Source organism: Ylistrum balloti, unplaced genomic scaffold (genome assembly GCF_031769215.1).
Source record: "Ylistrum balloti isolate Yb309-2 unplaced genomic scaffold, AGI_CSIRO_Ybal_v1 Utg370826, whole genome shotgun sequence".
NCBI classification, from domain to species: Eukaryota; Metazoa; Mollusca; class Bivalvia; order Pectinida; family Pectinidae; genus Ylistrum; species Ylistrum balloti.
The window spans coordinates 73,819-134,766 of record NW_026782477.1 but is presented as its reverse complement, the minus strand read 5'-3'; the positions used below and the strand labels follow the sequence as shown (position 1 = coordinate 134,766).

The following is a 60,948-nucleotide window of genomic DNA, read 5'->3' as shown; positions in this document are numbered from 1 at the left end:
GTTATTTTGAGGCACTGTTTCATGATGAACAAGGTGTTCACTTAACTGGTAAAATGGTAAAAAAAGACATGGAAGCCATCCCAGCGTCCCGGTCAGGCTCAGGTGAGGGTTGGAAGGAGTTAGGGTTGGGACACAATAATTCGCCTTCGTCGACACGCAATGAGTTACAGTAACTGTGTGCTTTCCCAGCTCGTGCTCAGTTTCTTATTTTTCGTTGCACATGATATTACGACACTATTTTTACACATATATCCCGGTAAACTCAGTGGAACCTGTCATAGCGTCCTGGTATAATTATCGTTAAACCTGTGTAATAACACTGTTGTGTCGTCATAAATAAACCATACCTTGATCACGCCACATGGCTTTCTCGTCACTGAATAACAACCCGACCGCGTCGCTTACTGAGAAAATAACTTTTTTCCCCGCTTGTTTCTAGTAAATAAGAGTCGTGTGATCAATAGAATCTTACCCTTGTACCCATGTAGAATTCAATTTAATATATCTATGAAATATTTGACATACCACTAAACAATAGGTTCGTTACCTATCAAATGATTAAATTCGTATATTGATTTAAACCTGAATCAATGAAAGATTCTATATTACAAAAAAAAAACCCAAGAAAATACCAACATGCCAACATAATTATTACCCAAACTCAAATTCAATATAACTAGGACAAAATATGAACAAAAGATTTATACGAACACTCCTGAAAAAATGCAAGGAGAATAAAACCCAAGTGTTCCAGGAAAATTAGCGTCTTCTGCTTCATCGACGACACCTGTCATGTTCCATGACCACACAACGGAACCAACATCGACAAACTAATGAACATCAAACACGACCAGCTTCAGATCACACAACGGAACCAACATCGACAAACTAATGAACATCAAACACGTCCAGCTTCAGATCACACAACGGAACCAACACCGACAAACTAATGAACATCAAACACGTCCAGCTTCACATCACATAAAGAAATGGATTGTTTTGATGGGATCACGATGTCGACCGTACAGCAGCCCCACCTTATTATTGAGCTCCATCATTTGAAATACTGTGTTACAAGTTCGTCAATCGGTTGACGGCTTCTTACACGAAAATCGTGATAATGGGAACAGGCCTTGAGTATCGAATCAACAGCGACATGTAAACACCATGGGTTGAGGATGCAGGGACATTACTATTAATGGACATGTCTTTGTTTTGAGACAGATTTAACGACCACTTTCATATTTCATTCTTTGTTAGAAAGCGTCATGATTAATAATATACTATGTAGTATGAACTATAGAACAACACGACAGTATAGTCAAATATTGATATAGTAAAAACTTCACGACAATGGAGTTATTTCTATTGAAAAACACAAACCCTTTCGTATATAGTACTCAACGAATAACTATTGTTATTGTAGATCGTCGTTTAATTCATTGGATGATACAGTCTAGAATAAAAGTGGATATTTCATATAGTCGTCCTAACAACACGTGATATAGTGTTGGTAATGACCATCCTATATATATATAGTCGTCCTAACAACACGTGATATAGTGTTGGTAATGACCATCCTATATATATATATAGTTGTCCTAACAACACGTGATATAGTGTTGGTAATGACCATCCTATATATATATAGTTGTCCTAACAACACGTGATATAGTGTTGGTAATGACCATCCTATATATATATATATGTATATATATATATATATATATAGTTGTCCTAACAACACGTGATATAGTGTTGGTAATGACCATCCTATATATATATAGTTGTCCTAACAACACGTGATATTTAGTTGGTAATGACCATCCTATATATATGTAGTTGTCCTAACAACACGTGATATAGTGTTGGTAATGACCATCCTATTTATATATATTTGTCCTAACAACACGTGATATAGTGTTGGTAATGACCATCCTATATATATATAGTTGTCCTAACAACACGTGATATATAGTTGGTAATGACCATCCTATATATATATATATTTGTCCTAACAACACGTGATATAGTGTTGGTAATGACCATCCTATATATATATATTTGTCCTAACAACACGTGATATAGTGTTGGTAATGACCATCCTATATATATATAGTTGTCCTAACAACACGTGATATAGTGTTGGTAATGACCATCCTATATATATATAGTTGTCCTAACAACACGTGATATACAGTTGGTAATGACCATCCTATATATATATAGTTGTCCTAACAACACGTGATATACAGTTGGTAATGACCATCCTATATATATATAGTTGTCCTAACAACACGTGATATACAGTTGGTAATGACCATCCTATATATATATAGTTGTCCTAACAACACGTGATATACAGTTGGTAATGACCTTCCTCTTATAGTGTTATTGACTTCATCCATAAAACAATAGCTGTAAGAATGTTTGAAAATAGAAAACAATGCAATACAGATATGTTAATAGAACTCCAAAACGACGAAACTAGAATTTATCCTAGAAAAATGCAAAAAGAAACTTTTAATATAGAATCATTCAACAAATCAAAACGGTTTGAATTCAATCAAAGCTTTATATGGAAAATAAAAAAGAAATGTACACATTCACAATTTCTACCTTTTACAAATCGCAATCTGTTTGAGATTCTCCCCTCAGATATATCTTAAATACATTGTATATTTGTCTTAAAATACATTTCACTATCAGCAATATACATCTTACTTGTATCACAGCAAAAAATGTAAAACAAGAGAAAGCAGAGTATGTATGATATAATGAACAGGATAGTTGATAATTTAGTGATACACTGTGTAATAATGATGTTAGATAAAGTTAACAATATCATGTTAATCCGTGTGTAGTGGATTGTATGTCCGTCACTGAATGCAGTTCAATAGTGATGCATTTTGTATGTTATCCAGCTTTATATATTATTTGTATTCAAATTCAAATTTCCCGTGCTTTCCATTGGCAGTTATATCGATATAAAATGCCATTACTAGAAGCTCGTTATTAGCTATGTTTACACTGTGAACACTATACACTGTGATGAGATATTATGCGTCTTTGTATTGTAAATATAAATACGTTTCTAGGTTACTATAAAAATGTCCCGCGTTCTAATCATATCTACTAAAAAGCGGTTAGCACTTTTCCTTTTTGCAGAATTGTCCCTAGCAGGTCTGGAGTTGGCCCTAGCAGGTCTGTAGTTGGCCCTAGCTGGTCTGTAGTTGGCCCTAGCTGGTCTGGAGTTGGGCCTGGCAGGTCTGGACTTGGCCCTAGCAGGTCTGGAGTTGGCCCTAGCAGGTCTGTAGTTGGCCCTAGCTGGTCTGGATTTGGGCCTAGCGGGCCTGGAGTTGGTCCTAGCAGGTCTGGAGTTGGTCCTTGCAGGTCTGGAGTTGAAGGCAGTTATCACGATACCAAAGGAAATTTCTTGCAGAGTTGATTATTGTCTTTCGCATGTAACTTGACGACACAAGGTGACATATAACATTTTCCATTTCCTTAAACGTTGCTTTTGGTTCAGATGCTGAATCTCCGCTATTTCTAACAAAGGTTTGCTTCACACCCAGCTTAGAGATACAGTCCTTAGTTATCAACGTTTTGGCTAGCGAAGTTCAGTACTGACGTGCTTATCTTTCAATCATGTGGTCTTTCTGTAATGTTGGTTATTTTTCAAACTTAACCTAAATGAGAAATTTAGCTTTAAATGTCATGAAACGAGGGATATTTAAGATTAAGGTCCCATGTTGATCGTCTGACATGTATTCATCCTATAGTTGAGATAAATATCCCAACCATATTGTATGCTAGGGTATACATCCATGTCATTGATATAGTAAGGTGCACGTGCCATACTACTTTTGTGACATCATAACTAAATGACGTCATGGCATTGTCGCCGCGGATTTGAAGAAATTCACATTCAACCTGAAAAAAACCTATTATCGAGAAACAAATTGATTTTTTCTCAAATTTTCTAAGATAGCGTGATAAATGTAGTCTTTCATGTCCTTCACTCCTTGTAATATCAAATGTTCTAAATTCATCAAATTACCGAACTCGGTTAAATATTTAACACAGCAAGGCCACTAGTGTGATGTCGTCTATACGTTGTTTCAGATCATCCACTCATTGAACTGACTGTAAGAAACCTAACACCTCGTTAGCTGCCCGTGTTCCTGCCTCTACAGCACCGCTCATGTACCCGTTCCATTCATCAGCAGTCTCTGTCCCGGCGAAGTGGACACTGGCAATCGAACAAGATTCAAAATTACATACTTAGAACCTTACTGATATTCTTAAAACAAATAATGTTTAAAAACTTAATAGTGCATTGTATCAGAATGTTGAAACATGACTGATAATTGCAAAAATAAAGATAAAATTAAGAAATTAAAATTTATCACGGACCGTGCTCACCGTATAATCATGTCAATTTCTCTTCGAAAACGTACTTAAAAGACACTAGTTCGGTTATTGTGTCAAAAATATGGACATCAATCTACATAGGCCATAGCAGTTTTCACAATAAATTTTTTTGAAATTTACCCAGAAAAAATGATACAGCAGCGTAATGTCTACATTCTCGAATTGACTTGATTTGTTTTATCTTGTAGATGTCAAACCTTTCCGTGTGGTATTACCGCACCATACTGTGATCAGGTATAAAACAGAACCATTGTCTATGATTCTTCTCCAGGTAATTATCTGAAGTCCTACGCCAGTGTTGTTATTGAATTATTAACCATTAACTGTTTAGTTACGACGTATTTTTGGTATCGTTGGAAATCAAATCTGCGATGTTTTCTGCAATATTTACCGCATAAAGGGACCTCCAGGTCCTTTATCCAGATATTTTATGGCCCCCAGTCCTATGGAATCTAATGCGCCACCGATAAATTCTTCCTCGCCCCAATTTTTCTCACGGTAATCAAGGGGAGATAATGCTTCCTGTCCAAAGTAATTAGAGAGAGATTCCAGAACAGCATTCCGTCTAACGTCCTCCTAAAACACAACCAAAATAAGTTTTAGAATCTAAATATGATACGATATATGCAATACGTAGCTAAGTAGTGTCACAATATCTGATGTATGGTTAAACACTACCTGGCGTATGGTTAAACACCATCTGATGTATGGTTATCCACTATTTGATGTATGGTTAAACACTACTTGACGTATGGTTAAACACTATCTAACGTATGGTTAAACACTATGTGATGTTTGGTTACACAATATCTAATGTAAGGTTAAACACTATCTGATGTTTGGTTAAACACTATCTGATGTACGGTTAAACACTATCTGATGTTTGGTTAAACACTATCTGATGTACGGTTAAACACTATCTGATGTTTGGTTACACAATATCTAATGTAAGGTTAAACACTATCTGATGTATGGTAAAAACATCTAATGTATGGTTAAACACTATCTGATGTTTGGTTTAACACCATCTGATGTACGGTTAAACACTATCTGATGTATGGTTAAACACATCTAATGTATGGTTAAACACTATCTGATGTTTGGTTTAACACCATCTGATGTTTAATTAAACACTATCTTATGTTTGATTAAACACTATCTTATGTTCGTTTAAACACTCTGATGCGTCGTTAAATATGTTCTACTTCAAGTTCATCATAATTGAAAACCTACTTGTTCACATATCAACAAATTATTATACCAGGTTGAAACCGATCTGATACACACAGACACTATCTCTACAAAGTCACGATAAAATCTCCCCTGGTGACAAACGCTTTAAAACATAGTTTCGGTTTGAACAACCATATTTGGAAATTATTCTTAACATCAATATATCACATATATGTACAGTTTGGGTGATAATTTTACATCAAAATATCGAAAACATGTCTTGTGTTAACAATGCTCATTAAGGCTTAATAAGTCCATAGTAATTCACTGTAGTTCATGGATTCAGTATCTGAATTGTTTGAATACAATGAGCTACATCACGTGATACCACGGTTCAGAATAGTATGTGTACCTGTTCTAAAATAATTACTGATTTGTGAACATTACGAAATTTATTTAATTATTGGATTGCTGCATCTCCTAGTATAGATTTGGACTTTTCTTTGGTTTACTTTAGATTTTCCTCAGTCACCTCCTAGACTTCAAAATTTAGGCCCTTGGCATCACTGCCGAGTCCTAAAATAAATGTATGATGCAATTTAATTCGGTATCTCACACTTATCAAAAGGTGTTATTCACGTGTGTGTTAAATGGAAACAGGTTTAAAGATTTACATACTACATATAATATAAACATACGTATTTCTCGGACAGGAACGTGTTATTGACCACTGACCTGCTGTATTCCCCATTGACGAGCCTGTATTCCATTTATAAACACAACCAACGCTGGGTTCCCCGTATGTGACGTCACATCCATTACAGCTGTTATCGGTCCTTTATCACATCCGGTCACATGACTAGGTCCACCATTTGTCTCTATATCGCCATTTAATCCCCTTCTGGCCCAAAACGCCTTCATCAACCGATAAAAGATATAATTCGCTTACAAGGACAGAGTAAGGGCCTTTCTTTTTTAAAAAGTAGCCTTATGTATATGTACCCGGTTTATCATAACAATGAATAAATCTTAAACTCCGGTTAATATCATATATTTATAACAGATACTATCACATACATAAATGGGTAGGATATGTTAATATTTATGGAGATTTTTTTGTAATCTTCTAGTCACTCCGATTCATCCATGGTATGTCTGTGCTCATTCGCCATTTTTTAGCACTAGTTTCCAACAACTCCGAATCTCGCATGAATCAGGAAAATAGCTAATTGTTTGAAGGTATACTAAAGAAGATAATTAAATTGTGGGATGTTTGAATCTTTATTTGATTCCAAAACTTACAATGGCCCAGTAAACATCAAATTATGACCGTCAGAGTTTTAACAATTCTAGGACACGCCTCTTATAGAGACGGTAGAATTTTTCAATTCTAGGACACGCCTCTTATAGAGACGGTAGAATTTATCAATTCTAGGACACGCCTGTTATTGAGAAGCAGCGATTTCAATTTCCAAATGACCCGCCCCTTATAGAGACGGTAGAATTTATCAATTCTAGGACACGCCTCTTATAGAGACGTTAGAATTTATCAATTCTAGGACATGCCTCTTATACAGAAGCAGGTATTTCAATTTCCAAATGACCCGTCCCTTATAGAGACGGTATGATTTATTAATTCTAGGACACGCCTCTTATAGAGACGGTAGAATTTATCAATTCTAGGACACGCCTCTTATACAGAAGCAGGTATTTCAATTTCCAAAAGACCCACCCCTTATAGAGACGGTAGAATTTATCAATTCTAGGACACGCCTCTTATAGAGACGGTATAATTTATCAATTCTAGGACACGCCTCTTATAGAGACGGTAGAATTTATTAATTCTAGGACACGCCTCTTTTAGAGAAACAGGTTTTTCAATTTCCAAATGACCCGTCCCTTACAGAGACGGTAGAATTGATTAATTCTAGGACACGCCTCTTTTAGAGAAACAGGTTTAATCAATTTCCAAATGACCCGGCTCTTATAGAGACGTTAGAATTTAACAATTCTAGGACTACAGGAATACAACCGTTACAAAGATGCGACTACCCGAGGACATAGTTGTTGAAAAAATCGACTGATTTAGTCTCATCATCCTCCGTCAAAAAGAACTTACCTCTTCGTACGTCACTATGGTTTTGATACAATCTCCAAATACATAACTTTTGTTGACCTCTGTTATCTCAACCGGAAGCAGAGGCTCAAATCTAATTTTGTCTAGAAGTAAAAAAATAAAGAAATAGTTCAATTAAACTTGATGCGAATATTATTGACAATGTGTTTAATAGTCGTCTAATTATGTCGTATATAAACATGTAGTAGGTTATTTTCGTCGTGACATCTTTATCAATAAATCTAAGAAAGGTACTTCAACTGTTCATGTTTCGTTAGATTGCATTAGTCTTTTCATTCGGCAGGCAAAACGTTTCATTCTGTTATAGTGAAATGGACATCTCGCACCGTAATATGTGCACACTTTCCATACCAACAGTCATTCGAGGAAATAAGTGATGCTTAACGCATGTGATATTAACTAGCAGCAATTATCTTTTTGCGTCATTTCCGGTTCACCCTCACCTGCAGCTGTAGGGGGCGTGGCTAAGATGAGACACCGACCAGTCACCTGCAGTCCATTTTGGCACGAGACGGTCACGTAATTGTCGTCCTGTAACATAACCGTCTATTGGTATTATCTTACATAGTGGATTAATTGTCTTTCTGTATCTAGGTGTACGGGTTAATCATGAAACACCCCTCCAAACTACACTAAAACGTCAAACAGTCGCCTATCTTTGTGTTTACAAGGTTTATCATGAAACACCAATCCAGACTACACTAAAACGTCAAACAGTCGCCTATCTTTGTGTTTACAAGGTTTATCATGAAACACCAATCCAGACTACACTAAAACGTCAAACAGTCGCCTATCTTTGTGTTTACAAGGTTTATCATGAAACACCCCTCCAGACTACACTAAAACGTCAAACAGTCGCCTATCTTTGTGTTTACAAGGTTTATCATGAAACACCCCTCCAGACTACACTAAAACGTCAAACAGTCGCCTATCTTTGTGTTTACAAGGTTTATCATGAAACACCCCTCCAGACTACACTAAAACGTCAAACAGTCGCCTATCTTTGTGTTTACAAGGTTTATCATGAAACACCCCTCCAGACTACACTAAAACGTCAAACAGTCGCCTATCTTTGTGTTTACAAGGTTTATCATGAAACACCCCTCCAGACTACACTAAAACGTCAAACAGTCGCCTATCTTTGTGTTTACAAGGTTTATCATGAAACACCCCTCCAGACTACACTAAAACGTCAAACAGTCGCCTATCTTTGTGTTTACAAGGTTTATCATGAAACACCCCTCCAGACTACACTAAAACGTCAAACAGTCGCCTATCTTTGTGTTTACAAGGTTTATCATGAAACACCCCTCCAGACTACACTAAAACGTCAAACAGTCGCCTATCTTTGTGTTTACAAGGTTTATCATGAAACACCCCTCCAGACTACACTAAAACGTTAACCTACAAACAATCGCCTATCTACGGGGTTATTAAGATAAATCAACAGCTCTCTAAAAAGTAGAACGAAAGAAAAAAACATGTCGTTAGATAATAGAGATCGATATATTCATATGTAATTCACTGTATACTTCTGAACCAATTAACGATTAAATAAAATAGATATAGTTTGATAATGGCGTAACGAAAATTGTGTTTAGTTCATAATGTCTAACATATGGTGAGATACCGTAGAGGCGGTAATTTTCGCACGAATTATATTTTTGCGATACATAAAGATGATCGCAAAAGTTTAATCATCGAAATAATGAGACCTATAAGTATATCAGATGATATTTTACATCCAGATCGCGAAATTTTTTATTCCTTCAAAGATAATGCGACCGTTCTATTATCAAATTAGTGAAAAGTCTGCCCGTAAAAATTAGCGATTATGTAGTATTATAGTAACTGTTCAGACCTGGACAACCTTCACCACTGGATGGTTTAGTAGAATATTGGCTTGTCCTACTTTATCTGCCAGTATTTTTGAAATCTGCTGAGTACCACCCTGTAATTAAACACAATATTGATACAAATAAATACAAACTAGTAGTTATGATAGCAATTGAAAAACAACAAGAAAATATCGACACGTTTACAAAACCTTCAGTCAAACTCCAGATCAATGAAATGAGGTAAAAAATATAGAGAAAAATAATTACATTCAGAATAAGACAATATTAACCAAAAGGGTAAGACTTACATCAAGGATAATACCAGGTGTACTGAAATGGTAATATATCTACACGTAAATTAAGACCTGGGCCCGTATCAATGAAACCGTTCTCAGGCTCAAGCATGAATTCTGTGCTCAAGCCTTATGCCTTGTTTAAGTTAAAAAACTGATAAATAAGGCTGATTTTGTCAAAGATTTAGAAACAATTTTGAAAGGACTTAAAGTCAAAGTTATATTCAATGTTTATATTTGACATTTATATTATTTTATATGATTTAGGCGAATTATAAGCAAAATTGCTTGATCACAAAATCTATGCTTGAGCATGAGAATGGCTTCATGTATACGGGCCCTGGTGTACTGAAAGTGTGATATCTTCACGGAGAATAAGGCCAGGTGTACTGAAAGGGTGATATCTAAACGGATAATAAGGCCAGGTGTACTGAAAGTGTGATATCTACACGGATAATAAGGCCAGGTGTACTGAAAGAGTGATATCTACACGGATAATAAGGCCAGGTGTACTGAAAGTGTGATATCTACACGGATAATAAGGCCAGGTGTACTGGAAGTGTGATATCTACACGGAGAATAAGGTCAGGTGTACTGAAAGGGTAATATCTAAACGGAAAATAAGTCCATGTGTACTGAAAGGGTGATATCTTCACGGAGAATAAGTCCATGTGTACTGAAAGTGTGATATCTACACGGATAATAAGACCAGGTGTACTGGAAGTGTGATATCTACACGGAGAATAAGGCCAGGTGTACTGGAAGTGTGATATCTACACGGATAATAAGACCAGGTGTACTGGAAGTGTGATATCTACACGGATAATAAGACCAGGTGTACTGGAAGTGTGATATCTACACGGATAATAAGGCCAGGTGTACTGGAAGTGTGATTTCTACACGGAGAATAAGGCCAGGTGTACTGAAAGGGTGATATCTACACGGATAATAAGGCCAGGTGTACTGAAAGTGTGATATCTACACGGATAATAAGACCAGGTGTACTGGAAGTGTGATATCTACACGGAGAATAAGACCAGGTGTACTGGAAGTGTGATATCTACACGGATAATAAGACCAGGTGTACTGGAAGTGTGATATCTACACGGATAATAAGGCCAGGTGTACTGGAAGTGTGATATCTACACGGAGAATAAGGCCAGGTGTACTGAAAGTGTGATATCTACACGGATAATAAGGCCAGGTGTACTGGAAGTGTGATATCTACACGGATAATAAGACCAGGTGTACTGAAAGTGTGATATCTACACGGATAATAAGACCAGGTGTACTGAAAGTGTGATATCTACACGGATAATAAGACCAGGTGTACTGAAAGTGTGATATCTACACGGAGAATAAGTCCATGTGTACTGAAAGTGAGATATCTACACGGAGAATAAGGCCAGGTGTACTGAAAGGGTGATATCTACACGGATAATAAGGCCAGGTGTACTGAAAGAGTAATATCTAAACGGAAAATAAGGCCAGGTGTACTGAAAGGGTGATATCTACACGGATAATAAGGCCAGGTGTACTGAATGTGTGATATCTACACGGATAATAAGGCCAGGTGTACTGAATGTGTGATATCTACACGGAGAATAAGGCCAGGTGTACCGAAAGGGTGATATCTAAACGGAGAATAAGGACAGGTGTAGCGAAAGGGTGATATCTACACTGAGAATAAGGCCAGGTGTACCGAAAGGGTGATATCTACACGGAGAATAAGGCCAGGTGTACCGAAAGGGTGATATCTACACGGAGAATAAGGCCAGGTGTACCGAAAGGGTGATATCTACACGGAGAATAAGGCCAGGTGTACTGAAATTATAGTGTCTTCTGATTCTTAGTTAACAATATAAGTAATGTCACATTCTAAAATGAGAACAAGATTGGCAGTATAAAATACGTATAACTTCAAACAGAATATCAATACAACCATTTAACTTCTCCATAACCTTTATCGACACAATACTCTAAATCATGTCGGGTGACGCAGTGATAACAACACACTCACTTTTCACTAAAGCGTCCGGGGACCGATTGCCGGACCGGACGTGAAAGAATATAGGTGCAACTGCCTGACCGCGTGGGATTTCCCCAGGTATTAGTATCGTTTCCTTCCACAGTAAGATGCCTCACGCGTTTCCATTCAGACCAACAGAGGGGTTTAAACAAGTTGGAAAAACGTGTTTCGCAAGTATTGAATTCACAACTACATACTGCATGTATAAGGAGGCCAGAGGTAAGTAAAATTATCCCTCTTGTGGGTAAGACAGAAAAATCTCAACCTTCAGGGAAAGATTATTGATTTAGAAACATTCGGTAAGCCTCGTGTAGGACTCCTTAATAACATCCCCTCTGGTAACAATACTCTTATCTGACCCGAAAGTGTGGACTATTTTAATAATCCTAAAATTGACAAAACACTAAAGAGAAAAATCCAGCTGATCACGTTCACACAACCTGATGGAAACCTGACCAGGTTATCTGCGCTGCAGGAAAAGATCCTTGATTGAATATCACCTTATGCATTTGTAATTGTTGATACCGAGAGTTAGATCATTAGGTTTATTCTTATGCGAAGTTTGAATTTCCATCACATTTCTAAATAAATCATGTAACACCGACTTTAAGACAACAGAAATAAGTTGACAAACCCCGCTACAAACAGTAAGACATCAACATTAACAAACTCCATAAAAAAACTTCCGAGAATTGTTCAATCGTTATGCCTTGACCTACTTACCTTGACCTTTAACCCTTGCGCCGAGTCCTCTGTGGTCTCAAACATCTTTTCCATACCACCAGATCCGGCCACTGACATCAAAAGTGACAATACTGACTGCTGAGAAGGTTCCATGGTCGTAATGGTACGAGTTATTACACGCATGAAATCCTTCGCCGCTGGAACCAAAAAGGAAAGTACATGAAAGACGGCAATGCTCGTCTGTAATAGCAAATGTGACCTTGACCTTGGGGCTGTGAACTTCATCAAAACCAATAGTTCAGGAATGTGTACAATGCAAAACACCAAGCTGAGGTGGATGATTTTTTGAAACGTGTTCAACCGAAAAACACAAATAAAAACATGTATGTACCTGAGCGAGATATTATGACGCCGTAAGGCTGGAAACAGTGGGGACAGTGCCTACCTTTTGTGCGTAGATTACGCTGAAAGAATGTCTCCATGTCCATGTTGTCCCATTTCTCGCCTTTAGGACACTGGTATGGGTGGGCAAGATCGATTCTTTTTACGTATTTCCCTATCTGAAGACAAATAAAAAACACATCCCTCAATTCGTTATACATAGATCTGTTCTAGTGTGTGTCTAATTGAACAAAAACACATATCTGATTTTGTGATATAAAGACCTGTTGGAGAGCGTGACTGATTCATAACAAACATACCACACTGGACGCCACAGTGATCTCATTGAAAAATATTCTAATTCTTTGTCTGACATGAAACTTGACGTATTTGATGCTCGTTAGTTTGTCTGTTGGGTCCGTTGTGTGATATGAAGCTGGTCGTATTTGATGCTCGTTAGTTTGCCTGTTGGTTCCGTTGTGTGATATGAAGCTGGTCGTGTTTGATGCTCGTTAGTTTGTCTGTTGGTTCCGTTGAGTGATATGAAGCTGGTCGTGTTTGATGCTCGTTAGTTTGTCTGTTGGTTCCGTTTAGTGATATGAAGCTGGTCGTGTTTGATGCTCGTTAGTTTGTCTGTTGGTTCCGTTCCTGTATATCTTGTTCTCATTTGAGAACGTGACATGACTTACTTGGATTGATCAAGCATTACATGGCGTGTGTCACCTGGTATTTATTGTTTGCAGGAGTCTCCGTTTAAATCTTTCTTTAGTTTAACTTTGTCCCAGTTTTGTGTTAGAGAGTATGTGCTGTTGGGAGGGTTTACAGAGTGTGTTGTTGGGAGGGTTTAGAGAGTGTGTTGTTGGGGGAGAGTAAGAGAGTGTGTGTTGTTGGGAGGAGAGTAAGAGAGTGCGTGTTGTTTGGGGGAGAGTAAGAGAGTGTGTGTTGTTTGGGGGAGAGTAAGAAAGTGTGTTGTTGGGGGAGAGTAAGAGAGTGCGTGTTGTTTGGAGGAGAGTAAGAGAATGTATGTTGTTTGGGGGAGAGTAAGAGAGTGAGTTGTTGGGGGAGAGTAAGAGAGTGCGTGTTGTTTGGAGGAGAGTAAGAGAATGTATGTTGTTTGGGGGAGAGTAAGAGAGTGCGTGTTGTTTTGGGGAGAGTAAGAGAGTGTGTTGTTGGGGGAGAGTAAGAGAGTGTGTTGTTGGGGAGAGTAAGAGAGTATGTGTTGTTTGGGGGAGAGTAAGATAGTCTGTTGTTGGGGGAGAGTAAGAGAGTATGTGTTGTTTGGGGGAGAGTAAGAGTGTGTTGTTGGGGGAGAGTAAGAGAGTGCGTGTTGTTTGGGGGAGAGTAAGAGAGTGTGTGTTGTTTGGGGGAGAGTAAGAGAGTGTGTTGTTGGGGGAGAGTAAGAGAGTGTGTTGTTGGGGGAGAGTAAGAGAGTATGTGTTGTTTGGGGGAGAGTAAGAGAGTGTGTTGGGGGAGAGAAAGAGAGTGCGTGTTGTTTGGAGGAGAGTAAGAGAATGTATGTTGTTTTGGGGAGAGTAAGAGAGTGCGTGTTGTTTTGGGGAGAGTAAGAGAGTGTGTTGTTGGGGGAGAGTAAGAGAGTGTGTTGTTGGGGGAGAGTAAGAGAGTATGTGTTGTTTGGGGGAGAGTAAGATAGTCTGTTGTTGGGGGAGAGTAAGAGAGTATGTGTTGTTTGGGGGAGAGTAAGAGTGTGTTGTTGGGGGAGAGTAAGAGAGTGCGTGTTGTTTGGGGGAGAGTAAGAGAGTGTGTGTTGTTTGGGGGAGAGTAAGAGAGTGTGTTGTTGGGGGAGAATAAGAGAGTGCGTGTTGTTTGGGGGAGAGTAAGAGAGTGTGTGTTGTTTGGGGGAGAGTAAGAGAGTGTGTTGTTGGGGGAGAGTAAGAGAGTGTGTTGTTGGGGGAGAGTAAGAGAGTATGTGTTGTTTGGGGTAGAGTAAGAGAGTATGTGTTGTTTGGGGGAGAGTAAGAGTGTGTTGTTGGGGGAGAGTAAGAGAGTATGTGTTGTTTGGGGGAGAGTAAGAGAGTGTGTGTTGTTTGGGGGAGAGTAAGAGAGTGTGTTGTTGGGGGAGAGTAAGAGAGTGAGTGTTGTTTGGGGGAGAGTAAGAGAGTGTGTTGTTGGGGGAGAGTAAGAGAGTATGTGTTGTTTGGGGGAGAGTAAGAGAGTGTGTTGTTGGGGGAGAGAAAGAGAGTATGTGTTGTTTGGGGGAGAGTAAGAGAGTGTGTTGTTGGGGGAGAGTAAGAGAGTGCGTGTTGTGTGGTGGAGAGTAAGAGAGTGTTTGTTTGGGGGAGAGTAAGAGAGTGTGTGTTGTTTGGGGGAGAGTAAGAGAGTGTGTTGTTGGGGGAGAGAAAGAGAGTGCGTGTTGTTTGGAGGAGAGTAAGAGAATGTATGTTGTTTGGGGGAGAGTAAGAGAGTGCGTGTTGTTTTGGGGAGAGTAAGAGAGTGTGTTGTTGGGGGAGAGTAAGAGAGTGCGTGTTGTTTGGGGGAGAGTAAGAGAGTGTGTGTTGTTTGGGGGAGAGTAAGAGAGTGTGTTGTTGGGGGCGAGTAAGAGAGTGTGTTGTTGGGGGAGAGTAAGAGAGTATGTGTTGTTTGGGGGAGAGTAAGATAGTCTGTTGTTGGGGGAGAGTAAGAGAGTATGTGTTGTTTGGGGGAGAGTAAGAGAGTGCGTGTTGTTTGGGGGAGAGTAAGAGAGTGTGTGTTGTTTGGAGGAGAGTAAGAGAGTGTGTTGTTGGGGGAGAGTAAGAGAGTGCGTGTTGTTTGGGGGAGAGTAAGAGAGTGTGTTGTTGGGGGAGAGTAAGAGAGTGTGTTGTTGGGGGAGAGTAAGAGAGTATGTGTTGTTTGGGGGAGAGTAAGAGAGTGTGTTGATGGGGGAGAGAAAGAGAGTGTGTTGGGGGAGAGAAAGAGAGTGCGTGTTGTTTGGGGGAGAGTAAGAGAGAGAGTGTGTGTTGTTTGGGGGAGAGTAAGAGAGTGTGTTGTTGGGGGAGAGTAAGAGAGTGCGTGTTGTTTGGGGGAGAGTAAGACAGTGTGTTGTTGGGAGAGAGTAAGAGAGTGTGTGTTGGGTGTGTAGGGGGGGGGGGGGTGGTAAGAGAGTTAACTCAAAGTCGTCAGACCGTGGGGAAACTTCCAGTTATCATTGTATTCGAATTGAATGAGGTCGAATGTATTGCTGAAGATTAGCCGGGACTGAAGAAATAAATCGACTTAAACGGGGTCTTCGAGATATATAAATTCGAGATATGGAAGTCGTACTTTTTTTATTAGAAACGTGAACATGATATGCGCACATTTTTAAAATCAATCGTTCCATATTTCGTTTTAATAAATACCTACATAAATCTACGTAAATCCATGTACATGTATTATTTAAAAATATGAATCTGAAAACTGTCAGTCTGTATCAACATATAGAATTTTCCATAGTCACATTGCTATTTTGAACTGTGTACAGGTAATTCTACACGTTCTTATCAATGTTTCGTTTGTACCACGTGGTTTTTTATCATTTCAACTGTCATCTCTATGTGTTAATGTACATTTATGATTACAATATAAATATATACTAGTGATAACTTATATACTCCGTTCATATGCCGAACTTATCTAAATAAAAATCTGAAGTGTTACCAAGTATTTAGATATAGATATCAAAGACAGTGGTACATTTCTAACGGCATTTCTAACGATTGGTAAGTTACAACGCGTTCCAGATTTCATCAGAAAATCGACTCTGCTAATTTGTATATTGAACAAAGCAGATCAACTGTTATTTATCATTTGTGCTTTTTGATATGTCCCCACTTAGAAAACTGTACGAGCAGAAGTTATGACCACAATATAAACTTGAATCGTTTATTTAGATTGTAATTGATCGCGTTATACTATTAACCTTAACACTGTAAATAGCAGAGGCCAGTTTAGTCGTAAAAATTCATTCGAGGACGCTTAAGGTGTATCTTATCAATTAAATGCTTACCCCGGTATTAATCATGTTGACCAGTGATAAACAAATGAGTTAATAAAAATTAGAAAATGAAAGAAAATGAAGATAAAATATTAAAATTGTCTTGCCTAAGATTCGGACCCTCTAGCCATAATCAAAAGCGGTGCTTGTTAAAAACTATACAGAAACAACACCGTGGATTTATCGATTGTTTTTCTCCATAGCACATAATTATTAGCTAACCTAGAAATAATCCGGATGTATCTTGCTACTTCAGGGAGAAGCTTGTGACGTCACTAAAGAGTGAAGTATAAATTAATACTTCGGAATTTTTTTAAACTCTTTGTTCAAAAAAATGGCGGGACTTGTGGAGCAAACAACTTGAATTGAAATTTAATATCGAATATTGCGGTAAGGAAATCCTGTACAATGGTCCCGTGTGGTTAGATTGTTTAGATGTACTTGGAGGAGTTGTTTATGGTCATCAATATAACAACAAAATTATGTTTTTACTCACCTTATTTGTAAAAAGCGTGAGGTCTAGTAGAGAGAGGACAGGTATGGAGGGGATGTTTCTATATGACGTCACTTTCTTACCGCCGACTTGGAGGAGGTGTCTGCCCTCAGTTCTCTGTGGGTAAGTCCCCAAGCCTAGCTCGTCCAACAGTGCCATGATCGCCTTCTGTGGTCTAGAAATGAGGAAACAGACGTGAAATGCTGTGTTGTATTTTATCATTTACATATCGATATTTGGAAATTTATTGATTATAACTGATATTTTCATAGTTCTATTTAAATTATAGATTGATAAAATATGTAACTTTGTAGCATATTACGTCACAAATGACAACGATTACGCATGAAAACAGAACGAGGCATGTAGCAGCGAATATGTAATGTGTTTATGTTTCACTATTAAAAGTCAATACAAGCACCTACCTTCCAACCCAATGGCCGCCAAAATCAAACTCTTCCGTCGTTCCATTTCTAGTATTAAGTGGCAATGATAATGTGCGGCCTCCCACTCTGTCTGAATGAAATAATTTTGGTCTCATTTTCAGGCTTATGGTGTTTGCCTTCAAAGCTGTGTCATTTATGACGACCATAAATGCCATAACAAGACATACAACTGTATCTTCAAAAAAAGTACTATTACAACAAGCATACTGTAAGAAGAAAACCAGCTCTCTATATAACAAAGCAAGGACATGAAATATTGGTGATAAAAACGATTCCGAAATTTATATTGTGTAAATGACAAAGGAAATGAATTACATGGCAATAGAAATTATTAAGATAATTTATCTATTATTGCTTTACTACTGCTATTACGGCCTGTAAACAGACGCCTGGATATGTATCATATATCAATGGCCATGTTTTTAATGTAATGACATAAATTACATCGAGTTTTGTTACCACACATAGGTTATACGATCTAGATGAACTGTGATTGGCTTAAGGTTCCAATTGTTTCCAATATGACGTCATGATTTCAAGTCTCCGAATACATTATGATGTCATCATGAAAAGGGATATACATATAGAGTGACAATATCACCAATTTAATTTTTTCATCTCTCCTACAACTTTCTCTTTTCCAAAAGTATACAAGTGATGTTTTTTTCAGGTTTTTATTTTATGAGATTAGCGGAAACTCTTCATGTCTTTTTTTCGTTACACCTCTTCAGTAGCAATATAATGAAAAAAAAACCCACACAGACTCGCTTTAAAACTCTTCAAAGAAATGTAAATCTACGTAAGAATGTATATATATCACCTGTACAGGTATATCATGTTTATGTTTGTAGTTTACACAATACCTATACAGCAACATACCTACCTGATTCTTCGTGATTCTTATTTCAAAAGAGTAAAATCTAGAGGTTTCTTTTTCCCTCCGTGTTAATTTTATTTATGTCTGTGATACACTGGCAGACTACGATATACTTCTACAACGAACAGTAAACGTGTACATCTGTCTCAACTGAATACGGATATATTTACTTACCATTGGCTTCAAGTACACAGAGGTTAATTTCTGGGTTGGTTTTGTGGATTTGGTAAGCGGCGGACATTCCAGATAATCCTGCCCCAATAATGATGACATCCACGTGTCGCTCACTACACCCCGCATCACACATATTTAAGTATCACAATCCGGTGTATTAGATCGGAACAATCAAATCAGTGATAAATCCGCACTCCGCTTCCAATTTTTTTCATTCAAACCCGTTGTACCACGCCCGGAACAGGTGGATGTGAAGTCATCAGATCACAGACAGACGCAGTTGAGTTATACGTCCTGTCTTTGTTTTTTGTAATATTCCACTGCTCAATAATTCTCACTGGTCTCGATTCCCACAACTGAATCAGTAAAAAAACTTAAAACCGAAAATATTTAGAGCTAAAGTTCCAAATGCTCATAATGGCAACCGTTACTGTTAGAAGGGAGATAACTCTTGTTTAATTGTTTTTCTTCATTGAATGGCGAGGCATCAGAACAAATCCGATTGAGCATATGTAGTACAATCGGGTTTGATGGTTTCTCCTTTCGAACAACCAACTAGACGATGTCATTCCATATTTTTATTCTCAGAATTAGGGCATAGTTCTAGACATCCCTAAAACGATACAAATAACGTATTGCAATACATGGTAGAATTCGTCATAGAACGCACCCAAATCAAACTCTCACACAACACACAGACACATTCATGTTACTGACAAATATATATTTGCTCTGTAGCTCATATACAAAAAATAATAACATTAACTCCGCTATGAAGCTTATTACAAATATGCTGCAAATCACTTACATTTACATGGTACATAAGTTACCTAGACCAAGACCTAAACAGAATTAGAGGATTACGTAATGTGCTGTAAAATATATTGCTCTCATCCAGATCGATCAGGTGAAAATATAGATTAAATCTAAAATAATTGAATTGCTTATTTGAAATAGATGAATTAACTGCTCCTTATTAATATTTTCTACAGAAATAAAAAAAAAACCAATATGATTCAAAGACTTACCCCTGAATGACATGACGGACATCAAAATAAAGCGAACTATCAGAACACGTCTTTTCGCTTCTGGCCCAAAATCAGGAGTAGGAAAGGAAAGCAAGGTTAAGTTAGAAAGAATTGAACAGCGCATGTCACAGGTCAGGTGGTCAGTCATTGTCCAGAACATGTAAAATACGTAACTAACAATAGTATGCCTATTCCGGGCCTACTAGATATGTACATTAGATAAAACGAAAGTAACCGATACTAACGTGAACGAACTCGTATCAAAGACACAAACATTCTATAATAAATACAATCACTTGTATCACAGGCTGCCACACAAATAGATTTTTGTAAACATTTTTTGTATGGATGCTGTTTTTAAAAACTTCTAAATGTGTCACTGATAACTGAAGGAAGTATTACGAAAAAAAATCGTAAAAACATAAGAAGAATAGATATGTTGATATATTCTGTTCTTACTTCAATTAATTCAAGTCCTTGGTTAGGTCATGCAAACCACCATGCTTTAAGCAGAGTTCTACCTTAGAGTTCAGTCAAATAGCACGTCTCTCAGCGAATGACCTTCTGTAGGTCAAGCTGATGCACACGGAGTACACATTAAAATATTTTCCAAATTACCGAGCCGATCAACCTTTGCCTTCAACCTCACACGTTGAAATGTCATTACGTGAGCAGAAACCACCTGACCATATTTGGGATGCAAGAGGTCGGAACATCGTGGAACTGTCCACTGGTCAGTCAATCCTATTTTAATTACTGCTCGAACCTAGCCACGTGTTGAATCAATGTCGTACGCAAAGACAACCTCATCAAAATTTTCAAGCAGTGGCTAGAGTAGTGATGTACCTATAGACTGACCATTGGTCAAACCCAAATCCTTCTGCTTATTTGTAAAATGAAGGAATGCCCTCAGTTTTGCTATAATGCTCTGTCGGTCAGCCTCAAGTCTCCAGTTAGTAGCTGACTGACAAAGAAGCTGTTACTTGTTTTTAAAGGTACATTGTACCCGAGAGGGAAGCACCTTTCGTTCCAAGTTTGTTACGTTGACACAAACTACGTAATAGAAGGCTGATCTATCCATGAAGCCATGTATTTAGTTTGTTGAGTTTTTGTATGATGTGATGGGTATGACGTCATCACCGGAACGAATGTGTCGTCAAGGTTTATATTACTATATATCACACCGGTTTGATCTTACATCAGAGCTGATATAACAACGGTAGTGTGTTTTACACGAATCCAATGCTAATTTTAATCCGATGACAGTTAAGGCCCGTTGGTCTCTTGTTTCATTGTTTAGCTCTACTGTATCTCTAACTCTAAATTATTAAAATGTGCTATTCACTTGTATGTTTCTGTACAATCTTTGATAAAGAAGGTGGTAGACACTACAGATTGACTTTAAGTCCCGGAGATCTGCCGTAAACTGTCTGTCATGTTTAACTTCATTTGGTTAGTGGCACGATTCAGAATATATGTATATACTTGACGCAGTTCTAAAATTATCTAGTATATGAAAATCACAAAATTCATTTAATAATTGAGCTTAACACCTCTTCGTCCAGATTTTGACGAAACAGCTGTATGATGTAGTATCACTGACGAGTCCTAAAAGGTCGAAACAGGTGTATGATGTAGCATCAGTGACGAGTCCTAAAAGGTCGAAACAGGTGTATGATGTAGCATCACTGACGAGTCCTAGAAGGACGAAGCAGCGGTATGATGTAGCATCACCGACGAGTCCTAGAAGGACGAAACATCTGTATGACGTAGCATCACCAACGAGTCCTAGAAGGACGAAACAGCTATATGTTGTAGCATCGCCGACGAGTCCTAGAAGGACGAAACAGCTGTATGAAATGCTATTAAAATACTATATTTTATGAACCATCAAACAACAACGATTGTCTCAATCAATATTTCATTAACCATGAGACAACAGAGATTGTCTCAATCAATATTTTATTAACCATGAGACAACAGAGATTGTCTCAGTCAATATTTTATTAACCATAAAATAACAACGATTGTCTCAATCAATATTTTATTAACCATGAGACAACAGAGATTGTCTCAATCAATATTTTATTAACCATGAGACAACAGAGATTGTCTCAGTCAATATTTTATTAACCATAAAATAACAACGATTGTCTCAATCAATATTTTATTAACCATGAGACAACAGAGATTGTCTCAATCAATATTTTATTAACCATGAGACAACAGAGATTGTCTCAGTCAATATTTTATTAACCATAAAATAACAACGATTGTCTCAATCAATATTTTATCAACCATCAAAAAACAACGATTGTCTCAATCAATATTCCATTAACCATGAGACAACAGATATTGTCTCAATCAATATTCCATTAACCCTGAGACAACAGAGATTGTCTCAATCAATATTTTATTAACCATGAGACAACAGAGATTGTCTCAGTCAATATTTTATTAACCATAAAATAACAACGATTGTCTCAATCAATATTTTATTAACCATAAAAAAACAACGATTGTCTCAATCAATATTTTATTAACCCTTAGACAACAGATATTGTCTCAATCAATATTTCATTAACCATCAGACAACAGAGATTGTCTCAATCAATATTTCATTAACCATGAGACAACAACGATTGTCTCAATCAATATTTTATTAACCCTGAGACAACAACGATTGTCTCAATCAATATTTTATTAACCATAAAATAACAACGATTGTCTCAATCAATATTTTATTAACCATCAGACAACAGAGATTGTCTCAATCAATATTTCATTAACCATGAGACAACAGACATTGTCTCAATCAATATTTTATTAACCCTGAGACAACAGAGATTGTCTCAATCAATATTTTATTAACCATGAGACAACAGACATTGTCTCAATCAATATTTTATTAACCCTGAGACAACAGAGATTGTCTCAATCAATATTTTATTAACCATAAAATAACAACGATTGTCTCAATCAATATTTTATTAACCCTTAGACAACAGATATTGTCTCAATCAATATTTCATTAACCATCAGACAACAGAGATTGTCTCAATCAATATTTCATTAACCATGAGACAACAACGATTGTCTCAATCAATATTTTATTAACCATGAGACAACAACGATTGTCTCAATCAATATTTTATTAACCATAAAATAACAACGATTGTCTCAATCAATATTTTATTAACCATCAGACAACAGAGATTGTCCCAATCAATATTTCATTAACCATGAGACAACAGACATTGTCTCAATCAATATTTTATTAACCCTGAGACAACAGAGATTGTCTCAATCAATATTTTATCAACCATCAAATAACAACGATTGTCTCAATCAATATTTTATTAACCATGAGACAACAGAGATTGTCTCAATCAATATTTCATTAACCATGAGACAACAACGATTGTCTCAATCAATATTCCATTAACCCTGAGACAACAGAGATTGTCTCAATCAATATTTTATCAACCATCAAATAACAACGATTGTCTCAATCAATATTCCATTAACCATGAGACAACAGATATTGTCTCAATCAATATTTCATTAACCATGAGACAACAGATATTGTCTCAATAAATATTCCATTAACCATGAGACAACAGAGATTGTCTCAATCAATATTTCATTAACCATGAGACAACAGACATTGTCTCAATCAATATTTCATTAACCATGAGACAACAGATATTGTCTCAATTAATATTCCATTAACCATGAGACAACAGAGATTGTCTCAATCAATATTTCATTAACCATGAGACAACAGAGATGGTCTTAATCAATATTCCATTAACCATGAGACAACAGAGATTGTCTCAATCAATATTTCATTAACCATGAGACAACAGATATTGTCTCAATCAATATTTCATTAACCATGAGACAACAGATATTGTCTCAATTAATATTTCATTAACCATGAGACAACAGAGATTGTCTCAATCAATATTTCATTAACCATGAGACAACAGAGATGGTCTTAATCAATATTCCATTAACCATGAGACAACAGAGATAATATGAGCAAATACCATTTTAATGAGAATTGATCCCAACGATCACAGAAATTTTTTGTTGGAATAAAACAAATCCTTTTCGGCCTAAATTAAAACTTGATGTTAAATCGATAGTAACTAACAAGAAATAATCGTAAATACTTAATCTCAGTCTAACACACGTGATTATTGACCCTTAATCATAATGATGTTCTTTATATACTGTACAATCACATATTTTCGTGAGGTTCACGTTTGCGCGGTTTTTTTTTTTTCAAAACGAAAACACTATTTCGTGGACACTCATAATCATAGCTACTTCTACTAATTTCATCTGCTTGTTGACATATGCATACATCTCTGTACGTGGATTGTGGACCAATTAAATCACAGAATATAAATCCCCACGAAATTTAATGGTTTAACATAAGTTTTAACATTTATTAACAATACATTTTAACATTTGTTAGTATAAAAATAGAACAGATTAATTAATGAGCGAATCACCCTCTTTTTGGAGACATTTTTCCATTCTTAAAAAATAAATTATACAAATAAAAAGGAAATTACTTTTCACTATTGACCTGACTGTAAGAAATTTAACACCTCGTTAGCTGCCCGTGTTCCTGCCTCTACAGCACCGCTCATGTTTCCATCCCATTCTACAGCTGTCTCCGTCCCGGCGAAGTGGACACTGGCAACCGAACAAAATCAACATACAATACTCAGACCAATGTTGATAATTTTCTAAATATATGTATGTAGTATCAGAAATACTGAAACATAACGAATAACTGGAGACACACTGATAGTCTAGAAATAATAATTACCCATGAAAAGATCTTGATAAACATCTTTATGAGTTTTAGAAAATGTGTGTTAAAAAAAGAAATCGACTATTGTGTCAGAAATATTACAATAAACTTTACAATGGGATTGCAATAACAGGAATGGTCTGAATAAAGACGAAATAGAAATTTTTAAAAATCCAATGAAAAAGTAAAAACGTACATGCTGTTGTATAAGAGTTGTTTATATATTCGAAATCAACATTTTGTAAGTAACATTTTGTAAGTAACATTTTGTAAGTAACATTTGTCCTGAACTTCCATGTTATGGGCCAAAACAATACATTAGCTACGAAATTGTTCACTGTCTACAGCCTTGAAGTATTTAAAGAATCGACGGAAATCAAACCTACAATATTTCCTTCAGTATTTACCGTTTAAAATGGCCTCTCAATCCTTCTTCAAAATATTGTATGCCTCCTGGGCCTATGGATGCTAGCGCGCCACCTATAAATTCTTCCTCGCCCCAATTTTTCTCACAGTAATCAAGGGGAGACAATGCTTCCTGTCCAAAGTAATTAGAGAGAGATTGCAGAACAGCATTCCGTCTAACGTCCTCCTAAAACACAACCAAAATAAGTTTTAGAATCTAAATATGATACGATATATGCAATACGTAGCTAAGTAGTGTCACAATATCTGATGTATGGTTAAACACTACCTGGCGTATGGTTAAACACTACCTGGCGTATGGTTAAACACCATCTGATGTATGGTTAGCCACTATTTGATGTATGGTTAAACACTACCTGACGTATGGTTAAACACTATCTGATGTATGGTTAGCCACTATCTGATGCAAGGTTAAACACTACCTGACGTATGGTTAAACACCATCGCAAACATAGTTATCCTCTGTTAATACAGATATTATTTTAGGTCCAAACCCGATTGGATATATCATCATGATCACTATATCTTCACTGTAAAACTCAAACTGTTGCACCATTGAACACACTTTGAAATACATTTTGGACTTCCACTGCCATATTTGGAGAATATATGTTCATATCATCAAAATGACATTTGCTATGTGAAGATTCGTATTACATACAGGATGTGGTGTAAATTCAAATTCAATGTGACACCTGTAGTGTTGACATTTTGGGCCCATGTGATCATTTAACTTCAAAGTATTAAAAAAGTGTATTATCTTATCAATGTACATTGTCAATCAAGCTGAACTCTTTAATATTACCTTATCTTTTTCGTTGAATAAAAAAAAAGATTTTAAATGTTCGAATACAGTGACCTGCAATAAGTGACGTCATTGACAGATGATATTTGTCAGGAACATAGATACACACGATGTATATTTGTATTTGGAGAATGACCTGTTGTTTTCCCCATTGGCGAGCTTGTGTCCCGGCTATGAACACAACCAGTGCAGGACTCCCTGTATGTGACGTTGCATCCAATACTGTCGTTATAGGTCCATTATCACATCCGGTCACGTGACTAGGTCCACCATTTGTCTCTATCTCGCCATTCAACCCCTTCTTGGCCCAAAACGCCTTTATAGAGCGATAAAGATATATAAGGTTCAATGCGATAGACTAAGGCTCTTTATCTAAAATACTCTTACATTACCTGGATTATTATAACAATTTATAAATATTAAATATTGAATCCAGTTAATACCATCCCTTGATAGAAACAGATACAATGATTTCAATCAATATAGGACAATCACCTTACAGAGACGTCAGAGTTAGGACAATCACCTTACAGAGACGTCAGAGTTAGGACAATCACCTTACAGAGACGTCAGAGTTAGGACACTCACCTTACAGAGACGTCAGAGTTAGGACACTCACCTTACAGAGACGTCAGAGTTAGGACAATCACCTTACAGAGACGTCAGAGTTAGGACACTCACCTTACAGAGACGTCAGAGTTAGGACACTCACCTTACAGAGACGTCAGAGTTAGGGCACGCCTCTTACAGTGACATCAGGGTTTTAATCAGTTTCGAACACGCTCCCAACGAAGAGATAGGGAATTTCAGCTAATTTTAAACACACCTCTTAAAGAGACAGCAGGCTTGAAATCGGTTGATTTGGTCTCATCATCTGCTGCAGAGAACACATTACCTCTTGGTAAGGGTGGTCAGATAGCCGTCCGGGGTTCGATTCCCGGAACGGACCTGCCCGACCACTTAGGTTTTCCCCGGATACTTCAGTATCCTCCCACAATAAGACCCTTACCGCTTACATCCGGGCCAAAAAGAGAGATTAATATAATTGCTGTAAAATAAATAAAGTTTATATTATACCTCTTCGTAAGTCACAATGGTTTTGATGTAATCTCCAAATACATATCGCTTGTGTACTTCTCTTCTTTCAATCGGAAGTGAGGGTTCAAAAGTAATTTTGTCTAGAACGAAGGAAACACATAAACAAATAAAACCAAACTTCATTTAAAAGGAAAAAAATAATTCGACAGCGATTCGTGGTAGTCCATCAATATCAAAACATACCCTAGACATCCAATGATCTCTGTACTTATCAACAATATGTTATTAATAATGCAGTAGATTTTAGCGTGTTTTTAAGAAGTAAACTTTCGTTATTCCTATTTTAGTAAATGTCACTCGAACGGTGACATTCTCACTCTGTAGAAGACAAATGTGCATCACGAACTGTAAAAACTCCTCCCATATTTTTTGAAGACGTTTAACAAAAACGTTTGATTTATTGCAATTATATATTATATATATAAAATAGGTAATTAAAAGGGAATTAATTTAAATCTAAGTTCTAACACAACATAATCTCGTAATGTCTTATGTATTGAATTTATGTATGAATCTTAACTCGCAGCAATGAACATGCTGTACGTCCTTTCGTGTTTACACTCACCTTTAGCTGGAGGGGGCGTGGCTTAAATGAGTCGCTGACCTGTCACCTGTAGTCCATTTTGGCATGTGACAGTCACATGGCTGTCGTCCTGAAAAATAAGCGCGAATTGTCTATTGGTATTATCACGCGTGTAAGATTAATTCTAGTATCTTTTTGTATCTATGCTTTCAGAAGGTAGCACAAAAAGCACACAAGTGAATTAAACTGCATCATACAGCTATTTCTTCCTTCTAGGACTCGTCAGTTATAGCCTTAATTTTGAACCATGGAACATTTCTGTACTTTTCACGAGAACACAACATTACACACAAACCGTCTGCCGATGGTGTTAACATATCATATTTGATTTGTTTTTCAAAGATCTGTTCCCAATGTAACGATTTTCGTTCAAGATTTTCTCAACTGGAAGACGAAATTATTACACGGTGTTTCAAATGATGCATTGGTGAAATACGAAGCTGGACATGTTTGATGCTCGTTAGTTTGCCTGTTGGTTCCGTTGTTGTACATCTTGTTCTCATTTGAGAACGTGACATTATTTACTTTGATTGACCAAGATTTACATGGCGGGTGTCGTCGATGAAGCAGAAGATGCTTACATTTTCGGAACACCTGGTCGTATTCTCCTGTTACTGATTCACGAGTCTCCTTTGTCCTAGTTTTAATGAATTTAAGTTTGGATTATGATTATGTTGTGATGGTTTTTTCTAGGCGTACGAGTAATGATCTCTATACCAATATCAGCTACAGGTGTGATACTGTTGATACTTCTGAATTTATCTACAAAGTGTGTAACGAGAACCTTGTGTAGCTCCTTATGTTTAGTATATAAGGAGATACAGTATATCAGATTAGTTTCGCGGGGTTCATATTTTCGCTGTTTCGGGTTACATAAATATAACCGCAATGACTGAATAGTTGAAATGAGAAGACAGTCGATATCATTTTCATCCAGATCTCAAAATTTCCATTCGTTAAATACATTTTTTTTCAGTTTGATTAGCAAATCGCAATAATGTTGCCCCGTGAGAATCACCGACTATATGGTATTAATGTAACAGTTCGGACCTGGACAATCTTCTCCACTAGATGGTTTAGTAGAATATTGGCTTGTCCTACTTTTTCTGCCAGTATTTTTGAAATCTGCTGAGTACCACCCTGAAAATAAATGTGATATATCTACATTAAAAGACTTAAGAACTGAAATATCATCACTACATATGTAAGGTGGTCGGAAATGTAAGAGAAATGCGCCCTGTTGATGGTGCGGGAAATCTCAACACTCAGGGGAAGATCATTTAGTTAGAAACACTCGACAAAAGTTGTGTTTGCTTGTATAATAATCTCCCCTCGGGTTTAGGTTCTCTTATGTTAACTCAAAAAAATTGTATAAATCGTGGATCTGAACAAAAAATTCAACAATGGGAAATAAAAATCCTCACTTTGTTCAGCTTGGTGGGAAGTTGTCATTGTTGTTTACGTTGTAAGTAAAGACGGACATAGATGAGCCGATAGTGTCCTTGACATTTTTACAAGGTTAAATTAATGAGGTTATTTGTCCTTCGAAGCTTGGATATCGACTTTACAGACCAAAGATAACACAACAAAAGTCAGTACAAACAGTAAGACATCAAGATTTAGCAAACTTCATCCAAAAAATTACGAGATCTGAAATAGGACCCTGACACTTTTTCAATCCTTATGCCGTGACCTACTTACCTTGACCTTTAACCCTTGTGCCGCGTCCTCTGTGACTTCAAGCATCGGTTCCATACCACCAGATCCGGCCACCGACATCAAAAGTGACAATACTGACTGCTGAGAAGGTTCCATGGAAGTGATACTCCTAATCATTACACGCATATATTCCTTCGCCGCTGGAATCAAAAGGGAAAGCACGTGAAAAACGGAAATGCTCGTCTTGACCTTTGAACTATCAAACTCATCAAAATTAAGTATTGTTTAAAACGCAAAACTCCAAAGTGTTCTGTGTGGTTTTCTTAAGCATGTTTAACGGGTTCACGCTTGAAGCTAAATTTACTGACCAAGCGTTCTCCTATGGCATTATCAATATAATCAGTTTAAATGAAAGGGTAAAATATTTACGAGTTGTCGATGTTATCAGTGGGATAGGTATCAAAGTCTTTGTTAATGTACTCTTGGTTAGTGAATAATTTCTACAGTCTTCATGTCAGATTTTAAGTTCCCTGTTGCGAATATTCCATTTCTGGATAACAACACTCCTGCATCTCCAACCTATGGTGTTTAAGGTCACCGTTAGATAAACTCCGAAGCGAAAAATTCGTTAAATTGTTTTAAAAATTCGGTCTAATTATAAAAAAAACATTTCTGGACCGAAGAGTTAAAAATTTATGCGAAATTGCGATGTTTCACAAAACACTGTAAACCGTTTCTGTTGACTCTGTTTCGTGGTATTATCGAGGATTAAATCATAGATACCAATCATCGGCGGAAACGGAAAAAGACGTACTTCAAGTACCGGGAATAAGTAATGTTATAGATTAAGTTTTAACAAAGGGACTAATTTATGACGAGGGAAGACAGAGTCACTTTTAATTTGCAGTCATTCTTATAAAGCATGGTATAAAAGGTAGAAGACAACAACAACAAAAACAAACAAAAACAAAAACCCTGTATGTTTCTGTATAGGTAAAACATTTCATCGTGCTTTCAGGCTTGACACAAGCTTACCTTTTGTCCACAAATGACGTTGAAAAAATGTCTCCAGGTCCATGTTGTCCCATTCCACGCCTTTAGGACACTGGTAAGGGTGGGCGGGATCGACCGTCTTCCTGAATTTCTCTATCTGATGACAGATTAAAAACATATAACTTACTGTGTTGTATTTGAACCTGTTCTTATTGCCTCTGCTTGCCTATATCCAAAGTTTTATTCCACCAGCATTTTTGTCTGACAAAGGTTCTCTTGTACAAATGAAAGGTAAGGGTATTAATGAGAGTACCATAGGTTATGTTGAAGTTTTCTACACAAACTTGCTTGTCTCGTTTTACCAAATTCGAATTGGAATCTGATTTGAGTGTAGCAGTTGAGAGTACAGGTCGCCTTACTAGAGATTTAACTAGTGGGGAGTTACCTTTAGTCGGGCGGTAGATTGTCCGATTAGAGACCGAAGGGTCACTAGTTCGAATCCCAGCAGTGACAGGGTGTTTTTCATTATTCCGCACTTTACACGAGTCCATATGCTGCTACCTACTTCACTTTGCCAGTAAAAATCAACTCACCTTATCCATAAACAACTTGAGGTCCAGCTGGGACATGACAGGTAGGGAGGGTGTGTCTCTATATGACGTCACTTTGTTTCCGCCCACCTGGAGGAGGTAAATGCCCTCAGTTCTCTGTGGATATGTCTCCAAGCCAAGCTCGTCCAACAGTGTCATGATCGCCTTCTGTGGTCTAGGAATGAGGAAACAGCGGTGGTATGATGTTTTGTATCTTATCATTTAACGTTTAAAAAAATTGATATCAAAGGAGGTAAGCTGTTTCCACTTGTTCATTTGAACGGCTTATCAACCAAATTATTACAACCCCTCCCTATACTGTAACTGTCCGTAATACAACATTGTAGAAACTAACCCCTCCCTATACTGCAACTGTCTATAATACTACAAGGTAGAAACTAACCCCTCCCTCCATACTACAAGGTAGAAACTAACCCCTCCCTATACTGCAACTGTCTATAATACTACAAGGTAGAAACTAACCCCTCCCTCCATACTACAAGGTAGAAACTAACCCCTCCCTATACTGTAACTGTCTATAATACTACAAGGTAGAAACTAACCCCTCCCTATACTGTAACTGTCCGTAATACTACAAGGTAGAAACTAACCCCTCCCTATACTGTAACTGTCTATAATACTACAAGGTAGAAACTAACCCCTCCCTATACTGTAACTGTCTATAATACTACAAGGTAGAAACTAACCCCTCCCTATACTGTAACTGTCTATAATACTACAAGGTAGAAACTAACCCCTCCCTATACTGTAACTGTCCGTAATACAACATTTAGAAACTAACCCCTCCCTATACTGTAACTGTCTATAATACAACATTGTAGAAACTAACCCCTCCCTATACTGTAACTGTCCGTAATACTACAAGGTAGAAACTAACCCCTCCCTATACTGTAACTGTCCGTAATACTACAAGGTAGAAACTAACCCCTCCCTATACTGTAACTGTCCGTAATACTACATGGTATAAACTAACCCCTCCCTATACTGTAACTGTCCGTAATACTACAAGGTAGAAACTAACCCCTCCCTATACTGCAACTGTCCGTATTACTACATGGTATAAACTAACCCCTCCCTATACTGTAACTGTCCGTAATACTACATGGTAGAAACTAACCCCTCCCTATACTGTAACTGTCCGTAATACAACATTGTAGAAACTAACCCCTCCCTATACTGTAACTGTCCGTAATACTACAAGGTAGAAACTAACCCCTCCCTATACTGTAACTGTCCGTAATACTACAAGGTAGAAACTAACCCCTCCCTATACTGTAACTGTCCGTAATACTACATGGTATAAACTAACCCCTCCCTATACTGTAACTGTCCGTACTACTACAAGGTAGAAACTAACCCCTCCCTATACTGTAACTGTCCGTAATACTACATGGTATAAACTAACCACTCCCTATACTGTAACTGTCCGTAATACTACATGGTAGAAACTAAACCCTCCCTATACTGTAACTGTCCGTAATACAACATTGTAGAAACTAACCCCTCCCTATACTGTAACTGTCTATAATAGTACAAGGTAGAAACTAACCCCTCCCTATACTGTAACTGTCCGTAATACAAAATGGTAGAAACTAACCCCTCCCTATACTGTAACTGTCCGTAATACTACAAGGTAGAAACTAACCCCTCCCTATACTGTAACTGTCTATAATAGTACAAGGTAGAAACTAACCCCTCCCTATACTGTAACTGTCCGTAATACTACAAGGTAGAAACTAACCCCTCCCTATACTGTAACTGTCCGTAATACAAAATGGTAGAAACTAAACCCTCCCTATACTGTAACTGTCCGTAATACTACAAGGTAGAAACTAACCCCTCCCTATACTGTAACTGTCCGTAATACTACAAGGTAGAAACTAACCCCTCCCTATACTGTAACTGTCCGTAATACTACATGGTATAAACTAACCCCTCCCTATACTGTAACTGTCCGTAATACTACAAGGTAGAAACTAACCCCTCCCTATACTGTAACTGTCCGTAATACTACATGGTATAAACTAACCCCTCCCTATACTGTAACTGTCCGTAATACTACATGGTAGAAACTAAACCCTCCCTATACTGTAACTGTCCGTAATACAACATTGTAGAAACTAACCCCTCCCTATACTGTAACTGTCCGTAATACTACATGGTATAAACTAACCCCTCCCTATACTGTAACTGTCCGTAATACTACAAGGTAGAAACTAACCCCTCCCTATACTGTAACTGTCCGTAATACAACATTTAGAAACTAACCCCTCCCTATACTGTAACTGTCCGTAATACTACAAGGTAGAAACTAACCCCTCCCTATACTGTAACTGTCCGTAATACTACAAGGTAGAAACTAACCCCTCCCTATACTGTAACTGTCCGTAATACTACAAGGTAGAAACTAACCCCTCCCTATACTGTAACTGTCTATAATAGTACAAGGTAGAAACTAACCCCTCCCTATACTGTAACTGTCCGTATTATTACATGGTATAAACTAACCCCTCCCTATACTGTAACTGTCCGTAATACTACAAGGTAGAAACTAACCCCTCCCTATACTGTAACTGTCCGTAATACTACAAGGTAGAAACTAACCCCTCCCTATACTGTAACTGTTTATAATACTACAAGGTAGAAACTAACCCCTCCCTATACTGTAACTGTCCGTAATACTACAAGATAGAAACTAACCCCTCCCTATACTGTAACTGTCTTTAATACTACAAGGTAGAAACTAACCCCTCCCTATACTGTAACTGTCCGTAATACTACAAGGTAGAAACTAACCACTCCCTATACTGTAACTGTCCGTAATACTACATGGTAGAAACTAAACCCTCCCTATACTGTAACTGTCCGTAATACAACATTGTAGAAACTAACCCCTCCCTATACCGTAACTGTCCGTACTACTACAAGGTAGAAACTAACCCCTCCCTATACTGTAACTGTCCGTAATACTACAAGGTAGAAACTAACCCCTCCCTATACTGTAACTGTCCGTAATACTACAAGGTAGAAACTAACCCCTCCCTATACTGTAACTGTCCATAATACAACAAGGTAGAAACTTACCCCTCCCTATACTGTAACTGTCCATACTACTACAAGGTAGATACTAACCCCTCCCTATACTGTAACTGTGTTTCGCATGAGATCTTGGTAGAAGCATTTTTGTTTTTTATTCGCCAACAATTTGAAGTTTATTGCCTACTTAAATTGATATTTTCATAGAATGATTCAAATTATAGATTGATGAAATATTTAACAAATTACGTTACAAATGAAAAGAATTACGCATAAAAACAGAACGAGGCATGTAGCAGTGAACCTGTAATGTGTTTATGTTTTACTATTAAAAGTCAATACAGACACCTACCTTCCAACCCAATGGCCGCCAAGATCAAACTCTTCCGTCGTTCCATTTCTAGACTTCAGAGGTAATGTCAATGTTCGGCCACCCACTCTGTCTGAATTATAAGCTAATTAACTCGGTACAATTCTGAGGCTCGTTACCTAAATCTCATATGGATGTATTGTAGAAACCTATATATATATACAATATAGACGAGTAAATTAGTCTGTTCTTTAATCAATTTCTCATATTAATGATATTAAAACCTATCAGCTTGATCTCAGATATTATGATTCTCCCTCCAAATTTATCCGATACCTTATATTGATTCATCACATTTCCTATCTTATTTTGTTTATTTATTTTTATATGTTGATATTTTATTGGTTGTGCTTATGTATCTCTACATCTGCGGAAACTATATTTGTCACATAAGACGTGCCTGTAGTTGTTTACCTTTGGCTTCAAGTACACAGAGGTTAAATTCTGGGTTGGTTTTGTGGATTTGGTAAGCGGCGGACATTCCTGATAAACCTGCCCCAATAATGATCACATCCACGTGTCGCTCACTACACCCCGCATCACACATATTTAAGTATCACAATCCGGTGTATTAGATCGGAATAGTCAAATCAGTGATAAATCCGTACTCCGCTTTTCAATTTTTAATCACGCCTACCAGTGATTGACACACCCGGAATAAGCTGATTTGGAGCCGTCAGACCGCGAATAGACACAGTTCAGTTAGATGTCCTGTCTTGTTTGGTAACATTCTACTGATAAGTATTTCTCACAAGCACCTGCACTCACAAATGAACCAGTGATTTGCCGATTTGCACAGTGTACCCGAAAAGATTTCAGACAAGAAATCTGAAGCGCTATCTTTGACATCGTTTACTGTTGGAAGGGAGATAACTCTTATTTGTTTGTTTACCTACATTCAAGGGAAACGGATTGCGGAATAGCAGCGCTGGGACATATACTAGACAGTATCTTTCCTACTACATTTTTTAGATTCGGGGTAGAAAAATCTGCTGTTTTTAAATTTTCTCTTCAGGTATCGCCGATAACTGAAGGAAGCCTGATCTATCCATGAAGCCGTGTATTTAGTTTGTTGAGTGTTTGTATGATGTGATGGGTATGACGTCATCACCGGAACGAATGTATCGTCAAGGTTAATCTTACTTAACTTTCACGAATCCAATGCTGACATAGATCCAGTATGAAGTATCAAATGTTTGTAATATCGTATACCTTGTACATAAAATTAATGATCACGTGATTTATAATGGTCTCGTGATCTTTATTAAAAATCGATAGATATAATTTTTTTATTGCGTAATTAAAATTATAATATATACAGTCATCGTTGTAATTGGCCCTGCGACCCCTGTAATTTTGCATTACCCTTACACATGCGCAAGACCGCGTAGTGGTATAATTCACGTTTGATTTTTGCACGTTTCAAAAAACCTTTGCGAAATAAAGTCTGTTTGAAACATGATCCTTGTACACATCAATATCACTAGAACACACGATTGTGTATTTCGCAGGTGATATATAAATATATATGAAATATTTAAATCTTCGCATCGGTTGATGTTGTGCACTGATGCATACACTTTGTATGTCTGCAGTTTTACTTGTCCAGACAGATCGTCTGGTTCGGTTAATTGCTGTATTGTCGATGTATCCAGGTTTCATCTTTTGCATGTGCATTAAGATGAAATATGAATGTTACGATTTTTTAAATGCTAGCTATAGTTTACCGAAGGGACTTGTTTTGCACAGACGCGAGTAGAGGTTATTTTCTAACTTTGTTTTAGAGAATGTTTACTTATGAAGACAGGATGTCACGAGCCGTTGGCCAGCTGAATGTTTGGAACAGTGAAACGGTATATTAATGACGTATCTGATGTACTGCTTTACACCTCTAGGCTTTTCCCACACGATACTTTCAGTTATTGTATAAAATGGAAAACGGTACTACTCCAGATTTTCTTAATGTAGTTCTCCCTAACACAACCAAGATGTCGGATATCCCTTAGAGATGCTAACGATTTCATCTTACCAAACTTCCCTCTACATCCTTTCTTCCTTGTACTAATCGTTCTCGAGGTTGCTGTTATATCGCCTACAACTTAGAGTAAACTTTAAAACGCTATCTCACGAAATCAAAAGACATCCTATCCCAGTTACCTTGGATACGGAGAAACCAGACTAAACAGTATTCTTACAACATTAAGGTATTACTATAGTTCACTTAGTTATTATATAGTTAAAGTTAACATTGTTGGTAACCCTGTCTGTATGTGCGGATCTCTTTGTGACAATGTCCGTCAATTCTTTTCCGAATGTCCTAATTACAGACACCAGAGTGTAGAGTTGGTTCAAAGTTTGAATATGGATCATGAAATTAACCTAGATCGTCTATTATCAGGTATCACTGAGTTGACAAAACAAAGCAGTCTTGATGCTTTTTGAAGTGTGCACAGACTTATAAAGATCAGCAGGAGGTTTGATTTATAAGATAAAAAAAATCCCTGTACATTTGTGAAATTGTGTGACCTCCTCTACCCCTCTCTCACACAGATTTTGTCTTCTAGTTGGTAGTTGTACTAAGAAACTTATTAACCAGCTGAGGCACTGTTTATATATAGTTGATATATGTATCACAGGAGAGGGCGTTAATAATATTGTACTAACTTGTGCCCAGTTTTATTGTCTTTTTCTTGGTAATAAAACGCCTAAAGTAAACAAACCTGTGTTGATCTCTCCTCCATGGTCACTGGGGTCGGGGACGCTGTAATTGGATTTGGTCGTAAAAGGTTTCTACAAAGCTCTATTAGAATTTGTTCGTAGTTTATGTTAAGAAAAATCAAAATGACAACATATTAATAATCCAAACTCATATAAAAAATAAACTAGGGCAATGAATGAATAAATGAAACAAATACACGGAGACTCCTCAAAACGTATGAAGGAGAATAAGACCAGATGTTCCGGAAGAGTAATTGTCTTCTGCTCCATCGACAACACCCGCCACTTAAACCTGATAAATTATTACACACCTTTTCTATTCTATGAAAAGGAAAGAGACAAACAGTGTTGTCAGTTTTTCTTGATTGGACGGTAATTTTGAGCAGATCGAAAAGTGTGTTTTAAACTTTACAAAATTCTACTAAAACATCAATAATAATTAAAAAAAAGATGGTGGCGCCCTCTGTTGTCCTGTACATGTATCTCAGTTTTAGGTTTCCCTTAGTGATTGAACAATTGTGTTTTAAGTGTCATTTTACACGGAGAATGTTGTTTTGATCTTCCAACAATCTAGGGCATAGATGGCGCCAATGAATTATTAACATGGAACTACACAACCAGAAAACGTGATCAGTCGGTGTGTGGGTCTCTGTAACAACCTTATTTCATGCATTTCTTCGCGACAGCATTGATATCAAACTGTACAAATGCACTTTAAAAAGTTAAGCAGTATATCTTTATTATTGTTTCTTTTTATTTTACAGTGTATACTTTCCTGTAAAAAGCTATGGTAATTTGAGGTCGCACTGACGGCGTATGTGAAGTGAATGCATGTGATGCACGCGTATGTTTTGAGGAGGCTGCTATACAAAAATGTATGTGCTGGTTGTGTTAGCATCCTAGTGATTTCGCGGAAATGAATCCGCCTTAAGATAGTGCTGTCCAAGGACTCGCGTGATTATCAATCACTATATGTTAATATTGAGCATTTAAGCTATATCATTTAAAGGGGCTATTTAGTCAAGTTTGTTTATTTTTTTTTTCTAGTTACAAATTCATCCGTAAAATGTAGTTCTATAATCCTTATGGACTATCTTCGCCGACATATTCATACAAGCGCGTGTTTTCCATCGGTTTTTTGATTAATTGTATTGGTAATCCTATTCGTCTGTACATCACGATAAAATGAAAATGAGCAAGCCGCCTATGCACACTTTGACATGTGAGCATGCGCCAACGCGTTTGAAAAAACTGAACAAAATGGCTTCCCAGCTGAAGCGTGTCCGTGGCAAACGGGTCACGTCATCGCACACAAAACGTAGAAAATTGCAGTGACAGAAAGTTCACCCTCGAATAACAATAGAAGAGCAGTACGAGAGGTGAGACAAGTTCAACAAAGAAAACTTTTTCCAAAGTAATGGAGAAGTTGTGAAGACTCTCCTATACTGTTGGTAAGTGATAAGTCATCATCGCTGGTGATATTTTTTGTATGTCAGACCGTGTTTGGCAGATTTTACCATCAAATAACAATTCACCGTGAATTTTAGTAACTTTTATATGTTTCACAAAAGTTTACCACACAATTTCTTCCATGGTTTTTCTTACGAAAGGAGTTAACGTGAAATCAGACTCGCCGTTTCGTCACTTGATGCCTCCATATCGCGTGCGTTTGTCTTCTTCCCGCCAGAGGACACAGCGTTTCGCGTTATATTTAGATTATCGCTAATTTTGGCGAGGGCTTCCCCAGATTTTAAACTGACCACACTAGACATTGGCTACATAGGAGAAAACTATTATGTACAGATTTGTTAGTCTGGACACATATATTTTCATTTCCGGCTGAATAGAAAAACGTTGCATGGCTAAATACCCCGTTTAATATTTGAAGTTCAATACAACTGTCTAGATTAATAGAAACACATCTGTCAAAGGCTACAAATGGCATAATATTGCACGTTCAATGGCATCTCGGATTGTCCTTGCCTTCAGAAGTCAACATCTGGAAATCTACAAGTGAAACAAACTAACTTCCACTTGGGAAACAAACACACATTTTACACCTGCGTAAAACTGCCCCAGATACATTGAAATGTGTTAATACATTTTCAGAAAGCGAATTAAATGCAGATTTATTTCATATACCATAGATTTAAACCATCACAGGGTAAAATCTTTTACCAAATCTCAATATTGGTCAGAACTGTAACATGGGAAACATAATCCCAGTCGCACGAGTCTTGCCTTAGATAGTACTATCCTGAATAGAGAATACTACCGCAGACCTGCAGCAGGTCATCCCACCGGGTCACATTATACCCGACAGCGATAAACCAGTCATTACACTATTATTGACTGATAGTGTTGTTGATAAGACAACAATAAAAACAGCATAAGGCAATATATGAGAAAGGTTCGTTTTAATATCTATAAAAAACAGCTTACACATCATTAAACAACGGAAAAGATAAATCAATTCTTAAATCTACATTATTTTTACTTTTAAAAAAATGTCGTAGTTGTCGTTCGTTGGGAGCTATATGCACTTACCGAACAGCTCGACATCTGTTTTTGCGCAAAGGGTTGTCGGACCTGACTTTTACCGACCTGTAAACATCAATTTCATAACTTGAAATGTAAATATGATGGCTTTTATTTAAACACGTCTACAATAATCCATTATTGAGTGACTCCTTTTAAACCTGTCCTAAATATTAGGAGGACATCGTGGTTTTGACAATCATTGTATTTTTTCTCTAGAAGTGGTGTATTGGTATTTCTCTTTCATATTCAGATTCTTTTCGATGCTGAGGTTTTTGGACTGATCAGAAAAAATAGCTGACAGGTGGTTATCTTGAATTTTGACTAAGGAAGCTTGTTATCGCTCTTTAGACATGCTGGATAAATATTTCGTTAGCTGAATAATCACGTTCTTTTTTATCTTTCACTATGTTATTTTGATTTTGAGAATGATCAGAAAAAACGAAATGGTCGATGGGCGACCATCTTGGGTTTGGCAGTTAAAAGATCTCTACCGCTATTTCTTTTGGTGTATTTTTGAATTTCATATAATCAAAAGAAAAAGAACAAAATAGTGAAAGAAGGTATACACAATTAAACACTGAAACCAAAAAAATAATTACACAAATTTTTTATCGACCATCAAATTGTTAGATATTGTGGAGCGACTACAGGCATTATAGACAATGTTTACGTGACGCAGCCAGATTTGAAGAAACAAATAGCTAGGTTTTATTACCACATTTAATATTAACTTCTTTAACACGCCAATAATCACAAGTTACACGGAGAGACAATTCAACATAGGAATACAGGTATCAAGAGTCAAGAGATTGCAGAAGGATCCTAGCTCACACTATAGTTGTCTCTTTATTTGTTCTTTCAATGTTGACTCTCTTACCTTCTTTCACTTTTTTGTTCTTTTTCTTTTGATTATATTATTCATCAGACAGGTTTCTTTACGGTTCATACATTAACAAGGTCATTTCTATGACTAAAATAAAGACGGTATTTTAAATAGGATGACCTTTATAGCCTTTGAGCCTTTTCTTTTTCTATTAAATACGTTTTCCCTTTTGCCCTCTGAATATCGTGTTCTATTAAAAAGGGGGATTAATCACGAAAAATCATATTGCCAGACTGACAAAGCAGTGAATCATACGCAGAATAACTTTCGAACCAACACTTAACATCTTAATCACTCTAATGGATGGAGTTTTAGAAATGACCTTGTTAATGTAAGAACTGTACAGAAACCTGTACAGCAATATTTCAAAACATTTTGTTTTGGTTGGTGATATCAATGGAATAAAATTTCTTATATCACAACAAGTAGCAGATTTGGTCAACTTTCTCACTTGTCTGATGAAGGTAACAGTGTCGTTATTGAAAAAAGTTAAGTCAAATCTTCTACTGGTTGTGTTATAAGAACTTCTCTCCTATTGAGTTACATTGTACATGTAATGTAAAGATAAACCTTGCATGACTGTTTAGGTAACCGAGATGTTTATCACTTGCAGCAATACAACCATACAACTGGAAACATTTATATACGTTTATTTATTTACACAATCCTATAACCACACACAACTCTCAAACACACAATACTCTCTCACCATACCAACAACACAGTAGCATATAATATATTATATTATCCCTACAATATATTATAATACCCTACTACACTACAACAAACACGATCAGAACTAATACAGTCTGTAGCTTGGCGAATCTTCGTTCCCACACTGGACCACCGTAACGAAACAGCAAAGTTCGAACACAGTCTCTCCTCATCAACACAAGTCGACCACAAGAACAGCACAACCATGTTCCCGACAGTATATAGATTCAGCTGAACCGTCACTCAGCTTCAGTAGTATCCAGAAACTGGCTATGTCGATCCCTAGGCCAAGTATGAGTACGATGTGTCCCTATGCACATATGTCACGTGCGACTCTCCATACATCAACGATACATAACGATAAGCTCATGTATATAATATAATACAACATTCCACGTGGTCAAACCTCCCAACTTCACAACAAGTTGGTACTTGACAACATCACAAACCCTCGTGAGTTGTGACTGGGATTCCGCTGGGTCGTATAGGTTTCCATAATTCCACACTAAGTCAGGGACTTATTAGGTAGTAGTGGGAACGGTAAAAGCTACAACAAATTAATTAAGTTCTATAACTAAATGTAATATAACAATATAGACATAATCACGAAATAAATATACCATTATAAGCAATATACCTTCCCATAACACATATTACGTTCCCGACTATATGTAACTATTCCCAAGCACGCAAACACAAATAGTAAATTATGCGGAACTAATACATACACTTATTATTAGTTATTATTTAAATATCTCTAAATATCAAATTAATATACATAGATATATATTCCATCTTCAGTGTAAACAACTCAGGCACACCCGATACTGTACGAATACTCGCTCACCTTCTTGCACGCATTTCTTACCTGTAAACAACGCTCTATCGAACACCTGAACTAGATAATACTACGGGTCCCATACGCACCAAAAACTAAATATCAGCACTATAAACGAAATGAAATTTAAACAAGAAACTAACATAACTTTGAAATAAATCTAGAAATCATTTAATACTAAACGTGATATATGTTTCACTCTTGTCGTACCTTCACCCGTATTCCCACCTGCCATTCAAACCTGTATACATGCGTAGTCGCCTACTTCCGTACTCATGAGTAAATAAACACTAAAACACACGCTTAATTAAAATACCATGTACATTATACCTGCCCGAGTATGTCGACGTGTGACAATAACATTCATTGCCATCCCATGTTTTGGCTTCTAACCATGTTTGAAGACAACACACTCTGAAATGTTTCCTATGTAAACTCTACCATCCATTCTTACAGACGAAGCGTTTGAAAGAAGAATAGTTCATCTTTTATCACCCCGCCACTCACATTCCAGACCCACAATTCATCCAAAATTTATTTCCCTGTCTCAAATCAGTAGTAATTTTCACAAAATGTTAGACTGAAAGATGACGCGCATTGGAATAAACTTATTAGTCCTTTGTACCAGGTCAACAAACAACAAAAAATATGAATGAAACAACGAACTCATCAGATTTGCATATTTTATTTTCATAAAAACCTCATAAATGTTCTTCTGCCCAAGATATCCATTACAAAATTTGTCATTTGTTGTTGTTACAGGATATGTACATGCGAAATTGAATTTGAATTCTATTTTGGTTTCGACCCTGTAAACACATGTAAACAATCTGTGGAAGTCTAGGCCGTAGTAAGGCCATTGTCTGAAGGATTCAATGATCTATCTTAAACGCGTATTCTTATACAGGTTCAGAATACCCTCTGAAAGTCAAACACAAGCTTTTGGAATTCAATATATTATATAGATATTTACACATATTTTGTTTATAGAAACATGGTGAAAATATGACCGGGCTGGGTATCGCAGTACCATTTTCCGCTTGACATTTCATTGTGATGACACTATGCAACCGTCAGTAAGTGGGCAAATGATAAATAGAAAACGTTTTCATATTGGCCATTGTGAGGATGTTAAACCATTTAATAACAAACATGGAAAGACCACAGATGATCCTTTAAACATCAGTAGCAGTTATGGTTATATATTCCTGTGTCTGTGATGATTGATTGTACAAGTTAAGCTGTAATGTCAGTAATTGCCAGTGAATTCTACAAAACACACACTAATGTAAACCACCTCCTAGTGAAAGCATAGAGTTGTAAACCACAATGTGCGATGTTTACGAGAAAATATAGTTGCTATTCACGAAGCGATTTTGAAAAGTAGTCCACGTACAATGATCGCCAACAAACATGAATAATGAGGGATGTTGTTAAACTGTGGTGTAGATCAAAGTTGGTATGTAATCAGGGTTATATGTCATACGGAATTTCAAAAATTAAGTGGGGCAACGATACAAACAGCTAAAACAGATGTTATTACAACAGGTCTCTAAAAATCCCACGATGCCTTTTTCTTACATATTTTGCCCTTGTGATCCTGCATGTCATATGAACAACGTGGTATGCTACAAGTCTTGTATCATTTTCCTCTCCTATCAGATTATTGAACAAAACAAAAAAATGAAAAATAAGGTTGTTCATATGATTGACGTCATGATCGCATGTAATTGTTCGTATGCTTTTCTATGTTTCATCTGTTCGTAGCTGTATGGCACGAACGTTAGTACGGCTAAGGCGGAAGTGCACGTGCGGATGACAGGTAAGGTATGCCGTGAGTAATGGTTGTGTAGTTTTTGCGTGTATGGTTTGTGTAAGCTTCCCGTGACTGAGTGAGATTGCCCTTATATAATCCATCGGGACCCTGCAACAACCACCGCTTCGGCAACAGGGCCGGTCAGCACCCAGGTCAGCCACAGGAAGTTGGATAGTGACTATGGGCGGGTCAAGGAGCAGTGGGGACAGTCTCTTACACGTCGACTGTTAGTACGGATCTGGAAAGGGACAGTCTCCTACACGTCGACTGTTAGTACGGAATCTGGAAAAGGACAGTCTCCTACACATCGACTGTTAGTACGGAATCTGGAAAAGGACAGTCTCCTACACATCGACTGGGGAAGGCTTTGTGGATGTCATCCCAGTTGACACGCGCGCGGGATATTGCGTGGGAACGATTGTTGTGTTGCGGTACAGCTGCGTGCTTAAATTCTTGTAAATGGGAAAGTAAACTTACATGTTTACTGTAATCGTACTCTGCCGTGCTGTGTTGGACTCATATTTGGAACTTTATGTGCTGGTTAGTGGAAGTGAGTGTGAATGTGCTTTAGTGTGGATTGGAATCTGTATTTAATAAATGGTAAATATTTTCTAGTACAATTGCTGTGCGTTCTTGCTTTCATCTCTGAACACCTTAATCCGACGCTTGTCCTACGTTACAATTGACCTTGACCAACTTTTAAGGTCAGACTCAAATGTTAAGGTTGTTTATAGATTTTAACACATTTGAGTCCATGACTTTAAAAATTGGGTTAAGGTCGTTCTTATGAACAAGCTTGATAGCACTTCACCCCAGTATGGTACTGCTTCAAAATCCTCATCTTGGGCCTTTCGGTTATTAAGTGACATTTTATTAGTGCACATTAAAACAAAAAAGTCTCGGTTAAGTCGCAAAATTCATTCAACATTTGGTACCATTGGTACCGACTGAACTGAAAACTTGTTTTTTAATGAAATAAATGTCAACTTTATATTCAGTTGACAATTCGTACAACACTGACTTAATAGTTGTTGGTCTAAACGTTACCAGATATATTAAATAACAACATAAATTATTCTTGTGTGGGCTTTCAATAAGTCTGGAGAAGATGATTCTTGACACACGACATTTGGAGCCATACATGAATCAACAGGCTTAAGCAAGTATACAATATGGAGCTCTACACTGAATATATAAATATAGATTATAGTGCTAGCTAGGAAGTGATGATGATACATTTCAGAGTTGTTTTCATTGTTTTGGGATAGGGCAATCTTGTCTCGTTTTCCGCAGACTGGTGAATTGGAATGGAACATTTTAGTAGTCAATTTCAAATATTGGGAATATGAAAATATGAAATCATTTGTATGGATATTAGATAATAATCGACCCAAGAAGCCCGATTAAGCTATACGACCTAAATGATATAAAAGTATCTAGGTGTGATACAATAGAGAAAACACAATGCAAATACGATAGGTGATTGTTTTAGCTGCAAGACAGTATCTAACGATATACATTCTTTCAACAATTAAAACATACACTCGACCAACATGACAAATTTCTAGGATTATCATGGGCAGTCGATGATTAGACAGAAATCCCAGCGTTTATTCGGATCAGTCGTGTAACACCAAGGTCTGGCCGTGTGATCTGGTATTCGACACCAATTATGCAGATCAGATCTTCCGCGTAAATAATATGGAATATGGGGAGTAACACTGTCCCAGCGTTGACAGTCAATGCCGAGCACAGTCACAGAAACAGTCTTTTCATAAGACACGTCTGGATCAAAACAGTCGGAGGCTGGAAGTTGAAAGAAATCACATGATGAGTTATCAATAATTATCATGATCATTATCCTTTTTGGAAGATATGAAGTACATCATAGATTTTCAATAATGGATGTCTTATTTTCCCACCAGGATGGACATTCTCCGGCCAGTTCTTTGCAGGGAAGAGTACAGTCTTTTTTAGGAATTGACACTGTCTCATTTTGAGTCATCAATGTCATTGTGAGATACATTGTGAACTCAGGTATAAAAATACATTTCAGTTGAATAATCGCGCGTAAGCCAGTATGTTATGGACGTCCAGCACGGTCTAAATGCCCCCTATGTAGTCACCGCCAAGTCTCGGTGGCTGCCACCCACCTTTATTACTCAATTTCGAATGGACGGTGCATGACGATCTCTGTGGAAGCGACCACTTTCCAATATTTCTAAGGCATTGTAGATCATGTACCCCATTGGAAATTATATAAAAAGCAGAATGGAGTAAATTTGAATATCTCAGTACCAAAATTCTCAACACCATTGATTTGCTGAATTTAGAAGACCCGTTAGAATTCTTTACAACCAAACTTCTTGAGATAATAATGTATACCAAAATCCAAAAGAAAACTTTGGATTAATTAAGACTGTCATAAAGCTATTCGACATTGGAAAACCGCTTTGAGACAATTCAAAAACAACCCCACAAGCGATAGCTTAAAAAACCGGAGAATTATTCGGGCGAAAGCCCGTCATGCTATATGCTTACATACAAAAAATTATCTTGGAGATCTTATGTCCAAATTAAATTCCAATACATCCACCAAAAAGGTATGGGATATGATTAAACGAACTCAGTTGTAAAACATTATTCAAAACAATGGGAAACCTGAAAACTAATGGAAAATTAGCCACATCGAAATTTGATATTGCAAATGCTTTAGGATCTGCTTTTTCCAAAATTTCGTCTGCAAATAATCAATCCAAAACATGTCAAAAATTCAAGACCAAGTGTGAAAATACTAAATTGAAATTCTCTTCCGAAAACAATGAAATTTACAATCAACCTATTTCAATGTTAGAACTTCGAGAATCGTTGAAAAATCACATAACTCTGCAACAGGACCTGATGATATTCACTGTCAGTTCCTAAAACATCTACCAGAGTCATCATTAGAAAAACATCTTGATATTTTTAACTATATCTTGAGATCGGGAAATGTCCCAAAGTCATCGAAAATGGCAAATGTGATTCCTATTCCCAAACAGGGTGAAAATACAACAGATCCCTCCAGTTACCGCCCAATATCACTTACAAGTTGCGTTTGTGAAACTCTAGAGCCGATGATAAATTCAAGATTAATTTGGTAGCTGGAATCCAATCGCATAATATCACCCCTACAAAGCGGTTTTAGATCCAAGCGAGGTACCAGCGATCATTTGGTTAGACTTGAAACATTTGTGCGTGAGGTTTTTCTAAAGAAGGAGCACTTCGTTGCTGTTTTCTTCGATTTGGAAAAGGCTTACGACACAACGTGGAAATACGGCATAATGAAAGGTCTGCACGATATATGTATTAAAGGTAATCTATCAATTCTTATTTCAAATTTTCTATCAGATAGAGTATTTCAAGGCCGGAATGGAACGACCCTTTCCGATGTTCATCTGTAGGAAATGGGTGTATCACAAGGCAGCATTCGTTTGGTTACACATTTTGGACTTAAAATTACAGTATTGTCAAAACATTATCCCTTCAATGGAGGAGGCTCTTTATGTCGATGACTTCATCATATGCTATCGATCTGAGCATATGAATACCATTGAAAGACAACTACAACAATGTTTGAATCGACTACAAAGATGGGCAGATGAAAATGGTTTCAAATTTTCACAATCAAAAACAGCTTGTATGCATTTTTGTCAAATTCGAAAACAACACGACAATCCAAAACTGTCTCTCTGTGGTGCACCCATTCCGGTTGTTGAGCAAACGAAATTCTTGGTTGTAATATTCGACAGGAAATTGTCGTTCCTTCCACACATAAAATACCTTAAAGCCAAATGACTTAGGGCACTGAATATTCTAAAGGTTGTGTCCCAAACTGATTGGGGAGCCGATAGAAAAGTTTTGCTGAGACTCTATAGAGCCCTTATTAACTCACAATCGGACTACAGTTCCATCGTGTATGGATCTGCTAGACCTTCATATTTAAAATTATTAGACACTGTTCATCACAAAGGTCTCAGGCTCGCTCTCGGAGCTTTTAAGACCTCACTACATAGTCGTCGAAATAAATTGGCTTTGCAATACACCATTCAGCTAAGGTCAAATCCTTCAAATCCTGCTTTTCCCCTTGTATTTGACCCAAAATATAAAACCTTGTTTCAAACCAAAAACCATTCCATCATTTGGTACTGAATTTCCGCTCTTTTACAAAACACAAATATTGATGTTAACCAAATTCAGTCATTTGGAACGATAGAAATTCCACCCTGGCTCATGAATTCACCTGAAGTTGACATTTCACTTCATGAAATGGTTAAAACAGACACAGACAGTTACACCTTTCGTTCATCCTTCTCGAAATTGCAATTAAAATATGAAATATTTCTACATTTATATACTGATGGTTGCTACGGCCATGGTTACACAAGATGAAACCTATGGATGCCGGCTACCGAACTACACCTCAATATTGTCGGCAGAAGCGCGAGCTATCTACCTCGCCCTTGAATGTATTCAAAGAAACAAAGCAATGAGAGATGTTATCTATTCATGATCTCTTTCTATACTACAAAGTCTTTGCAATAGAAAAATCGAAAATATTTTCATTCGTAATACCTTAATACTATATCATGAACTTTCTTTTAACTTTCATATTGCTTTTTGCTGGGTTCCTGGGCACATGGAAATACCAGGCAATGAAAAAGCAGATCATGCCGCAAAGTAAGCTTTATCGCTACCACTTGTTGTTTTTAAACTTCATTTTACCTATTTTAAACCATTTATTAGACACATTTTAGAAGCTCAGTGGCAGGAGGATTGCAATCTTTATACCAATAACAAATTGCACTCTGTTAAACCTGTTATCGGTGAATGGTCTCCAGGCTATAGAGACAACCACCGAGACGAAGTTGTCCTTGGCCGTCGTCGGATGGGTCATACATGCCTTACACATTTATATATGTTGAAAGTCGAAGATAATCCTCGGTGCATAGGATGTGATTAGCCATTCACCGTTAAACATTTTTTATTGGACTGCAGAGACCTTCTGTCTACTCGAGAACGTTTTTATCGTAACATAACATGTCTAAAATGACTTTTTGAAACTGTTGAGATTTGTAAAATTCTACATTACCTGAAAGATGTTGGTCTATATAAAAGATTATGACGTACCATTTTGATCTTTGGTGTTGACAAACTCATTTAAGATTTTTAACATTTGTCTTTTACCTTTTGGTTTGTTTAATGTTATTTCCTCTTGGATCGCTGTGTATTTAACCTTTTGATGGCCCTAATGACCTTTTATGTGTTGAAATGCCATTAAGAATGTAATAATAATAATACTAATTGGCATAAATACTTTCTTAATTGGCTTCCATATGATTGTATTTAGGTCTGAACTATCTGTTCACTTCACAAGTCGGAATATTGTAGACTTACCAGAACATGATACCTTAGCTGGAGTGTAAACTCCGTCAACAATCCTAGACACCGGATATGTATCCACTGGATGAGAGTCTGTAAGAGCCTTACATTCATAAATCGTTAGAGAAGTATTGCCTTGGGGATGATACATGCGGGTGTTTGGAAGGACGTCACCGTATAATCCAGGAGCCAGTTGTATCCCTGTAAAAGTAAATAAAAAGTCTAAGTATGGTAAAATGCGAAGACCTCGCGAGCAAAAACTGAGAGCAAAAGTTAAATCCTCTATATGTCTATCTATCAGTTTGCGGCGTTAAAGTGATGTGTCCGGATCAAATGTTCATTGTGTCGGATTGTTTTACACAATGAATCACCTCCCAACCAAAGAAATATTATCATTATTATTGTATTCCTAACGACCCGTAATCACATAAAGGATCATTAGGGTTAGCGATCAAAAAATAACATCACAAGCTAAAAGACAAATGCAAAAAGTCTTAAATGGGTATATCATCACAGAAGATTAAAATGGTAAGTCATACTCTATTATATAGACCAACATCTTTCAGATAACCTATAAAGTTACAAATCTCAGCAGTTTCAAAATGTGTCTTTAGACTTGTAACGTGTCAATAAAAGATTAATTATGCAGTCCAATACAAAATGTTTAACATTCAATGGCTCATCACATCCTACACACCAAGGGTTATCTTCAATCTGTCAACATATATTAATGTATACGGTATGTATGGCCCATCCGAAGACAAGCAAGGACAACTTCGTCTCGGTAGTTTTCTCTATAGCATGGAGAGCATTCACCGATGATAGGTTTTACCGAGTGCAATTTATTATTGGTATATTGATTCCATTCATGTTCACTAATTGGCATTAACAAATCAATGCATACACGTAGTTACAATGTAAGTAAATTTCAAATGCTGCTGGTTTTGCATTCCCAATAAAATTTCTTCCCCCTGTGTTTAAGATTCTTGTGTTGTTTAAGATACCTACAATAATACGATTGCAACGTTTCACGTAAATGCAATGTTATCAATGATATATCATTTCACAACAAGGTTTCACTCTACAGCCTTACTACCTGTAATATCTTGAGTGTTCAGGAAATAAATCGGCAGTGACATCTCATCTATCGGTATGTTATTCATGCACAAAAATTGTTTGTTCACTCAACCAAAAACGGCTCTCTTCAACCGCGAAAATAATCTGATCCATCTAGAAAACTTGGGTTTTACAGAAATTCGTGATTGCAAACTTTACAGGCATCGTGTAGAGAAGGAAATATATACAAAGCGCCATGCCAAGCTGTCTGCAAGTTTGAAGTGAGTGAACCAACTTTTTAAAAACTGTAACATCCAAGCTATCTTATCGATGCAAAAATACGGAATTTGTATTTACCCCAAATCAGCAAGCTTAAACAAAATGCGATCTCCTCGGAAAGTTACTGGAATTACGGAGTTCATTGGTCTATCTGGCCAAGTTAAGATTTTTAAGTCTTTTCAAGCATTTAAAGACACAGACAAAGGAAATGAAAGCTGTTACCGGTCTATAGCGAATTTTGCCGTTCATCACTTTAAGTGGTAATAAGGTGAATTGTCAATTTACGAATGAACGGGGACGTAACCATGTTCTCGTAAATACGAAACTAAATCCTCGTTCGTCAAGTTCATTCAATGGTCTATTATCTCGAAGAATGAATTGTCAAATCAGCAGCTATTAATAGTCGTTTTTGAGTCGGACACAAATGAGCAGCATGTTGATCTTATTGATGTATTAATCGCTAATTTGCTCTTTGAATATACACCAAATACCATATTGAAAAATGGCGATAATTCCTAAATTTTAGCTCAATACACTTCCGAGAGAGGGAGTTTGAATAAAAGAACCATTTTTAAGCAACAAGAAAATAGTGTGGAACTGCAGAACAACAGCTATACGCAGCCGATATCAAGTCGTTTATTTAAGGGTCTGTTTTAAAACGTATACCAAGGCTTTTGCTTCCTTGTGTTCAAAGTTAGGCCAAAGGCGAAATGAAACCCAACTGCTTAAATTTCTATATAAAAATATTTCATATGAAAGTTACCCGCCAATAAAATGTCCTACGGGGACAATGGTTTGAATGGTTTGAGTCACAATGCTTCTTGTAACATGCCACAGAAATGATTTTGTTCAGATAACTACATTGTACACATAATGCAAATGTAAATTGTGCATAACATTAACTGCTGTTCTATGCTAAGGCATCTAACAAAGTTTAAATTATAAAAAACACTCAAAAATAAGATTTTCCTATATAAAATTTAAGTAAATTTGACTTATTTTTGACCGGCCCTATTAATCACTGGGGGCCAGCCGTGGTCAGTATGTGCATCTAATCAAACTGTTAACTCATACTCCTAACTCTAACCAAGTCTGAACTATTTCTGAAAGAAAATACAGAAGTAGTGCTCAAAAATGTAATTTTCCTATATAAACTAAAGTAAATTTCATCCCCTCACAAAAGGGAAATGTGGGATCATGGGGTCATGAAAATTTCAATTTTGGTAAAGCTACCACCCATGAAGAGTATTTAATTCTACTATATCTGGTATTGAAAAGATTGTTGAAATATCAGTTAATTTGACTCCTTTTGTACTTCGCCCAACAGCCCCTGGAGGTTTGTCAGGATCTTTACACATAATTCTAGTCAAGCTTTAAATATTTCCAATGGAAATTAGATAATGCTCAAAAATATAAATAAAAATATAAACCATAGTAAATTTGACCACCTCCACACGGAGAAATACGAAATCCTTGGGCCATGCATTCGTAATTTTGGTAAAGCAGCTTAAGATGATTCCATTCATGAAGAGGATTTGATTCTACCTAACTGGGTCTTGAGAAGACGATTTTTGAAATCCGAGTCACTTTGACCCCTTTTGGCCGTAACCCCTCATGCCCCAGGGGGTGGAGACTGTATAATGCACAATTTTGGTTCATCATGGAAGGCCAGGGAAGGTGTCTGCAAAATTAAATGGAAAAGAAGACGAAAGTGTTAAATTATTTTACAGGCGCACGACGCCGGAAGATGGTGATTAGAATAGGCCACCATGAGACTCAGTAACCTAATAATGTGACTCGGGAACATTACCCTATGAACTATATCATATAGCATAATAGCTGCTAAGTATAAAATAAAATCAGTGATATCTCATCTATCTTATATCGATACAAACGTCCGAGACGATCAGTATCCATATTCAGGTATTTTCAAGTATAGTTACAGCAAAGATGCCATTCGACACCTCTTCAATTAAAATCTGAATTAGATCATCTATCACAACAAAAAATACATTGAGCCGTTTGTACATTATGAATAGAACCACCTGCTGTAGGAACTTCAGTGATGAGGTATCTGTTAAAACGAGTTTCTCAAGATACTTTAATAATGAATTAACATTTTGACAAGTTACGATAATCAATTTACATATACAAGTATTATGAAAAGAAACGAGAAAATAGCAACATGTCTGTATCTTCAATTCAATAGGACTAAGAGAAATATGAACAAAAGAAAGATTAACACGGAGACTCCTGAAAAATAAAAGGAGAATATGACCAGGTGCTCCAGAAGAGTAAGCGTCATCTGCGTCATCAACGACACCCGCCATGCAAACCTTGTTCAATCCAAGTTAGTAATGCCACATTCCAAATTGAGAAGAAGGTATACAGCAACGGAACCGACAGGCAAAGTAATAAAAGCATCTAGCATATTTCACAAATAATACTTCCCAATGAGATCACTATGACGACTGTTTGACTTCCACGTAAAGTTCATCAACCTGCTTCCCTCTCTTGAAACCTTGTGTGAGTTTTGTCAGTTGACATCTTACACAAAACCCGTGTTATTGGGAACATACCTTTGATTATCTAATCAACTGCGACACGTAAACAACAAATTATCCACACGACATATCTTTCTTTCGAGTAAGTAAATGCTTGAGATTAATTGTGATGATTTTTTAAGCTTTCATAACGGAGGTTGATTATAAACAAAATACCAATATGACAATTTCGGTTATTTTGCTTTGATCATCCAAACTAAAGAAATTACAACACTGAGTTCTACTTCTCTGTCCCAGTGAAACTATTTATACAAAAAATTGCCTTCACACAAGAAATTCCTCTACTTCCTATAAAGTGCCCCAAATCCTCCTACCCTAGAGGCCCCAATTTCTCACAATACAAAGTTCAGTCCCCTTTGCCTACGAACAGAATCTAGGCACTTCTAAAGAAGACGGATTCGAATAAATTCGCTATACTTTTCCGCGTAGGCCTCGCTCTTCCTGCCCGTTAGGCCAAGACCCATCCTAAATACAAAATTGATCACCTTTATCCAATAATTATTCAGACCAGATATGGACAGAATCCTGACATTACTACAGATAAAGGATTTTAAAATTTGTGCTCGATTTCCTATTTTACTCCCTTCCCCGCTCGCCGCAGTGTTTCCAGGTCAAGACAGAACATTGATTCCTCTTCACTTTATGGTGTTTCACACAAAATTGGGACTGACGCCTGGCATTTCTAAAGAAGGATGTTTTCAAAGAAAATGTTTCATTTCCGATACTGAACTCCACCCCTCTACCCAATGGGACCGAGACACATCGTCTATACAAAATCGAGCCCTTTAACCAATAATTTCGACTAAATTTGGACAAAATATTATTGGGTCCCAACCTTAAGATTCAAGGGAATGGAGACCTATCGTTTATAAGATATTGAGTTCCCTTTACCCTACAATGCTTCAGATCAAATTAGAACTATAGGTCCACAACCTACATGAAAAACATTAATGGATTACTAACTTTGATCAATAATTCACAGTCAAAATGACACATCTATGATAATGATCGTGAATCTGCGGCTATAAAAGGAAACTAATTTGGACTTGTAATCCATTTTGGTAGCTTTGACGTCACTATATCATTATAGGTATTTACAGAGCATTGATATTTATAATCAGCAAATCGAGCACTCAACTAAAAAATAAATATATTTGACGGTTAACTCCCCTGACGTCGATTTTGTTAACATTGATATAGAATGATCTCGTTTAATATTACCAGTCGCTACCACATGGGACCTTCTGTTAAAACTAAAAACAATTAAACACTGTAAAGTAAAAAAAAAAACCTGCCAATTTCAACCTTCACGGCTCGCTCTCTCCTGTGAATGTTAATGCTAATGGAAATTTAATTTATACAACAAACAATTCAGTGCAATCAACGTAGTAAAATAACTAATCAACCGAACAGACGATGTTTATACAAGACCACAAAATGAATACAGCGCCAATGAACACAAATAAAAATAAATACGAGTTTTGTTTAACTTGCGCCTAGAGCGTTCGCGTGCGGGATAAAAGCGCTGGGTTCTGCTCACATGCTGTCAAAAAAGTGTATTATGTTCTTTAGAAATGGCTTAGATATGCTAAGTAAACACCATATATATCGATGAATGTTAGAAGTGTTGCTTGAATGAATTTCTACCATTAACATATAAAAACAATATTTTAATGTCTGATAATTATGATGTTCTTACAGTTTTTTTATATCACGGTGACTCTGTCAGAATATTGAAGAGCTGATCAAAACCGGTCAAAGTCGTTTCATTTCACTTGCATATATATCGATGACATATAGTCTTTTAAAAACAATTGCCACTTCCATCAAATGTACCCACCAGAATTGGAAATCAAAGACACAACAGACTCTTCTAAATCAGCTGCTTATTTTTTCCTACGAAACCAGCATAACAGGTGTCCGCCAAGCTGTATGATAGACGAGGTAATGTCAATTTCCCTATTGTGAAAAGGTGTTATTCTCTTACTTACAATCACACAGAACTTTTCGTTTCTACGGTACAGGAATGTGTTAGCCTTTTCTTGGCGATATTCTCCATTAGCATATATAGATTCTATTTTTCAACTGGAAAGAGGACGATGCAAAAGTTATGGGCACTTTTTAATCTTTCATGTATAATTGAAAATATATAGCCGTCGAAATAAATTGGCTTTGCAATACACTATTTAGCTAAAGTCAAATCCTTCAAACCGTTCTTTTTCACTTGTATTTGATCCAAAATGCAACACCTTGTATAAAAAAAAACACAGACAATTCAGTATTCGGATTCCGCTCTTACGAAAAACACAAATATTAATATTGACCAAACTCAGCCAATGGGAACGATATAAATTCCACCATAGCTCTCGGACCAACCTGAAGCTGACTTTTCACTTTATGAAATGATTATATCAGACACTTGACAACTGCACCTTTCGTTCAACTTTCTCGAAATCGCAGTTAAAATATAAAATATTTCTACATTTATATACTAATGGTTCAAATGATAATAAGGTTGATGCGGCCATGGTTACACAAGATGAAACCTATGGATCCCGACTACCTAACAACGCTTTAATATTCTCGGCAGAAGCGCGAGCTATCTTCATCGCCCTTGAATATATTCAAAGAAACAACGTAATGAAAGCTGTTATCCATTCAGACTCTCTTTCTGTTGTACAAAGTCTTAGCAATGGAAATATCAAAAATATGTTCATTCGTAATACCTTAATACTATATCATGAACTTGACTTTAACTTTCGTAATGCTTTTTGCTTGGTTCCTGGGCACATGGGAAGACCAGGCATCAGATAATGATAAAGTTGCCGCGGCCATGGTTACACAAGATGAAGGTTACCGAACAACGCCTCAATATTCTCGGCGGACGCGCGAACTGCAAAGTCTTAGCAATAGAAATATGGAAAATATTTTAATTCATTATACATTAATACTATATCATGAAATGATTGATAACACCGAGTTTTCGAGAAACATTGCGATCGTGTTGTTGTAGGTATCATAAAAAAACTCAAGAATGTTCAATGAAGAGGTCGGAAGTCTATTGGGGATGCAAATCCAGCAGCATTTGAAATTTATTTCATTTTTACTACATGTATGCATTGATATATTAATGATATTAACTATCGTATTGCCTTTTGCTGTGTTTCAGGGTACATGGGAATACCAGGCAATGAAGAAGTAAATCGTGCCACAAAGGAAGCTTTATTGCTACCATCGGTTGTTTTTAAACTTCATTTAACTGATCTTAAACCATTTATGTTCAACAGCAGGAGGAATGGAATCAATATACCAATAATAAAACTGCACTCCGTTAAACCAATCATCGGTGAATGGTATCCATGCTATAGAGACAACCACCGAGACGAAGTTGTCCTTCCTCGTCTTCGGATGGACCATACATACCTTATATATTCATGTACGTTAAATTGTAATAATAATAATAATCAAGGGGGAAATATGAACACATGTGGCTTTGAAATTCAGTTATTGTAAAGCATCCCAAGACGCTTTCATCTTATTTGACTCCTTTAGGGCCCGCCCATCAACCACTGGGGGTCAACCAATACCAATATGTGCATATCATCAAGCCATCATCTTTTGCATTTGCATAATTCAAACAAAGTTTTTAATAATTTAATTCGAAAATAGACAAATGACGTTCCGAATGTACATTTCCTGTATCAACTACAGTAGATTTCCCCACGGAAAAATTGCGAGAAATGGAATGGAATTTTAAAAAATATGGTTAATCACTTCAACACCATTCTATCCATGAAATGCATTTGATTCTACCATATCCCTGTGCTGAGAAGATTTTTGAAAAATTTGAGTCAACTGGACCTCTTTAAGCCCCGCCTCCAGGTCCCCTGGGATTCATAATGACTGCACATTGTCAGTTCAGTCTGATCGCATGGATATCGCTCCATACGTTATCCAATACTCCTTGGTTATATTTGGGTTTTATATGTGTAGCATGACACTCCCACCCAATATCAAGACGCCATATATTGCTATGGTCAATCAATACACTTACCGTGAATAAAGAATGTGCGACATATACTGCTATGATCAATCAATACACTTACCGTGAGTAGAACATGTACTTGTCCTTGATGTTAGTTGTACACATTTTTCACTAAATAGACAATCGTGGTTGCCACAAACTCCTGCCAGTTCCTGTGACAAGAGAACACGATATATTCTACCAAGAATATCTAAGTCAACAAAGCGAAAAAATAAATTTGATCGGACATGTTCATGTCGAATATTACAATGACATCAATAACATGACAACTGTAAATTACATCTTTGATAGAACCAACGACTGCAACCGTAGGCATTGTATGTTTTAAAAAGATGTCTTTTGTTATTAGCGCCCTCTTTTTTCAACAGGTGCATGATTTATTTTAAAAGTTATTAAGAGGAACGAGTCCTAATGACATTAACATTCTCAGATACTCAGCGTCATGCTGTAGTTGTGCACAGACGTTTCAACCAACGGTTCTTTCAGGACATCTCCCTACGTATGCATTTACATATGTTAACGGGACGCTATGATGTGCTACGAAGTACATAAAAGGCAGCTAAGGCATTAGCTTAATTTATGTATCGGAAACACTATACAAGATATTTTTATTGTCAAATTTTTTGTTCAATAGATATACGAGTTATTTCCCTTGATTTTCTTTCCAAAAATAACTAAGAGTTATGTCCCTTGAATAAGAGGGTCATCGGTCATCTGATTGGTCAGTTACTTTCGCGCGGATGCTGAGACCCCTCTCATAACGCAGCCATCTTTAATTGTATCAATACGTAGTTCAATTAGTGGAGTGGATTTGCATTTGTTATGCAAAATTTATCGTAATCTTCGATATCTTTTTTTCGGCATATGTTTCACTGAATGAAGTGTATGCATTTTATACCGAATTTCTTTTGGACTGTGTGCTTTTAAGCAGTTTTTCTTGATATCCTGGCTGACCGTTGAAACTTTTGGAGTGCGGAGAAACTTTTGGAACTTTTCGTTTTCTTTTCCGTCTGATTTGCCTACATTTTTCCTGGATTTCGATTCGGGTCGAGACCTGAGGTTTTTGATGCACGTCCAGAGTTCGGGGAGGATCGTTATAATCTTAATTATTACGTACTGTGAACGTTCAGCTTACACCTGGCTACGACTAGGATGACAGACCAGTACGCCACTACTGCACAAGACTTCGCCTAAATATATAAGTATATTTTTGATTTGTGTACTATATCAAACATTTCCTTATGACTACTTTTTCTGATATTCGTCCCCGGGTGATTGTTTTAGGTCACAGCTTTGTCAGACGTTTGTTTAAGGATGTTTATTCGGGTATTTTCCCAGTTGACTTCAATCTCTCACAGTGCGAGGTGCGCGGGTTTGGTGTCGGTGGAGGCACGGTATGGGTTTTTTTCCGTGACCGTCGTATTGTGGACTTGTTGAACGATTTTCAGCCTCATGTTGTGATTTTACAGATTGGTGGCAATGATTGTTGTGACTCTCATATTTCCCCAGCAAGACTCGCCAGTGAAATTTTTAATTTTGCCATTCATTTGTATGACAATTGGCAAGTTCAAGTTTCTGTATGTGAACTTTTTACTCGACCGCGTCCCCGTGGTATGGCCCCCTCAGTGTATGAAGGCAGGCGTGTCGGGGTAAACAAAGCGCTATGTGTGTTAGCGGTTACACATGATCATGTCAGCATTTGGAAACACCGGCGGATTTTTCAAAGCCCCTTGCATTTATTTACTAGCGATGGGTGCCATTTGAACCAAATAGGGATGCGAAAATTTTACCATGCCATAAAACATGCTTGTGACCAATTTGTGTAGTCGAAAGAAAGTTAGTGTTGTAGGTTACCGAGGTGTTTACAGTTGGATGGGTTCGCATTATTCTTAATTTAGTTCAAATATATTAATTTTAGTTTATTTGTCAGTCTGTGACTTTTGCACAGTAGTGCGCTCTTTGTCAGTCATTAAATGCTCAATGATGAGTTTTTATATTATATATGCTGTAGGTGATACCTGCAGGCATGGTATGGGTATCATGATTCTCCAGTTTTTAGCCATTGGCTATGATTTATTTTTAGCCCATGTGGGTTATTCTCTTTTTAGCTGGAGGTCTGATACTGATTACAAGTTCCTCTACATGAGATTTTGGTCAATTTAGCCCTAAGGCTATGTTTTACAATAAATTTGACCATGGTTACATTTTGTTGTCATTTATATATATATTGTACACAGTTTGAATTAATTTGAAATTACCAATATTGTTGGCCCTGGCCCAGGCTATGTTTCCATTTTACACTGATTATGTGTGACATTTGCCCTTTTTGAGCCCCTTTGCCTCCATTGCTTCCTTGCTGTAGCTCAGCGAAGGAATTTTGGCCAGTTTTAGCCCCTTGGGCTATGTTGATTGCTATTGCTATGATTTTGGCCATTTTGTTTGCTATTATGCACTGTTTGAGGCTGCTTGCACTTATCGGGCTGGGCTGTTTGTATAATTACGTCACCATTTTAGCCTGGGTTTTGGGCTGGCATATTTCTACTTATTTTCTGTACCAAGTTTTGTTCCTCTCTATCTGTTGTCAGTATGTGATGGGATAATCTGTATCTGCGGTTTATGCTTTTAAAATCAGTTTCGTGCTTGACACTATCAGGTGCACCCGGTTCTACGGCATATTTTCATTTCAACTTCACTTTGTGTTATTTCTGGTTTCATTGATAGGTACAGATATATAAAAGACTTGGTATAGTTTGGTTGTCATGTGTGGTATGTCTATATTGTTAAACTTCACTTCAGATTTCATTCATACTTTCCTTTTTGTTTTTTTATTAAAAAAAAAAAATTAATCTGAACACAAGTGTATGCTAGGTCCTTTAGATGGATGTTTTCATACAGTCATAATATCAGCATTGGCTGGCATTTATTGTTTATCAAGTTTGAGTTATCTAATGTTCCAGTTTTATCTTCCAGTTTGAGAGAAGGAAGCTAGAAACTAATTATGCCAAAAAGGAAAGCTGGTCCAGATGCCAATGTGCCAAAGCATAATGGCAGGAAAAGGTCCACTAGGCCTGCAGGTCACAAAGCAGAGTCACAGGAGCAGGCAACCTCCTCAACGCAGCCTCCGACCAATATGATTCAATTACCAAGTCAGGATTTTTTTGGGCTATCTCCGAGGAGCAGCTTAGTTCCATCACAGCTGCTATTACTGACGACATTCAGTGCGTCATTCCGTTATGTTGAGCCTGCAGCAGCACCTACACCTTCCTCCTATCCTGTTCTTCCCAGTCAGGAGGTCCCTGTGGTGTCCCAAACCACACCACAAGTGGCACCACATGTGGCGCCCATTACTGGTACTAATATTGACAAGTTGACACAGTTAATTCATTAAGTTTTTTTTCATCCCCTTCCCCTCTGACATGCCCACCTCTACATGCAAAGGTACCTCTTAAGTTAAAGGAGAAAATTTGGGCTGGGGGCTTTGTAGAGCTTGGTATCCTCCATCAGGATCAAGCTGAAGGGGATTTCACCTTCAAAATGAATAAGGATGGGGTGTTAGGGATTATTCCTGCCACCAAGAAGCAATTCCTTACGATTGAAAAATGGACAGATGCGTTTAACATCTATGCCTCTGTTCGGCGTATCAAGTTTCCCAAGGAAATGGAAGGTCTGGCAATTTACCAAAGCGTTATTCGCAGCATTTCTAA

General features: G+C 37.1%; 2 protein-coding genes and 1 pseudogene across 2 annotated transcripts in view; all 3 read right to left on the bottom strand.

Annotated features, from left to right (window-relative positions):
* Positions 1 to 2,555: 2,555 nt before the first annotated feature.
* On the bottom strand, positions 2,556 to 19,338 carry LOC132558787 (probable flavin-containing monoamine oxidase A). The gene is made up of 11 exons (XM_060223393.1): positions 18,930 to 19,338; positions 17,858 to 17,948; positions 17,436 to 17,607; positions 13,034 to 13,148; positions 12,628 to 12,785; positions 9,606 to 9,695; positions 8,188 to 8,275; positions 7,727 to 7,827; positions 6,343 to 6,522; positions 4,826 to 5,010; positions 2,556 to 4,252 (listed from the first exon to the last, which is right to left on the bottom strand). The coding sequence occupies exons 1-11, from the start codon at positions 19,060 to 19,062 to the stop codon at positions 4,135 to 4,137; spliced, it is 1,431 nt and encodes a 476-aa protein (XP_060079376.1). The 5' UTR covers positions 19,063 to 19,338; the 3' UTR covers positions 2,556 to 4,134.
* A 5,211-nt stretch (positions 19,339 to 24,549) lies between these two features.
* LOC132558795 (probable flavin-containing monoamine oxidase A) lies at positions 24,550 to 34,916 on the bottom strand (annotated as a pseudogene).
* Positions 34,917 to 45,452: 10,536 nt separating this feature from the next.
* Positions 45,453 to 60,948, bottom strand: part of LOC132558790 (plasminogen-like) — an 18,849-nt gene continuing 3,353 nt past the window's right edge. The window contains exons 2-4 of the mRNA XM_060223397.1: positions 57,306 to 57,396; positions 49,316 to 49,501; positions 45,453 to 45,685 (exon numbers count right to left, since the gene is read on the bottom strand). Coding sequence (XP_060079380.1) covers positions 45,453 to 45,685; positions 49,316 to 49,501; positions 57,306 to 57,396 — 510 coding nt within the window. The remainder of the gene's footprint in view (positions 45,686 to 49,315; positions 49,502 to 57,305; positions 57,397 to 60,948) is intronic.

Coding starts and splice junctions, on each gene's coding strand:
- LOC132558787 (XM_060223393.1), bottom strand. CDS start 19,062: ATGTGTGATGCGGGGTGTAGTGAGCGACACGTGGATGTCATCATTATT. Junction 5,011..6,342: donor GTCAATGGGGAATACAGCAG/GTCAGTGGTCAA, acceptor GTTGTGTTTTAG/GAGGACGTTAGACGGAATGC. Junction 4,253..4,825: donor CCTGGAGGTCCCTTTATGCG/GTAAATATTGCA, acceptor TTCGATTGCCAG/TGTCCACTTCGCCGGGACAG.